The 72,089-nt window shown below is 36.3% G+C and overlaps 2 protein-coding genes across 2 annotated transcripts; one reads left to right on the top strand and one right to left on the bottom strand.

Annotated features, from left to right (window-relative positions):
* Nucleotides 1-24,142: 24,142 nt before the first annotated feature.
* On the bottom strand, nucleotides 24,143-53,818 carry MAP65-5 (microtubule-associated protein 65-5). The gene is made up of 11 exons (XM_028247681.2): nucleotides 53,408-53,818; nucleotides 51,298-51,501; nucleotides 50,937-51,191; nucleotides 50,622-50,837; nucleotides 38,856-39,011; nucleotides 38,597-38,756; nucleotides 34,518-34,669; nucleotides 27,756-27,843; nucleotides 25,073-25,146; nucleotides 24,912-24,986; nucleotides 24,143-24,593 (listed from the first exon to the last, which is right to left on the bottom strand). Exons 1-11 carry the CDS (start codon nucleotides 53,513-53,515, stop codon nucleotides 24,339-24,341), a joined length of 1,743 nt encoding a protein of 580 aa, XP_028103482.2. The 5' UTR covers nucleotides 53,516-53,818; the 3' UTR covers nucleotides 24,143-24,338.
* A 3,931-nt stretch (nucleotides 53,819-57,749) lies between these two features.
* Nucleotides 57,750-58,598, top strand: LOC145818979 (uncharacterized). The gene is made up of 2 exons (XM_082912953.1): nucleotides 57,750-57,842; nucleotides 57,969-58,598. The coding sequence occupies exons 1-2, from the start codon at nucleotides 57,750-57,752 to the stop codon at nucleotides 58,596-58,598; spliced, it is 723 nt and encodes a 240-aa protein (XP_082769079.1).
* The last annotated feature ends 13,491 nt before the right edge of the window (nucleotides 58,599-72,089 follow it).

Raw genomic sequence — 72,089 nt, 5'->3', positions numbered from 1 at the left:
AGAATAAGGGCCAAGAGATGGGTAATGAAGCAAGTGATATAAGCAAAATCCAAACTGAAAAATTTCCTTCTACAACATTGAAGAGGGACCAAAAATATGAATATTTGCAGAACTGTAAAATGGCCAAAACAGTATACAAATATGATAGAAATGTGATGCAAAATGAGGCTCAAAAGTGGCTATAACATGAGGTATGCAAAATAATCACCAAACAGCCAAAGACCCTTAATAAAACATGTAGAATGGGCCAAAATAGGACTATTTCCAGAACTGTAAAATGGCCAAAAACAAAATCATGGTAGGCTAACTAAACATGCAAGAATGGGGAATAAAAGAGAGATATAACATGAAGTGGCATATGGAGGTCCCAAACCATGAAAGGACCTAAATGAAACATGAATAATGGACCAAAATAAGCACTTTTTCAGAACTGTAAAATGGCCAAAAACAAAAGCATGGTAGGCTGCCATTGCATGCAAGAATGGGGAATAAAAGAGAGATATAAAGGTAGGTATAACATGGAAGTCCCAAATGGTGTTGAGCCCTTCTTCAATGTTGAAGAGGGGCTCAAAATAAGCACATTCACAGATTATAACATGCTCAAAAACAGATTAATCATGGGCCAAAAATAGCATGCAAAATTATGACATATAAGAGGATCAATGAAGCAAGTGTATCATGGAGGGCTCAAAAAGGGTTGAGCCCTTAATGAAAAGTGAAAATGAGCTCAAAAGAGGGCCCTCTTCAGTTAGGGCCGGAGCTTGAAACAAAAAGCAAGTGAGGCTTACAAATGGATCAAGAAAAAGGGTCAAAAGAGGAGAAGTATCACTTACCCTTGAAGACTAAAACTTTTGTTGCTTCTTGGACCAATTTGCAGCTCCTTTAGCCTTTGAGATCTCTCCTTGTTGCTGGAAATGAGGTGGTGGTGGTAGAGCTTGGTGGTGTAGAAGAAATGGTGCTTAGGGACTTAGAGATTTTCAAGGAAATGAGAGGTATAGAGATGGAGTTGTGTATGGAGGCTTGAAGACCAAATTTTCTAACCCCAACAAATGATCTAGCTTGCTTGTTATAAGGGCCAAAGAAGGGGTGTAAAGGTGGGGGAAAAGGAGACAAACTTTCCTCCCACAAAATATCCCCCGGATAAAGATCTTTTCTGGGGGATAAAGCTCCACAGCTGTAAAGTGTACAGTGCAAGGAGCTCGGCCGGCCTGGTACTTTTGCTCCAGGTGGCCGGCCGGCCACACCCCCTAGCCGGCCGGCTAGGGGTCAAAAGGGTCAATCAGATTTAATGGCCGGCCACCAACAGGTGGTGTCCTCCTATCTGCGTACAACACAACCCTGTGGTTAAAAGTCCAAGAAAGTGGGTCCAAGGGGTTCAACATTAGCTCGGAAAGAGGGGTTCAAAAAGGTCAGGTGGAATTACTGGCCGGCCACCAACTTTTAGGGTCCTCCCATGTGTGTACATCACAAATATATGGTTCAAAGTTCGAGAAAAAGGGTCCAAGGGGTTCAACATTAGCCCGGAAGGAGGGGGTCAAAAGGGTCAAGTAACATTAATGGCCGGCCACCACTTTTTAGGGTCCTCCCATGTGTGTATATCACAAATATGTGGTTCAAAGTTCAAGAATGTGGGCCCAAGGTGTTCAACACTAGCCCGGAAGTGCGAAAAACGGGCGCCGGAGGGCGTCGGAGGATGTATAACTGGTTGCTGCAACAATTGCTGGCCTCCCACCCTTCAGTGACCTCCCCGGTGATAAAACAGAGGTACCTGCCAAAAATGAACGAAAACCGTTGCAAAACGAATGCTCGGGGACCAAAACGCGCAGTTCGGGGTCCCGAAAATGGGCTATTAAGCACCGAAAGTGGCGTTCGGCCACGAAGTGGGTTTCTCAGACCCCAGTGTCCCTCAAAAGGGAGTAAATAGGAAGTATGCCAAAAACCGGAGCAATAGGAGATGGTTGAGCGGTCCCGAACCGAGGCACACGGCCTACGGTCCCGAAAAACCGGAAACCGGACTCCGAAATGGGCAAAATGGCCTACGGCCACAAAATGTAGCCTACGGCCACTGAGAGATGGTCTACAGGACCTCTCCCTTCCCTCAGGAAAAGAAACAGAGAAAACCGAGTCTGGTTCGCAAACCGAGACAAGGCACAGAAGAGGGTTCGGAAGTCCGGAGGCAGGGCTCGCAGCCGCGACTCTGAGACTTCTGAACAAGCACAACATGCAATATCACCGAGTGCTCAACTGGTGACGTCTGAGTCTCAAGGTCGGTCAAAAATGGGGTGTCTACAACAGTCTTTTTTTTTTTTTCAAAAAAAATGTGTGTGTGTGTTTGGGTGTCATCGCCTCGCTAGATATGCGCTCGTGCTATCTGGTAAGATCCTCTCTCTCATTTAACTATCTTATGTACAATTGCTTACATTGAGGACAATGTTGTATTCTAGTTGGGGGGGTGAGGGTATTTATAATAACCATCCATGTTTGTACTTGCTGCACTTGATTGCACCACTTCACTTAACGTTTATTTTGCGCCAGTATGGTAATGATATGAGCATATGTCAATTGGGGAACATAGTGGGCTTGTATAAAAAGGGTTTATTGGTTAAATACTCACATGTGATGTTTGCACTAGGATAATTGTTTGTGTTTGTGGTATTAGTACACTTGTCATGAGTATGCCTTAATTCACATGAACACACTATCATAGCGGTGACCTTTTTATTATAATCCCTGGTGTACATCATTGATAATGGCTAGGGTTGCAAAAAAGAACAAATGAGTAGCCAAGACTCTTAAAAAAAAAAAAACACTTGACTTGTTTGGGTTCATAGCTTTTTTAACTCAAGTTATTAAGCCCGCAGTGGTGTCTCTACACCTAGTGCCCTAAAACTGTCTGGTTGGGAGTCATTTGCCCAATACTTGCTACATAGGTTAATTAGAAAGCTTAAGGGACTTAGACATTGCACAGTTAAGGAAAAATAAGGAGAATGACTTGTTTGGATAGCCTTTTCAACTTGAGTTATTAAGCCCGTGGGGGTGTCTTCACACCAAGTGCCCTAAAACCGTCTAGTTTGGGAGTCATTGGCGCAATGCTTGTTACATGGGTTGATTAGAAAGCTTAATAGATCAGGACATTGCACAGTCATATAAAAAAATAAAAATAATAATAATAATAAAAATTTGAGAATCTTGGCTGCAACAGTTTAGTTTTTCTATATATATTGGTTATTATTATGAGTTACACTGGGCTATTATAGTGAACAGTTAACTAATATGGAGATTGCACTTTACACCGAGGGTATTGATGATGTGTCTACTAGCATGCACAAGTACAAAGGACTTTACTTTTGTATTAACTGAATTGTGGTTTTGACTCCATAGATTCCTTCATTCTTGTTCACTGCGCCTTCAATAACTCATCATGTCTTAATATCACACTGTAGTGGCACATAAGTTGATTGTTAGGTGGAGTAGTATGATTAATTGTTGTTGAGTAGATATGAATATGTTGATGTTGATGTTTGTCGATATCATTTCTAAAAACCCTCACGAGACTATACTCGTCCACTGGGCGAAACCTTGTGGTTTAATGGCTTGTTGCATAAGCTAAATGCAATCGTGATCCCTACAAAAGTGGCTTAAAGTTATTTTGCTTTTCTTATTTCTTTTGTTTTGCTTGAGGACTAGCAAAATGTAAGTTAGGGGATGTGATGTAAGCCGAAAAGTACCACATTAAGGCCACTGAAGTTACATTTTTAGTCTTTCAATATTGTTTATTTAGTAGAGATGATGTGTTTTGTGCATTTGTACAGATTTGGCAGGTAAAACCCAAATTCAATCAAAAAGTCCGTGAAAACAGATTCTTCGAGTGAGAAGCGAAAAATTCGAGCCAACCAGACCACTGCACGTGCGGCCCACATGGGTGCTCAAGTGGCCCACCTAAGGAAATATCGATCATCTATATGTTGGATAGAGGTAGGAGACCGAAAGTTGTTAGGTCCAGAAATTGTGCAGATAACCAGTGATAAAATTCAACTCATCCAATAGCGAATTCGCACTACCCAGAGCCTCTAAAAAAGCTATGCGGATACATGGAGATGGGATTTGGAGTTTCAAGTAGGAGAGCATGTTTTCTTAAAGGTCTCACCAACAAAGCCATTCGATTTGGAAAATGAGGAAAATTGAATCTATACTGGAAAGGATTGGCCCTGTAACATACCGTCTTGCCCTTTCACCAGAATTGTCCAATGTTCATAATGTATTTCATGTGTCAATACTCCGACGATATCTTCGAGACTCAGAACATGTCATTAATCACAAAAACCTACAAGTTCAAGACAATCTCTCTTATGAAGGACAGCCAGTACAGATCCTTGACCGCCGTGATCAGATTCTCTAAAACAACACTATACCTCTGTTAAAAATCTTATAGCAGAATCACCGTGTCGAAGAAGTTACGTGGAAAACTGAGAATCAAATAAGGTCCCGATATCCACACTTTTTCAAAAACTAAGGTACGACAAGTTTGAGGACAAACTTTTATTTAAGGAGAGAGAAATGTAATACCCCAATTGTTTAATTAATTTAATAAAAAGAATAAATAAATAAAATAAAATATTTAATTTTATAGTTATACGTGCTAAAATGTAAATTAGGGGCATTGTTATTACCAAAACATAACAATGTGATTAGTATATTTTTGGGCCAAACCAAACATAACCATGCAATTAGTAACTTATGTGGGCCAAAATAGAATTAAGATTAAGTGATATAAGTTGTAAGCCAAAGAGATTGGCTCATCTTGAAACAAAGATGTGGCAAATAGTGAGACAAGCAACATGGTAAACCTAAGAGGCTAGAGATGGTACCTATATACCTTAGCTTTAGTGAATCAACACGAGTAGCCAACTATATAAGGAGCTGAGACTGTAGCAAATGAACATAAAAAAATAAAAAATAAAAAAACGAAATAGTAGGAGAAGGTGGAACTCAGAGGGATCAGGAAAACAATAGTAAGAGTTAATTTTAAGGTGAGTTATATTATATTTTGAGTAGCCATAAATTATTTTATTATTTATGAATTGTTTTATGCAAATCAGGTTTTTTTTTTTTTCAATTATATTAACATTCAATTATGTTATCCATTTTATGAGCCTTACTTATCTAAAATTGAAACTCATAGATATGATTGTGTAAGTTTTGGAATTTATTTGTTAATGAGTATATAACCATTTATTTTTATAAGTATCATCACGAAGGTCTCATGTCTTGGGGGACTTAAATAACCATTGACCTTCTAATTAATCAGTTCGTGACCCTCTGTCTACATTGATCCATTGACCCTTTGTTCTGTTCTATACCATGGTTATGATTGTTTTGCATATACAATTTTTGTATTATATGTCTGTTATTTAAAATAATTTTTTCGAACCAAACTATTCGTTATTTAGCCTAAATAATTATGTTCTATACCATGGTTATGATTGTTTTGCATATACGATTTTTGTATTATATGTCTGTTATTTAAAATAATTTTTTCGAACCAAACTATTCGTTATTTAGCCTAAATAATTATCGATAGTGATTTGTATGCCCTTATACTCTTAATATAATATTCATCACTCTGTCATGTGCTTACAATTGTTAAAACTCTTTCAGGTGAAGAAAGTTAAGGAAGAATAGTTTTACCCCATTAATCAGGATCCAAATTTGATGTGAATATCATGCTTCTTTTTCTTTTTCTTTTTCTTTTTCTTTTTCTTTTTTTTCATGTTTATTTGTAATTATTATTTGACTTATGTTACATAAATAATAATTTCCATGTATGATTTAGATATTTATTTACATTTTTTATTTCATTCCGTTGCATTATTTGATTTAAATACTTCGAACTAATCTTAGAAATTTTAAAATTTAACTAATTATGAATCTAGCCCTAGGCACCAAAGTGGATCGTGACAGAAAGAATTGTAAATTCAATTGATGATTCAAGAATACAATAACTAGCACTATTTATAGTGCTTCATAAAGGTGTTGTAGAAGGAAGAAAAATCTAATATACAAAGATATGATTTGCAGAATATTCTATGTATATGACAAAAGATATGGACAGAATATTATATATAATATATTATTTGATATATATATATATATATATATTAACACAACACATGACTTTCTTTTTTCTTTTTCTTTTTTTTTTCTTTCTTTCTTTTATTCTCCTTAGCCACCAAGAAAAATTTCTCCCCCCTCTTGGCGAGCCACCCTCTCTGCTCCATGTGCAAAATTATATATATAAGAACATAGTACAAGAATATAATAAAATAAAGAAAAAGAAAAAGAAATAAATCCAATACTAAAATTAATAATAAACTTATGATTAAAATGAAATAAATTCAAGTGTTATGGATTATTTCTAAATTATAAAATAGTATACAAATATTTACTTGTAAGTAAATAATACTAAAAAAATCTTCGGTTCCGTTGGACCTAATTTCAAAGTTTGCAAAATTGGGAGTTGAAATGGAATTAATTGAAAACTTAGGCTTTAGAATATAATTTCTAAAAATTAAGGACTCCACAACATATAATACCTAATGCATGTGCGCCTACTCAAAGGATGTGTTGTTAAGTTGTAAAATATAAGGTTAAATTTTGATTTAAAAATATATTTATTGTGTGTTGCTCAAGTAGTTTTAGATTGAAGGTTATGGGTTTGAGTTCCCACTTTCTCTCTATATAATTTTGTATTTTAAATGGCATAAAAAGTATTTTTAGAAATCAAAAGGTCACATTGTCCCAACACCATGGGAAGCATTCATTTTATAATAATACTAGTGAATGTATGCCCATGCGATGAGTATGCTGTTAAATTTATAAAATACAAATTTTAATTTTAATTTAAAAATATATATGTTGGGTGTGTCACTCAAGTGATAACGATGTTGTATCCCACCCACACTAGAGGTTTTGGGTTCAACCCCATCCACTTCACTACATAATTTTGATTTTTAAATAGGCTAGATGGAAGGGCATTTTTTGAAATCAAAATATCACCTTTTGACACTATTTTAGGCCTTCGCATATGTGTGTGTCAATTTCCGACCACACTACCAAACAGGTATTCAGCTGGAGAACACCGGCAGAATAGATTAAGCCCAAATGACCTGTCAACAAAAAGAAAAGATTCCGGCAGTGGTTCGTCCACCCGGGGGCACTCCGAAGATCAAGTCAGTTATCTCTCAAAAATAGCAAAAGTGCTTAACTCACAGTTCAGAATACAAAAAGCGTACCTTAGACCCACGAGGGAGCCTTACTTTTACAACCAACACTAACATGATCCCTGTAGAAGCCTAGCTTCAATAGACTCTGGCTCAATATCCATCCAGGACTCTCAAATAGATAAAGATAAACTCCCTAAGAGTTTTATCTTTATCCTGGTTGAAGTCCCCCCTCATTCTAGGATTCTTATAACTTATCCGCTCATCTCGGATTCTGGTATCTTCGTAGATAACCTCGGCCTAGCCGAGATTATCTCGGCATTATGATCAGGACACGTGGCACCTTGGCTGGCACTTCGGTGCCACCTCGGCCACATGTTGTCATTCAAAAATTATGTCCCCACAACTGCCTCCTAGGTTCTATTACATCGGCATCCTGAGGTGATGGAACCTATATCATTTCCTCCATTTTAGCACGTCGGCTAAGCTTGCTTTGTCCTTTATTACCGAGGTTGTCACACATCGGCTTCCATATGATAAACACTTCAGTGTGTTTACATCAATGCTTTAGAACCAATAACTAAGTTTGTTCAAGTTCATTTAGTCGAGATCATCCTCCCAGCCGAGGTCTTTGTTTCATTAAACTAAGAACTCCAAGAGTTTTCACATACTTATGAGCTGTCACGCACGGTATTTCAACAGTTTTTAGCATGCCTCTTTCCCCTACTGAGCCGTTCCTGACACGCGCCATTAAGTTGCATCGCATTTGCGTGCGCCATCTGACAAGCACGTCGTCCTAATCACACTAATTGCCACTTTGCCACCATTTTGTGTGTTTAATCAAATTCTTCTCTCTCTCTCTGTCTTTTCACTTTTGTATCTTCATTTTCAAACTTTCTCTTTCTAGCTTTTCTCTCTCAAATTCTCCATTTGAAGCTTTTCTACAACTACTTCATTCTTTAACTCCGGCGAGGCTTTCGATGTTCTGCTACTCATACCACCTGCGTTCAACTCCGGCGTACCTCTCACTGGCTCCGTTCTCTTTGGTGAGTTACTATTTTCTCTCTCTTTAGTTTTTCATACTCTGTTGCCTTTGTTTACTTGCCATGACGAACACATTCATGTTCTTCAGTCTCTATCTGTGATTTCACATGTTTAAGCATGTTCTGCCTTGCAATTTCATGTTTATTCAATCTGCTTTTGATTCATGACCTTTGTGCACATATAGTTCATACACTTGTTTAATTTGCCACCGTTCTTAGCCTCTCACTTGTGTACATACTTTGCTACTGCGTTCTTGATAGTTCATCACCGTTCTTGACTCTGAATCATATTTTTGTTTCTGTTTTCTTGCTATTTTTTCCAGATTCTTGCCTTTAATCCTCATGTTTTAGTAACTCTAGGGTTGGGATTTGCCTTAGAACTCCAAGCTCTAGGAAAAATTGAAACAAATTCCGTTTAGATTCGAAAAAACCCTTGCCCCAGCATTCGTTTAGGTTTTGCCGAGGTCCTTAAAACCCTAACAAACCACTTCCTCTTGCAACCCAATACTTTTCCCCTTAAGCCGACATCATGGGTATGTGAAGGTGGAAGGTAGACACCTCAATTAAGCTAGAATATTTCAGGTAGGAGTTCGCCATTCCTGCCGATGTCCACCTCAGGCTTGCTGGGAAGGAGGACTCCATCATGCCTAAGGACGACTCCATGCCCTTTTCGGTCGTAGCCTTCGTAGAATGTGGACTCAGGCTTCCTCTCGATATTCTTTTCCGAGAAGTCCTATACTACTACAAACTGAACCCAATGCAGCTTGCCATTAACTCCTACTGAGTTATCAATGGTATAATTGCCTTAACCAAAAGAGAAAATGCAAGGGTTACCCTTGCCGACATCCAGTACTGCTAGACCATATGCGGCCTTAAGTTAGAAAAAGACTATATTTACTACCTCAAGCCAAGGTCAACAGAATACAAACTCATCGCCAACCTCCCTGATTCCAACAAGGGCGCTGGGGGACGATTATTCCATCGTCTCAGGCAACTGGGAGTTCCTTCCAGATGACAACCTTCACCTCTACCCTCTTAGTCGTACATTGTTCAGAGAGGGAAATGGTAAGAGCTAAGTGTTTTCTTCTACTTGCTTCTCAAGTCTTTTTTACTTTGATATTGTTATATGTTCTAACGTCTGTTTGGTTTTGTTTTGCAGTTCTTCCCCAGCCTGCAAAGGACTTCCGCAAAAACTTCTTTCCCAGTAAAGATTTTAAGAAGTTGCTGGACTTGCCTGTTAATCAGTGCAGGGCTCCTTTGTTGCTCAACCTTGTCTCGACGTACAGATCTGTTCTTCCCAACGTCCCAAAAAAAAGGAAATGCAAGTCTCCTCCATCAGCAACAACTCCTCAAGCCGAATCATCAAGGCCTGACCAAGGATCAACATCTAGTCCTGTGGAACAGCCATCAACCTCGGCTCCACAACTAATCCCACTGTCTCAACGCAAACACCAACGTCGATCTGTAACCGCCATCGAGATGGGTCGTAAGAAAGCTGTAGCAGACGATCTTTTGGCCGACATCCCCAACTTTGTCTCCGTACAATCTTCACCATCACAATTGCAACCAAAGCAAAAGCCAAAGAGGCTGAAGAAGGCCCAAGCCAAGGCAACGATGACTCAGATTGATACTGAGGACACCTTGCCGATTTCAAAATTGGCCGAGAGTGAGAAAACCTCCTCCGCCGCCGAGAAGAGGCCCGCCGAGGCTGAACCATCCAAATCCACCAAGTCAAAAAGGTCGAGGTTGGCCTCTATGGCCACCTCAGGGTCTCTCAAATCCGATGCCCCCTGGGCCCCCTCAATCACAATTGAGGACAAGCCAGTCAGAGCTGGTGACAGCACTGATGACATTGAGGTCGGCATTGTCCTCTCTACTGCCTTACTCCTCCCCAAAGATCTCGACCGCAACTCCGAATTCAGCGAGTATGAAAACTTAGCTCTAATGTTGCAACATTCCGTCCAAGTAAGTACCTAACACTTGGCAATTTTCATTCTCTGCTATTTCATACTTAGAGACTTTTATGACTTGTTTTTTCCATTTCTTCTAGGCGATCCAGCATGCCCACTCCTTTGGAATGCAAGCCTTCGCCATTAAGAAGGAGTTGGTCCAAAAGACCAAGGAGGCTGCTAACTCACTCAAGTCCCTCAACAGAGCCGAGGGCAAGATGAAGGCTTTGATGGATCAAGCCAACGCAGCCAAGAAGGCTCAAGACGAGGCCGAAGAGAAGGTAGGCGCTGCTGAGGCCATTGCTAAGGTCTTTGAAGCTGAGAAGAAAGAGGCCGAAGCAAAGATGGTCAAGGCCCAAAAAGAACTCCAAGATGCCTTGGCCACAAAAGAGGCCGAGATCAAAGCGGCAGATGAGAAGGCGTACGCCGAGAAGGCAACCAACGTCAAAGAAGACTACAAGAAACAAGTAAAACAGGCATGCAACAAGGATTTCACCCTTGGTTGGATGGCTGCTTTAAAAGAGTTGGCTGTCCCCGAGGATTCTCCTCTCAAGAATGCTGGCAACTTCGTCTTGCCATTCCCTCCCTCTCCAAGCCAGTCCGAAGACGAAGTTGAGTCTGAGGATCAGGCTGAGGCCGAGAAGAATGAAAAAGCTGTTGGGGCCAAGTCCCCAACTCTGAATGAGCAAGTCTTGGATTTGACTCAGGATGAGAAGGTTAAGGTCTCGAAAGACGCTATCCCTGAGAAGACAACATCTGACGCGCCTATCGCCGAGAAGAGCATCGACCAGACTCTTCAAGAGATCGATGCCGAGCTTGCGGCTGAGAAGGCTGCTGAGAAGGGCTCACAATTGTCTTCTGAGGCTGGGACACAACCAACTGTTGGCACTGAGTAGTCCATTTTGTTGCTTTTCTTTATTTCTTATACTTTGTACTTTTTTCCTTATTTTTGAAACAATGTTAGCTTTAATTTAGCCGACGTGCCACCTTTGTAATCCGAACAAGTAATCTCTTTGTCAGGCCGAAGTGCCCTTTTTTTCTTTTTAATGCAAGTACAGCTTCCTCTTGCTTTTACCAAGTGTTTGAATGCTTGTCTATCTTGTATGCTTCCATACTTAGAATATTCTGCATGTCTTCAAAGTACACCTTAACTGTGTAATTTGCTCGGGGTAAAATACCTCGGATATACTTACTGACTGTTTATCTCGGCCTTATCTTGACACTTAAAAAGCATTGTAAGAAGGTTTTCACAAGTGTTTTATCTGAAACATGCCGTTTCACTTTCAGTTTATCAAGACTTCTGTCTTCCACTATTTTCCAAATCTTGGTAGTATGGTAATCTCGGCAATATTTTGCAGATACTTCTTTAAAAATAACTTTGGCTTAACTTCAACTTGTAAATTGTTCTTAAAATTTCAACAAATGTTAAACCAATTTTCTTTCAATATGACCCCGGCTTAACTTCAACTTTTAAATTCTTCTCAAAATTTCAACAAGTGTTAAACCAATTTTCTTTCAACATGACCCCGGCTTAACTTCAACTTGTAAATTTTTCTCAAAATTTCAACAAGTGTTAAACCAATCTTAGCTTGCAAATTCCAACTCCCAAGCATCATTCTCCAGCCCTATGCCCCCTAATGTGAACTTAAGTTTCACTTGGGTTCTCATTAAGCATGTGGCTTTGACCTTGTCGCCGAGGTAGTTTTTCAAACAAAGACTGACCGAGGTTTACCAACCTTGGTTCTTCTGTTAATCTTATCAAAATGCCCTTAGTTTCAATCTGTGTTTGACTCTGCTTATATGGCAAGTCCTGGTTAACTCAACTTTGTTCAACTCTATTATATGCAAGTATAAGTCAACTCTGCCATATAATAAGTCTAAGTTATTTGTCATGTTTCAATCAGAAATATCGCCAACTTAGTTCAACTCCATTATATGCAAGTAAAAACTCTGTCATATAATAAGTCTAAGTTATTCGTCATGTTTCAATCAGAAACATCGCCAACTGAGTTCAACTCTGTTATATGCAAGTAAAAACTCTGCCATATAATAAGTCTAAATTATTCGTCACATTTCAATCAGAATCATCACCAAGTGACTGATCAGTCATATTACACAAGTTTAAAAATCAAGCTAAGACTTTATTATTACTTCGGCTAATAACAAGAAAAACAAAAAATATAATGATAGAAAAACTTCAGATTGCAAGTATTCTAGGGTCTTGGCAACTCTTTGCCTTCACTATCTTCAAGCCGATACGCCCCATTGCCCAGGACCGAGATGATTCTATAAGGTCCTTCCCAGTTTGGGCCAAGTTTGCCCTCTCTAGGATCCTTCTTGTTGCCGACGACCTTTCTTAGGACGAGGTCCCCAATTTGGAACTCTCGTGGGTTAACCTTCTTATTATAAGCCCTGGCAAGCTGCTGTCGGTATAACCCCAGCTGAATTGCTACCTTCTCCCTTCTTTCTTCCAGTAGGTCCAGATCTCAGGATAAGAATGCATCATTTGTCCCATTCTCCACTCCCTGGGTTCTGATCACTGGGATGCCAACCTCTAATAGGATTACTACCTCTGTGCCAAAAGCCATGGCAAATGGGGATTCTCTAGTTGATTTTCTCAGCGTAGTCCTATATGCCCAAAGTATACTGGGTAACTCATCTACCCACTTTCCCTTAACTGCTTCCAGCCTCTTCTTGATCCCATCCAAGATGACCTTATTGGATGCTTCTGCTTGACCATTGCTTTGAGGGAAGCTTGGAGTAGAGCAATAATTCTTGATCTTGTACTTTGCACAGAAGCTCTTGATTAGCTTGCTGTCAAACTGTGTACCATTGTCTGCTATTATTGCCCTCGGGATCCTAAACCTGGTGATGATGTTCTTCCATATGAAGCTCTTCACATCAACATCTCGAATCTTTGCAAGGGGTTTAGCTTCCACCCACTTGGTGAAGTAATCTGTTGCTACTAGCAAGTACTTCCTTTGTCAGTTGCTTAAGGCAGCTGTCCAACAAGATCCATGCCCCATTGGGCAAGTGGCCAAGGGCTGGACACTGGGTTCAAGTCCGCCGCTGGTTGATGTATCAAAGGTGCAAACCTCTAGCACTTCTCACACTTCTTGACATAAGCTTCCGCATCTTTTTGTATGTAGGGCCACCAGTACCCCTAAGTAATGGCCCTATGAGCAAGTGACCTGCCCCCTACATGGCTTCCGTATACTTCTTCGTGTATCTCATACAAGAAGTCTTCAACTTGTGAAGGATGTACACACCTCAAAAGGGGTCCAATAAAAAATCTTCTGTAGAGATGTCCTTCTGCTGTCAGACTGAATCTTGCCGACTTCAGTCTGATCTTGTGTGCTTCTTTATGATCATCTGGTAGTTTTCCCTCTTTAAGAAATACTATTATTGCATCCATCCAACTTGGTCCCATCTCCACACACATTGTTTCATGCTCTGTGTTCAGTGGTTCTATGCTTGGACTTGACAAGTAGTCCACCATTATCGTTCTTGCCTCTCCAGGTTTCATTGCACTAGCCAGGTTGGCCAGAGCATCAGCATGGCTGTTGTCATCTCGGCTAACCTGCTGTAGTCGGCAGTTCTGAAATAAGGCTACCAGTCTACCCACCTCCTTTACGTAGGCCGACATCCTTTCATCTCAGGCTGCGTATTCACCTGTTGCCTGGTTGACGATAAGCTGGGAGTCACAGAAGACTATTATCTCGTCAACTTCCATTGCTACTGCCAGCTTTAATCCTGCGATCAGTGCTTCATACTCTGCTTCATTGTTTGAGGCTTTAAACCCCAAATGAATGGATTGTTTCAGTATCTGCCCATCTAGGGATACTAGCACTACTCCTATCCCCGCTCCTTGTCAATTTAAACTCCCATCAACAAACAGCCGGAAGGAGTTGCCGATGTAGATATTGCATGGCCTGAGTTTCTCTTCTTTCCTCTATTTAGCTATCCCCAATTGGGTTTCTCCCTGTTCACCTGGACCTCAGCTTAACAGAGCCCGATGTATGATGGCACCTGGTGTGAACTCGGCCACGAAGTCAGCCAAAACTTGGCCTTTGATTGCTTTTTTTGGTCTGAATTCTAGGTCATATTGGCCCAACACCACTGCCCATCTGGCTATTCTGCTTGCAGATCTCCCTGCTGTAACAGGGACTTCAAGGGATGCTCAGTTAACACCACAATTTTGTGGGCTTGAAAGTAATGATTCAGCTTCTTGGAAGCCATTACTAAAGCCAATGTTAGCTTCTCCAAGGGTAGGTATCTGGTCTCTGCATCTGCTAGGGTTTTACTCACGTAGTAAACTGCCATTTACTCTCCCTTTTCTTCTCTGATGACCACTGCACTCACTTCATACTCTGAAACTGCCAAGTATAAGAACAACTCCTCTCCAGGTACTAGATTTGAGAGGACTGGAGATGTGGTCAAATACTTCTTCAAGTCGGCCAAGGCGACTTCGCACTCTTCTATCCATAAGAAGTCTGTGGCTTTCTTCACTAAGTTGAAGAAAGGTTTACATTTGTCAGAACTTCTGCTGATGAATCTGTTTAGGGCAGTAGCCCTTCCGGTCAGTATCTGCACTTGTTTTGCCGACGTTGGGCTCTTCAATTCTAAGATGGCCTTGATCTGATCCGGGCTAGCCTCAGTGCCCCTTCTGGTAACCAAATATCCCAAGAACTTACCAGACCCAACTCCAAATGCGCACTTCGATGAATTGAGTCAGAGCCGATATGTTCTAAGGATGTCAAAAACTGTCTTCAAGTCTTCCAGATGATCCTCAGGTTCCTTGGTCTTCACGACCATGTCATCCATGTATACCTCTACTGTTCTGCCTATTAGATGCCTGAACATCTTGGTCACCAATCTCTGGTAAGTTGCTCTTGCATTTTTCATCCCAAACGGCATCACTCTGTAGCAATACAGCCCTTTTAGGGTGATAAATGCAGTCTTTTCCTCATCTAAAGGGTACATAGCTATCTGATGGTACCCCCTGTATGCATCCAGGAAGCTCATCCTTCCATGCCCTGAAGTGGCATCTACCAATTGATCAATCTTGGGGAGTGGGAAACTGTCTTTGGGACAAGCCTTGTTCAGGCTGGTAAAGTCCACACAGACCCTCCACTTCCCATTCTTTTTCTTCACGACGACCGTGTTTGATAGCCATATTAGGTAGTTCACCTCTCGAATGGCCTTGGCCTCCAGAAGCTTTCAGGCCGTTCTTAAAAAACATGACCGCCACCTCTTAGTTGCATCCTGGTATCCGATTGAATACCTCATAGTACCTCTTGGCGTAGGCCCTAAGGCTTTCATCCTTGCTAATTCTCAGAGCCATCAGGGAGTCCACCCTTAATGGCTGTAACTTGTTTGTCACAAACCTGGCCACGAACATCTTGGCTAGGCCTTCCCAGGTTTTCACAGTTCCTCTCGACAACTTGTGAAACCAGTCCGATGTAATTTCCCCGAAGGACGAGGGGAACACCTTGCAGAGCAACGGCTCGTACCTGGTGTATAGTGCCATCGAGTTCAGGTACAAGCCGACGTGAAAGTTGGGGTCTGACTTACCGTCGTATATCTGGAATCTTGGCATACTGAACCTTTTCGGGGCCTCAAATTTGTCCAACTCTACCAAAAACGACGACCTCGACTTGACAGGAGAGGTTACCTCCGCATTTTGTTGCTTCCTCTAGAGGTAATCCCTCAGATCCTCCTTGGTCCGTCCAGGAGCTCGGTTATCTCCAGATTTCATCCTTTTCGGTGTGCTGCTTCCAGTGTCATTGTGGGTCCTCTTGGACCTCTCACCGTTAGTTGCGTCGAAACAAAGTTCCTTTCCCTGAACATGCCGATGTTCTTTGGGGTCAGCTTCTTTGGTACGATGCGTCCTCCGTGAATCTCCCTTCATTGACTCTCTTCGCCCGACCTCCCTTGAAGGCCGGTGAGAGTGTTCCTTGGTCCTAGTGTACTGGAGGCCTACAGGGACTGTTTTCTGCACTCCTTTCTGGGCATTGTTCTTAACCGCTAGAATCGGCGTGTCTTGCAACGGGAACGGTGGCTGCATGACGTTGTTCTACATTACAAAATTGACAACCATTTGCAGGTCTGCCAATTTGTTCGCCATTCCCTTCATTTTTTCGTCCCTCCACAGGCATCTATCTTTCCATACCTAGAGGTTGTCCTCGTTATAATACCCGCTTTGGTCTGATTTCTTTGGTACGTCACCTTCTTTGCGGACGTCTTTCTCTCCGAGACCCTGATCCCGAGTTTCTTCGTTGCAATTATCTTCCTCGACGTCAAGGTCAACATATTTACCACTCCCAGTAGGGATGTCGTCCCCTACCTTTTCTTTCCGTCCGTCGTTGGCCATCTATTCTTCTTTCGTTCCCACAAACAGCGCCAAATTATGTGTGTCAATTTCCGACCACAATGCCAAACATGTATTCAGCTGGAGAACACTGACAGAATATATTAAGCCTGAACGACCTGCCAACAAAAAGAAAAGATTTCGACGGTGGTTCGTCTACCTGGGGACACTCCAACGATCAAGTTAGTTATCTCTCAAAGACAGCAAAAGTGTTTAACTCATTGTTCAGAATACAAAAAGCGTACCTTAGACCCACGAGGGTGCCTTATCTTTATAACCAACAATGACATGATCCCTGTAGAAGCCTAGTTTCAATAGACTCTGGCTCAATGTCCATCCAGGACTCTCAAATAGATAAAGATAAACTCCCTAAGAGCTTTATCCTTATCCTGGTTGAAGTCCCCCCTCATTCTAGAATTCTTATAACTTATCTGTTCATCTCAGATTCCGGTATCTTTACAAATAACTTCGGCCTAGCTGAGATTATCTCGGCGTCATGACCAGGACACGTAGCACCTCGGCTAGCACTTCGGTGCCACCACGGCCGGCACTTCGGTGCCACCACGGCCGGCACTTCGGTGACACCTCGGCCACGTGTTGTCATTCAAAAATGATGTCCCCACAGCATATATAATAATATAAATTGACAATCATAGTATCAATAAACGATAGATAAAGATTAAGGTTTTTAAAAAATGTCTCGTGGGCTATTATTTCGGAATTATGTACTAAGTTGATCATGTGGTGTCGCTCTCCAGATCACATATTATACTTGATAAAGAGAACAAATTTTGATGAAAATGATTTGATTGTCATTATTTGAGTATTATTATGTAAATGATTCATTATTTAGGCGTTATGTGCTTAGGAAAAACAATCATAACGCATCATCTGTGAGAGACTGCAAATGTTTGAAAAATATCAGTAGCTAACCTTAGAAGTTGTGTGCTTTCATAAATTCGTATCACCTTATTCTTAACTTCCCGATACATCCCTCTAATTTTGAAACTCTAATTGAGTTCTAATAATGTGACAAGGAATAAAAAAAAATTGAAAAAAAAAAAAGCATATTACAGTGGGACCCACCCCATTAGAATTCATTAGAACTCCTTTATTAGAGCTCCCAATCACTTTTCTTTGGTAGACCTGCGCGTCACCTTTGAGCCGTAAAATGCAACCCCATTACAAAGTCAAGTTCTTTTCTTTTTTTTATATAAAAAAAAATAATGGTCATACAACCGACATTAAAAACAACTCCCAATACTAGAAATGTGAAAAAAAAAAAAAAAAAAAAAAGAGCCTATTTTCAAACAACATGCTCAAATATTATTTTATTTTTTATTTCTATTTTAAATAGAGAAAGGTATTCAAAAGTCCAATTTAGGAAGTCTATAAGGTATTAGGCCCTATGAGTATTTTTCTTTGATGATAAATCCATTCTTTGTGATATATTATGGTGAGAAGCACATTTTAATATTTTACAGGATATTTTGTTTCTAATTTTACCCATTAATTTGTCTATTGACTTTTTTTTTATTATCTACTTAAATTTATATCTATCTATTCAAATTATTTTCTATCTGTTCAAATTTATACCTAACCGTTCAAATTATTCTTCTATCTATTCATTTTTTTATCTGTTCACTTTTTATCTCAACATGTCTGTTTAATTTTTGAACAAATATGAGCCTTTTGGAGAAAGGGGAGAGTGATATATTCGATTATTTTGTCCTTATCTATTGAAATTCAAACTTAGTTTCCCCCATCTGTTGAATTTCACAAGCTTATTTTTTTCCTATCTGTTTATTTGTTTTATCTGTTAAATTGTGGCATATATACATAGAGAGATTGATCTGTTCAAAAAAAATTATCTGTTCAAATCAAATTCTCATATAGAGAGAAATGAGATAGAAGAGCGTAATCTGTTGAAACACGCCAAGCCACTATCTGTTCAAATCTTTTTCTCTTTCTCTCACTTATTCTCTCTCTCTATCTATTGAAATTTTCTACCACCAACACTCAAATATAATCCAATACATGCACGCACACATATATCTGTTCATTTTTTTATGTTTATCTGTTTATTCACCAAAATGGATGGTCTCTCCTCTTCATTTTCTCTCTCTTTTTCAAATTCTCATATAGAGAGAGAGGTCATATTTGTCCCCAAAAAAAAAAATTGTTTTATTTCATCATCATCATCATCATCATCAACAACTAAAAAAAAAAAAGAGATATGGATACTAAAAACACAAATCTGGATACTTGTATCCAAATCAAATGTATCCAAATATGGATTGAACAATTTCAAATCCAAAATACCAAAAAAAAAAATAATAATAATAAAAAAAGAAGAAAAAAACAATAAACATATCAAATGCGTATATATATACAATATAATCAAAGATCTTATTCTTTTCTCACCGGTTCATGCAACTCAAATGATCAAAGAACAAGAGGAGAGAAAGATAACTCAGGACCAATGACTTGGTTGTAAGAAAGCAACTTACGAAATTAAAGGATGTAACTTTGGACTTTGATTTGTGCTTGGGGTTTCTCTCCTAGAATCCTTCTTGGATATACTTACTTCTGATGTATTGTTAGCTTAGGGAATGCCCTAGCTTTTTGTTGTTGTTTGTGTTTGTGCTTTATAAATTTTTTCACATTTCAACAAAAAAAAAAAAAACAACTTATGATCATCATCATCATCATCGTCAACATCCTTCGACATATCAAGCCATTCATCAATGGTGTTGACACAATGGGCTACATTCTTCCTCTACAAATTATCACAAATCCAAAATCAGAATTTAAAAAAAATAAATAAATTGTCAAGCTAGTGAATCTCTCAAGATGTACACACACACACACACACACCTTGAAAAAATTATAGCTATAAGGCTTGAGGAAGTCTATAATGGCGTGAATCCATTCTAAGATCTGGATATGCCTCACAATCTAAGGAGGTTGATGTCGACGGTGGATTCCTACTATATCGCCGCCTGTACACCTCGAAAATCAAATCTATCACTCTTGCATTGTCAATTTCTTGGTGTGAATGAAGTCGATGTTGAAGGCCGTCCCTCTTATTCTCTCGGCTAGATCTGAGCAAAGAGAAGGAAAACGAAGACTCAAAGAGGAAGAAAATTCAAGATCAGCGGCGACGGAGGTAGTGATGTGTCATGACCTGAATCATAATCAGCCAGTAATCATGACATTACCTACGGCCCCAAACATAAATCCATTAAAAATTAATAATATGGGGCCAAATACGGAAGCAGAACTTTAAATTTTGTCCAATGAGTTCTGGATACATGGCATAACAAAAACTTTTATCATGTATATAATAACTCACACTAGACAGTCATTTCGAATATATATATACATACGTCCAGGATCATTCAAAAACAGTCTTAACAAAAACTAAGGTTATATACAAATTTGGTCACACATGACCACAAAAGAAACAAAAGGAAAATCAAAAGTAAAACCTCTTGCATGAGGTGGCCTTGGTTGACTCCACATAAGCTTGGTTCTCTCACAAGATCACTAGGGCTGTGGCTGTGGCTGGACATCCCACTGCTCATCTACATACATATCGATAAAAAGTAAGCTAACACCCAGTGAATAATACCAGAATAAAGGGATTAATGAATGATTTTCACATTTAAATTAATACATATGGAACGTAATTCCCATTCATAACGTAGCTAAGCAAATCATAACGCAACGACATCGAGTCCAATCCATCATACTTAGAACATGTCGAAAGGACAAAACATCCTTTGGGTCCAAACATTTTTCATAACTGATCATAATATATGTACTAAACAACCTCGGGTCCAACATTTCCATATTCTTGTTCATGCGCATATTCAAATTCCAAATCATGTTCACATTTAACGGATCCATACACAAATGACCATCCAGTCCTTCACATTACATATACAAAACGACCTTAGGTCCATCATTTCCAAATTCATATTCACGCGTGCATTTATAATCATGATCATGTTCACATTCGTATTCATATTCAAAATGACCTTTGGTCTAATCAATTCCTTGTTCAAAATGACCTTTGGTTCATTTAACAATCATACAAAACGACCTTTGGTCCAATTCATATGTAAGATGACCTTAGGTCTATCTTGTCAAATATTCTAAACAACCTTAGGTCCATTCTGTGTCCTTGTCAAATATACCATACGACCTTCCCGTCAAACATACTGAACAACCTTAGGCCCATTGTGTATTCATACAAAACGACCTTTGGTCCAATCTTATAATTTCGTTCTTATGAATCACGTTTCAAGTCTTTTACGAATCAGACAGGTAATACTCATTCATAATACAAATTCACGAGTTCGAAAAACTTACGACATAAGTAGTATTTAGAAAATAACATACATAAAAATATCTTTACTAAGATATTACTCACAATGTTCAGTTGGCTAATTCGTCCTCAGAATTTACCCTGCACAATTCATAACACATACAGAAATTAGGTCACAATACAATTCAATCTGTTCCTTAATTCATTTATCTTTTTTAGGCTTCTTTTTAACTCTTTAATTCTTTTAGGATGCTTAATTTGTGCCTAAGAATGCTCAGAAATGAAAAAGAACGGAAATCAGAACATAATACAACTTTTCAAAGGTTCTTGAAACAGGGTACTTCGCTCGAGCGAACCCTTCAGTTTGCAAAAGTACTAGATGCTCTCATTTTACGCTCGAGCTAACTTCTTGGTTGCTTGAGCCAAGTCTTAAAATAAAGGGTGGTCGCTCGAGCCAACCCCCAATGTTTATAAAACTACTGGGAGCTCGAAATGTATGCTCGAGCGACAATTCCATCACTCGAGCGAACTGCTCGAATTTTGGAATTTCTAGAATGTTGTTTTGAGTTTCAAACACACATTCAAGGTTTCAAATTCGTGCATGACTCTCTCAAGCATGCAAGAACACTCCTAAATACATATATTTGAAGCTGGATTCAACCCATTGTTCAAAATTCCATGAATTCATCAAAATTTAAACCATAAACTTCATGTATGTGAACCATTTTTCAAATCTTGCATCTATAAACTTTTAAACTTAGAATTGGACTCTAAAACATGATAGTTCATGCATGCATGTAAGATATAATTTCCAATTCATCATAATTTACAAGGTTTATGCTCAAAATTGAATAATCAAAACAAATTCATGCATGCATGTCCAAATTAATCACAATTCCTACAATCTTTGCTCCATTCACATACTTAACTACACATTCTTCTTGAAGTCACATTTATATGACTTAAGTTCATGAATTTAGAGTTCAATCACTTATTTAGAGCCTTTAATCCCTCCAAATTAAGCTAGTTCTTGAGCTTAGCTCTTCAAATCTCCAATTCACCAAGTATATCTCCCAAGTTGAGTTTTTTCTGTCTCTAATGCTCACTTCCCCTCTCTCTCTCTCTCTCTCTCTCTCTCTCTCTCTCTCTATGGTGTATAACTTCAGAATTTTGAGCTCAAGAATGAGTTTAATTACAAGTAGAACATATATATATGCTTGACTAATCAAGATGGCTAATCAAGGTTTAGTGCTAATTAATTAAGCTCACTTAAACAAAAACAAAAAATTGAAACAAAAACAAAAAATTGAAACTATCATGTTGATGCCCATTTAATCATGTGGGAACAACATGCAAATAAAAAGTGAAAAAAATTACAAACACATAAGAGTGCAAGTATGTCTGTGGTGAGATGCAAATGAATGGATGTGAGGGTGCAACTCATGTGTTAATAATTTTTTCCCCCTTCTTTCACCTGTAGTTCCCCCTTTAATCATCAAAAATATAAATAATTTGGTCAAAAATAATTTTTGAGTTCTCAATTTCGTATTTTCTTATTCTTAGTAAAATTTGTAAATATTTTGGTCAATTTTTTATATTATTTTAGATGCATCTAACTAGATGTATTAAAAGTAAAATATTTATAAACAAATCTATTTTAAAAATGGGTAAATTATCAATAGATCTTAATAATTTGATTTAATTCTTATCAAGTCCTATTGAAAATAAATCCTAATAAAATCATCACTAAAAATAATTTTTTAAACTATTTTTTTGCATATGTCGCTAAAAATCGACAATTAGTGACTTTTATTGTGATGTTTATATATGTCGTTAAAACTTACAATTAGTGATATTTTTCTATGACAAATTTTTTAAACTGTCACTGAAAATTGAAAATTAGTAACATTTTTTGTGACAATATTTTTAAATTGTCACTAAAACTTATAATTAGTGACATTTTTTGTAACAAAATTTTAAATTATCGCTAAAAAATAACAATTAGTGACGTTTTTTAATAGTGTTTGATGAAAAACGCCATTAATTATCATAGAAACTATTAGATAATAAATCTACTTATTAGGACCTACACATAAGTCCCCCAAAAAAATTAATAAACATCAATAAAACAAAAATATACTAATTTTTTTAGTATTTAGTGAATTTTAAAAAATAATCATAAATTTCATTCACTATGCTTGGTTATCATTTTTCAAAAACACTTTTCAGAAAATTCTACTTTCTTATTTTTTGTAGTTTTCTTGTTTTTACTGAATTATTTTAGTATTTTGAGTAATTTTTTTTATTTTTAGACATAACTAACATAAATATACCTAAAAAGTAAAAAAAAAAAATTGAAAAAAACCTTTTAAAAATTCACTAAATACCAAAAATATAAAAAAAAAATACGAAAATTAAATACATATTTTGTATTTTTATGTACTTATTAATTTTTAAAAATATTTTTTCACAAATTTTTTACTTTTTAGATACATCTAAGTAAGGTGCATCTAAAAAAGTAAAAAAAAATGTTTAAAATTTTAAAAATATTCACTAAAAACAAAAAAATACGAAAATCAAAAAACTCAATTTTTAAAAAACTTAATTCAAAAAACTCAAACTAAACACACTAATTATTTTTAATAAAAATTTTCTTCAAAAGATTCCATCATATTCCTTTTTCTCTCAGGGAGATATTATCAAATAAAAAAAAAAACACTTGAGATTTGTCTCTTATAACAAAATAAATCTTAAATTTTTTATTTTATCAATTTAAATTCTAATTTTTTAATATTTTCAATAAACTATTTGCCTATTTTTATTAATTAAAATTAACAATATATATATATATATATTTTAACCATTAAACTCAACAAGAAAATATATATTTTTTAGACATTATGTGCAACATTGATTTTAATAGCTAAAATACCTTTTTGCCATCAATTTATTTAACAAAAACAAACAAATAGTTTAGATTAAAAACAAATTAAAGATTAGTTTAAATTAACACAATTAAAGATTCAATGTTTATTTTGTTACGGATGCCGAACTTCAGGATTTTTTTTTTTATGTAATTTTCCCCATTCTCTGTCCTCTATTTTTTATTTTCCTTTTTCCTTTTTCCTTAATAAAGCCGGTAAATTTAACTACCAATTCCATGCTAGCAGATGGCAAAACACTAGTGCTAATTTAAGTTTGTGCTTTTCATCACAGATAAAAGATCATGATCAAAAAAAGATGAATTATGCTTCTCTACTATATTAAAAATATATACAAATATGAGAAACAAGAGATTGTATAGCATGCATATTAACCCCCACCCAATAGAATTACAGTGAGATACTGAAAGACTCCTTCCCTATCTGCAATTGTGAAACTGCATTTATATGATCCTCAATGCAGAGAGATTGATTATCCATGCTAATTGCCACGGCAGATTGAATCATCCTTTTGAATAGCTACATAATTCACGGGTATCACAGTACCAACCTTACCACTGTCTCTCCGTTCCTTTCCACCTGAGATTCTATGGCGGGCAGAAGGAGTCCCCACACGACGGCCAATGGGAGTGTTAACATTAGTGCTCTGAACAAGAAGAGCCTTTTTAATTGTGGGCCTCGAACCATATATTGCCTCTTGTTCTGTTGCAAACTGTTCTTGCAGCCGTTTCTGCTCCTGTGAAGTTCAACCCAAAGAAAATACATACATAAATAACTAATTAATGTTATTAGCAAAGCTTTAAGTGCCTCTGCAGAGTAAACAATGAATGAAAGAATGGCCAGCAATGCTACACACAGGAACACATGCATATTCATGGTCAACTTCATTAGATGAAAATCAATATACCAACTTTGAAGGACTGTCAAATGGTCAATAAGAATGGAACCATTAGCAAATCAAAACCTAAGAACAGATGATCTTTACCTGAGAACCTAAGATGGGCTCTAAGAAGAGGAAAATGAAAATCAATAAATAGTTTATCTATAAGCATACCCGAGATCTACGTTTCTCCTCTTCTTTCTCCTGCCGTAGCACAATATACTCTTCCAACATATGCAATAATGGAGCCTGAAATCAACAAGCAGTCAAAGATTTGAAGCTGTCTTAAACTAAATTCAATATTAGATCAAACAAGGATTAAGTTGCACGTTCACCTTTTCATATAGAAATGGTATTCCCTTCTCTATCTCCCAGGCTTTTATATTTGCAGTTAAATTCTCAACAAGAGCTACACAAAAATGGTTTTCTCAAGTCAATAAATGATTATTGAATTATTTAAAGAAACAAAAAATTCTTCAATACAGTAAAGAAACATGGCAGAAAGGCATATGCCAAGTCAGCCCATCAAACTCAGCTCTAACAAATACACGAATCATAATTGAATCAAACCAAATAGAGAACACAACAGTAAATACGATTGATTCAATTGATATAGTAAGCTTGATATATTGTGTTGTATGAGTCTGTCTGATAGGGAATCAAGAAGAGAGAGAGAGAGAGAGGAACCCTAAGGTTCTAGAGAGGATATCTCTAATCAATCAATATCATATATCAAAGTTAGTTACAATTGATCTCTAATTCACTAGATGCACGCTACCCACTAACCATCCATCATATGTTAGGCACATGTCCTATATCACTGTCTTTATCTCCTTGTTTGGCAAGTTACACACACAACTCTTATAATCATACACACAACACAGGGCTTTCAGTGTACAAAAGCATTTTGTTGTCAATGCTTAACTTCCATATATCAAAAAAAATTCCAGAATATATATTAGTCTGTATATTAGTAAAATTATAGAAATGCATATAGAGATTAGTATCCAACTAGAAAGTGAAAGATTGGGTCTAAGATCCTAAGCTTATAGAAGGAAGATGGAAAAGTTACCTTTGGCATGACTCCTTGGATGTTATGTAAGGAGCTCAGGAGAAAGAGAAGAATGAGTCCCAAAATAAATAACTTGAGAGAAACAATGGTAAAGACAGTTCAATATTTCATCTTCTCATTAATTAACCTATGTTCCTTTCTCAAAATTATACAAACTTGCTCAATGGAGGTCACAAAAATTAAAAGTCTTGTAAATTGCGCAGATGGTTTACCTCATTTCCCCCTAGCAGGCACCAACACTAAATCAGAATTACATCCATGTAAAATTGTACCATGTAGAAGCAACATAAAGATTTAAATCCCCATGATGTGATTTCAATTCTCAAAAGCCACAACTCAATTCCTTTTCCAACTGTGAAGTTGAATATTTCTAGGGAAAGTTTTACCTTGTTTCAACTTCTGGAGATAATATGCTAGATGTGTCTACTCTCATATGAATGAGTACAAATGGTGTTGCGGACAAAAGCACTGCTACATGCTTAAGAGACTATCATTCCCACTGATAGCTTCAGCCTGGGTTGGACAATAAGACTGTAGTAACAGAAAGAGATTCTGAAAGAGAAGAAAAATGCATTTTCCAGTGTCCTAAATTCAATTATGAGAGAGAAAAGGGCAAGTACACCAACCCCACCCTGCAGTGCCTTAGGGAGGATTTATAAATCAATACAGAAACAAGATCGTTAGCACCAGCACTTGAAATATATATATCATTTGACCTTCATCATTGCAAGGGATTTTAGACCAAATTCACTTCTCAGCTGATTATCCTCCATTTTCAATTTAGCTAAAGATTCAAATGCTTCACTTCTTTGAAGTTTTTTTTTTTTTTTTTCTTCCTGCTCAACCAAACAGCACAACCACCAAAACTAAACAAAACTATAAACAATGATCCAAATGTACCACTCTTTGATCCCCATAAGTTTATTGGGAGTGCAAATGTGCCATTCAAAATAAAAGATTTTGCATTGACCATGGCTCACAAGAAACTTAATACTAATGAAATGATTCAGAAAAGAAAACCAAATTGCTATTTATATCTGCAATAGTGTGTCATGTGTAAAAGGGACAAGGAGAGTAATGATCACTTATTTTTTCATTGTCCTGTGGCATCAACACTAGGGTGGAGAGTGCTAGATTTTGCGAAGGTATATGGGGTGGTACCTTCTTGTGTATAGTTTTGCTTTGAATTTATGGGCATTGGTTCTAATATGAAGGCACAGGTTCTTTGGAGATGTGTAATTTGTGTGGCGCTTTGAATGATATTTGTTGGAGAGGAACTTAAGAATCTTTGAGGAAAAATCAAATATATGATAGATTATGGGATAAAATTTGCTATTTGGCTTCCTTTTGGGCTTCGATATCTCCTAGTTTCCAAGGAATTCCTTTATTTTTTATTACTAGAGATTGGATAGCCATATGTGATGTATAATTTATTGGTTTCACTCTTGTCCTTTTGGTGGACTTCTTATCCTCCATTCACGTTTTGTAACTCTCTTCTCTTTTTCAATAATGAAATATTCTCTTTGTTGATTATCACAAAAAAAATAAAAAAATAAAAAGAAGAAGAAATAAAAGTCTACTTGCCCCTTACTCCAGTCCATATTTTTATTATTGAGTCCATATTTTTATTAAAGAGTCGTTGGCAAATTCATTCCAAATATCGAGTCCATATTTTTATTATTGTCTTAATCGAGTCTCAAGCATGTTCCATATTAAAGATTCATGATAGAACACTTCAGCTACAAACTTTAATTCGACAAACAAACTCTATTCCTTTGTGAAGGTAAAATTCATGCATAACATTAACATCATTTAGAGAGTTTTATAGAGGTTATTCTATCCAGGCTTGTTCATAATGAGTTCATGACCTTAGATTATTTAGTTTTCAAACATAGGAAAAATTAACTAAAGGGCTTGATACAAATGAATGATGGTTACATTCTTACATGGTATTTTGGTGACCAAAATCCTTGCCTTCTCAGCGCGTTTCAAATTTTTATGTGCTCCTCTGCCAGCAATATACCTATTTTCATCCTACAAAAATGAGACACAAGTAATTATTCAACAGTAGAAAGATATCCAACAAAACAATCTTCCAAAAACAAAATCTAAAATGCACTAAGTAACAGAATTGATAAAGAAAATGTCATTGAACTTCCATCAAACAAAACGTTAACCAGTACAGAAAACTCAAGTATTTTAATCAGTTGGGTCAAATAAGATATCAAAATAAATCAAGTATTAAAATGATATTTCTTTTAACATATTAGCTCATCAGAACACAAGCATTCTAAATTTTCTGATTTATTGGCTAAAATGTAAATCAACTATCAGTATGCAGATATTTTAAACCAAGTTTTTTTTTAACATATCAACTCATTAAAATACTTACGCTTGGTAACATCATGGTTGACTATTAGAGTGAACTATATCGAATTGTATCCATGGTTTACTATATTCAAAGAATATTAACAAAATAATACCATCTGTAGAAAACAAGATACAACCACTGAATGCCTTTTAAGTACTATAATTTTCAATGATGAGGAAAAGGCTTTAGGTTTAACAAAGAAGTTACATCAATTCCAAATCACAAGTATAGATGCAAAATGTAATGCAATTTCAAATGGTCCTACAGAAGATGTTGCCTCATATTTTACATAGAGCATAGTATACATAATAGTGTAACAACATACATGGCAATTAATGTCCTTCAAATCCTTCAATTATCTTAATGCAAATAGAATTTATTACAAAGGAAAATTTTACTTTGCCACCTTGTGGTTTGGCCCATGTGCAATTTACCCCCTATCATTTGGAAATAAGCACATAACCCACCTGTGGTTTGTGGACTAAGTGCACCATCCCATTAACAGTTTAAGAAAAAAGACTAAAATAACCTCATACATCCTCATTGCAAATCACAGACATCTTCATCATTTTTTTGGGAGAGGCAAAATTCACTTTAACCCCTTGTGTTTTATTGTGTGTGATTTACCCCCGTGACATTTGGAAATGAGCACATTAACCCCTTATATATTGGCACATGTTTCACAGTTGCTATTAACTTGGACAGAATGTTTGATGGTGCACTTTAGTCCACATACTATAAGAGGGTTACATGCTTATTTCCAAAACAATAGGAAAATAAACCACACATGTGCCAAACCACAAGGGGGTGAAGTGCGATTTTCCCTTAATATAAAATAGAAATGTAAAAGGGATTACAACTTCACTACATTTGTGGTGGAATAGGAAGAAGTGAAAGGACTGCATCATGCTATCTTTTAGGAAAATAAAGCGTCTTAATTCTACAACATAAGTGTGAGTGACTCTGTATCTTGGCCCATGCCAATCTAAAAAAGGACCTGCTGATGTTTAAACCAAATTATGACACCAAATATATTGCCTGAAAATGGACTGGTTGATATCAGATAAGTTTCAAGGAACATACCAATAGACAAAATAAAAATAAGAATGCTTTAATCATATTTTGAGTAACTACAATAGTTTTTGGCGAAGTTCATAATCAATGAAAAACAAGTACTCGTCCACTCTTGGATTGAATGCTTATAACATGATACATGAAAACATTTTCATCTCTAGGCATGTCTAATAGTGTAAAACTTAGGTTAAGATTAGTTTTTAGGGGATAACATTTCCCTACTCTGGGGGCCTTTGTTAAGGTGTGTCAGGTCTTGGACGTAAGTTTGATAGCCAATAAGGTGGTGGAGGAATATCAAAGTTAGAAGCAAGGTATCACAGACATGCTCTATATTTATCAGCTAAGATCAATGATGTCCACATTACTTGCTCAGTTAAACTCCACTGAGAACTCTGATCGCAGCTAGAATTCCTAGGCGAAGTATACCATCTGCTATTCAGATTCCAAGATTCGACAATAGCATCAAGTTCACCCTCGGACATATTAAGCTTAATCTTAAGGTTAGTACAATTTGATCTTCAACTCTATTTCACATCATGGATATGGATGTCAGCTACCACATCATGGCATCATAAGCACTGCATTGTTCCCTACACATTCCATTTGAGTGTTAGGAACTTAGGGGCCACCTAATGGAAAAATCATCAAAATCACTGCTAAGCTGGACAGAAGTTCCTTTCGTAGAAATGAATTCTATAATGTATTTGCTCCTGATGGAAAAGATGACACTGCTAAGCCAGTTCGTACTCCACTGTGATGTAGGACGAGTACAGAGTACTTTCCTAGAAGTAGTGAGCTGGGATAAAAATAGTGGTAGCAGCAACCATAGGTTTATAGAGCTGGACTTAGTGGGATTTTGTGGCCGCAAAAAGTATTAAAATTATAGGAGTTTAAGAGTTTGTGAAAAGGTAGAATTTTGGGAATGAAAACACAAGTATTTAGAGACTGTTGGGTGACTGTTCTAAGCACTATGAACAGTGTCTTGAATACTTTTTGCAGGTTTGCTGCAATCCCGACTTGCAGCCACACACTAGCAGTGTGCAGGCCCCACTTTATTGGAGCTACAAAAATTATTTTGACTTATTTTGCCCACTCTCATGCATTAAATCAATTTTAAATTGCACTTTTATTGAAAAATACTTAATTTCAAATGTTTATAAAAAAAATTGGCAATTAAAAATTAGTTAAATGCATGAATGGTCACCTAACTTAATTTTGAAAATAATATTTTTGTTAAAGTTGAAAACATTTTAAAAACTCAGGTTTATTTTTTAATATTAATTCAATGTCTGTTGAAGTTTTAAGTGCATCATTGTATTAGAAATGTCACTGTTTCATCATTGGAAAACACCCGGGGATGCCGAAGTCCTAGGACTGGTCAAAATGGATTGTCTACAGTAGTCATTGTCACAACTGAAACCTACAAAAAAAAAAGGGTAAAATCCATCTTTCTACTCATAGCGACCATCTTTTCTGCTGTTTTCACTGTCCATCTACACCTTTAAAGCACTCTGGACATCTGACTTCACAGGTTTACTCTTTTTTTTATATAAAGAGAGCTCCTCTCCTCCATTAATGTAATAACCCGACCCTCGCACATGATTTCTGTTATATTCTTAGTCCTCGATTGGTACTTTTAAATGCTTACTGTGTAGTTCCGTGAAAAAAATTATGATTAAGGAAGTGAAATCCATGTCTACGAATGTCTATCTGATTCACAAGAAAACCATCTGTCACCATTAACACGTTTAAATTAGAAATTGGAAGCCTTAACAGCTTAATTAGCTGAAATTGATTCTATATCCGTAATCAGCATAATTTTTAGGTAATATTAAGCATATTCGCGAAATTTTAATTTTGGAAAGATTAAACGAGTCATTTTTGTCTTATATGCCTTACTTATCTATATATATATATATATATATCTAAGACTTTAGAAGCCTTGATCAAAAACAAACGTGAATACCATTTTGAAAAAAAAAAGAGGAGAAATCGGGGGAGAAGGGACTCAACAAGAAAGCTTGGCAAAATTGGTAGAGGTGTAGGATTGAATTCAAGGTAAGCTCAAATCCTTCTTGTTATGGCCACTTAGAGTTTGTAATTGATGTGTATGTTTGATTTATGTCTGATTTATGCTTGATTAATGAGGGTTTATGTCTAATTCATGCTTGATTAATGAGGGTTTCTCCCAATTGGTTGCTTAGGCATCTAGATTGGGTGTGGTATGAAATTATACTTCAATCTATGGTTTTCTATCATCACTTCATGGAATTATGCATATATCATGTGTTATGTTTCAAGGATATGAAGAACTTGAGTCCAAGAATGGAATTAGAGAGGGAGATGGCTTGTTGAAGCTCCTAATCTTGCTTAAATTATGATACTCAAGGTAGAATCCATGTTATAGTGATGTTAGGTGGGAATATTACATTAACCTAACCTTGGGTTGCATGTAAAAATGGAGTGAATACCAGGTTGGGACGCGAATGGAGGTTCAGAATTTCAGAATCTGCTCGGTCCGCTCGAGCGGGAAAAACCACCTCTCAGCAGTTTTGTGCATTTTACAGTCCGCTCGAGCGGACAAAGTGGCGCTCGAGCGGGGGGACTCATTTTCAAGAAAAATTAAATGTTTGTTCAGTTTTGAGTGCTTGCTTCTCTGATATTTTTAGAATATTTTACAATTGATTTTAAAGCGGTTGTAAATGCATGCAAGGAGTAAGACTCAGGAAATGCTTTAAAAAAAAAAAAAGGAACTAATGTATTAATTGTGTGCAGGGCACATTCCAGAAGGAAGCAACACGCCACCTCAACACTGTGAGTAGTAGTACCTATGTAATGTTATGCAATTATGTCAATGTTTCAAGGTATGTAAGGCAATTATGTTAATGTCCCAAGCATGTAATGTACTTATGCATGTTTAAGATATGCTAATGTTAAAACACGTAAAGAAAAGCATTTACAAGGGCCTCGTGCCACAAGTTTCAAGTATATTTCAAGGGCCTCGTGCCACAAGTTTCAAGTGTATTTTCAAGGGCCTCGTGCCACAAGTTTCAAGTGTGTTGCAAGGGCCTCGTGCCATATGTTCAAAGGCTTCGTGCCATCATGTTTCAAGAGCTTATAGCCACATGCTCATGTCACAGGATTAGGCCTAGAGCCAGTATGAACTAAACGCAGAATCAGATAAACCAAGTGCATGTTGCATCTTTTATGTATTGATGTATTACTACTCATTGAGCCCGGCTCACTCTCTATTTTGTCTGTTTCTGTAGGTCATCAGTCAGGGGGTCAATCCTAACTTGACGCTGTCCCTTTTGTCAACCTTTACATGTCCAGGCACCATACCAGGCCATTTGTTTTTGTGAAGCTGCTAAGATATGGGTTTACTTTTGAGAGCCATCAACGGATGTTGTACATAACTTCCATATTCCTTTTGTTATGCCCAATTATCGGGCTAGGACTGTAAATGTATATGTTTGTACACTATATCCAAGGATATAGTTTTAAACTTTATCCGCTTTTGACGATATATGTAATGCATGAGATCCTGGCATGTTAGAAATAGCTCAATGGAGTATGCTTGTATTATGTTAGATTAATATTTTATGCTTCCGATAAGGCCCTGTACGGTATGTACATCGGTTTTTATGTCCGTTTTTACATAGGTCATGCCCGAACCTTTAGGGGCAGGTTATTGGGTTGTGACAATTAAGGCATGTTAGTGGAAAAAAAACAAAAGTTACACAAAAACTAGATGCTAAAACCAGCTATATTTACTCCTAAGCATACCTAAAGGCTTTAGTTCCTTCTCTGTATTTACTTCCCACCCTAGCTAGCTTCCAAGCCTCTCTTTTAAGCCCAAATGTAGCTCTAACATTCAATTTTCTTCTTTGCAACCACACTACCACTCTCCACCAATAACTCCAATTGTATAACAGCCCCCATCTCGACTAATTTACATTAGTTTTTCCTTCAATCAACGATTTTTAGTAAAAACCAGTGTATTATTACTCATGCGGGATTTAAGAGTTCGAAAGGTTCATATACACTGTTGGTCTCGTTTCCTAACAGCTTAACTTTTGTGACAAATGGTGATCTAATATGGAATCAAAGCTCAGGTTAGTTGAGGTCTTGGGTTCAAATCTCTCTATTTGCATTTGGTTCCCATTTGCATTTTTTTCTTCTTTCATTTGCATTCTTTCCTCTCTGTATGGATATTTGCATCTCTACATGTAAGACAAGGTTGCACGTGAGCTAAACTTTTAGGACAAGTAGTGATCTAAAACTGAGCTCTCTCTCTCTCTCTCTCTTCCCTACAGTTTGGTCCAGCAAAGTGGATTTCACAGCTTATTTCGGTTCATTCAAACCTATTATAGCAGAAAACAACCCACTCATCAAGCCCAAAGACACAACGAGCATGCCCTTGGGTCAGCACAATGTCTTGAGATTACAATTCAATGAACTTAGATTTCCAAAGGACCCACATACAAAGTTGTACAAGCCGACAGCTCAAGCCCAAAAACCGTACCCTCACAAAAAATGTTCATGAAAAATGGAGTTTATTGTTCTCTTATCAGTTTAAAGCAAGACAAATAAAAATAAAAATAAAAATAAAAAAAGTGAAAGGAAAACAACACTAATTCATAATTGCAAGAACACCACTACCACAACAATCTGGAAGAAAGTTCTGTATAATAATTCTGTTTTCCCTTGCATTTTCCTTCTGCAATACTAAAATATGGAAACTAAAGGGTAAAACAAACAAAAAGAATGGAGAATGGCAAACAAAACCTATATGCACCAAAGTTCATAATAGAAGTTTAACACCAAGATAACTTATTATACCACCAAAACAAAACAAAAAGAAACCAATCCACTATGAATCAAGCAACAAGTCATTTGGAAACAGTTAAGCAACATGCCATTCATCTTGCCAACATAAAACCATTAATTTAGGAATAACACTAAACAAACTGTAACGGTGAAAATATACATGTGTAACCATTTGACAACCTGACATGAAGACTAAGGCCTCATTTGGCTACTTTCAGTTTTATCCAAAAGGTCGCTATAAGTTGTCACATCACTCTCTTTACTTTTCTGTACATCATTTCGTAAAAAGTCAAAAAGCTACTAAAATAGCCAATTCCCAAACGAGCCCTAAATGAGCCAAAATTTTGCAAAAAGAAATCTATCACCCATACATTAAACAGCAAACAAGACCATCAAGCACAAAACAATTCATAAAATTTATAGATAAAATTACCCTTTCATATTCATCAAGCCAGTTCTCCTCCTCAGATGCATGTTTCCATTTCTCCACCTTGTCTAAAATATCCTTCCTGCTAAGAGCTTGCTCTTTAGCTTTCGCAATTTGATCATCCATGCTCAAAAGAAGATCAGACAGATCAACGTTACCTGTACAGCCATATAAAGACATAAAAACTACTTAAATTCTTTGTGCCTTCCAAAAGCCAAAGGGAGAGAGGTGGTAAACTACATCTTTGGGTGTTCTATGGACTATTTAGAGAGAATATAATATGAAATTTTTTTAGGCTACTAAGAGCATGTTTGGTATTGTTTTCGTTTTCATTTCATGTTTCCTGTTCTATAAAACAGAAAAAAACAAGAACTGATATGGAAAACTTCGTTAGGAAAACATTTTTTAATTGTTTGGTAAATTTTTTTAAATTGTTTTTGTACAACAATGAAAATGATATGAACAGTGTTACTGAATCATGAAATGAATCGTGTATCGTTATAGCACTTATATATATTGTGTATCATATCGTGTGTTGTAATTTGTAAGATACATAATTATATATGAATATAGATAAAAAAGAAATATGTATCTTTCTATAATATACAAATATATTGCAAGGATAAAGTACCAAACATGGAAAAATTATCTTTAAAATTACAAATTGATCAATAAGTGTCAGTTATAGTGATTGACGAAAAAAGCTGTTAATGGGACCAAAGTTGAAAAAGGTAAATTATTTAATTGTACAATACACGCTGAATCACGATACGATATGAAATCGTATGCTACGGAAACATATCTCACGATTCAAGAAACCAACAATACAAGTCTATGATTCATATCTTTTTTCATATAATAAGATACGTATCAAAAAATGGGTATTTTTTAACATGTTTTGTTTCTGTTTGCAAATACACGAAAGACATAAACGGGAAACTTTCTTTGTGTAGTTTGAAAAAGTCTCCTCTTCTTACTCTATTATTTAGGTTGAGAGAGAAGTTTCTTCTTGCTGTTTCTTCTTACATCTAATGATTTTGGCCTTTTCGTTCAGGGTTCTCCCCTTTAAGGCACACTTTGCTAATATACTCTTATTAAAAGTCATGAAAATATATATATTTTAAGAAAAATCTTGGCACCAGTTTAGCCATTAAAGACTGCATATGCTAAGTATCATCTCCACACAGTTCTTATTTAGGGAAAAATATAAAATGAAAGATCAAAATTTTATTTTTAATCACCAAGTAGTTACAGCAAGTGCAAGAAAGTAGACCTCAGAAATGTAAAGAGAAGAGGATAGCGCACAAATGTCAATGCACACAGTAGGGCAAGGGAAAGTTGGAGAGACAATCAATGTTAAATGGACTCTTTTGAATTAAGTACCCACATTGGACACCCAAACAGTCGGATAAGGGTATAAGATATATATCCACCACATCAAGGTGAACTTATGCTAAGCGAGCAGGTCGAGTAAATTGAATTTTACAGCATAATTCACTTGAAACTCCCTTGTTAGGTTACTCACATTACATCACATATTTGCCTCAAATATTAGTTAAGTGCCCATGCCTTGGGCTCTAGAATTAGATAAATTTGATAGTTTGGTTTTGATCTATGAAACATGGATATAGGATATAGATACAAATACGGGATACAAAATCAATACAAGTATAAGTACGACCAGAATACAAAATACAGATACGAGAAAACCTAAACAATAGGATGAGTATGACTAGGATAAGTTCATTATAAAAAAAATATATAATTTAAAGTATTGTTTTATACATAAGCTCAAAAAATAATGGGAAACTAAGAAGCACAGACACAAACATGCAAACACAACGACACAACAATTTTCAAAACATGCAGGACACAACCTGAGGGTTAGACGCAAAATGTATAGTTTTTTTTATATTTATTATATGTTACATATAGATATAAATACTTCATTCAAAGATAATAAACAGATACATTGTAACTTAATTCCTAAAGTTTAACAAAGGTGGGATTAATAAGTAAAAATCTACATCCTTTTCAATTATCATTGGATCCTAAATTATTTTATTGCAATGTGTTTCATGTGTGCTTAAGCAATGGACATGTGTGTTGAAGTGTGTTCGAGTCTAAATGTTTTAAAAATAATAATAGGACATGTTTGAGGTGTATCAAACAAGTGTTGCGAAGTGTCTGACGACCGATACAGACATGCCACCTGCTTGTATAAGTGTTCATGCTTCTTGGGTGAGAAAAAACCATTATTTCGGAATTAGGTATTAGTTTAAGAGCCTGCAGCCAATTTACTTTTTAAATTTCAGTAGGTCCTATAAAAATATCTTTCAATATCAAATCTAAATTATTTATATTGTCAATCTGTTATTCCTTTCCACACTAAGTGTTATATGCAGAAGTATTGTGCACATGTTTTACTCACTTAATTGTTGAAATTCAATTTTAATGAATCATTATGCTTGGTTACCACTTTTCAAAAATACTTTTCAGAAAATTCTACTTTCTTATTTTCCGTGTTTTTCTGTTTTTACTGAATTTTTTTAATATTTTGAGCAATTTTTTAAATTTTTAGACATGCCTAACATAAATATACCTAAAAAGTAAAAAAAATTGAAAAAAACCTTTTAAAAATTCACTAAATACCAAAAATACAAAAAAAAATACGAAAATTCAGTACATTTTTTTTATTTTTATGTATTTATTAATTTATAAAAATATTTTTTCACAAATTTTTTACTTTTTAGATACATCTAAGTAAGGTGCATCTAAAAAGCAAAAAAAAAATATTTAAAATTTTAAAAATATTCACTAAAAACAAAAAAACACGAAAACCAAAAAACTCAGTTTTCAAAAAACTTAATTCAAAAAACTCAAACAAAACACACTGATTATTTTTTTTATTTATCCTTGCCATAAAATAGGGATACAAATATGGGACACATCACATGTATAACACATTAATATATGTCAATTCAATAAATTAAAAGTAATGTACCGCTTTAATCTCACTATTTTCTTCTTCTCTAAGAAATAAGAAAAATACTAAAAAACTATTCTTGCATTCTAAAAAGCACGGACACTTCTAAGAAGGTGGTGTATTCGTGTCGTATTTGTGTCAGACAGACACCGACACTACTTGGACACTTCCTGACACGTGTCCGACATTCGTCAAAACGTATCTTATTTTTTAAAAAGTTTTTAGATCCGGACACTTGGAGGACACACATGTCCATTTCTTAAACACATGCATCCTACACACATGAACTAATTATATGTTTGAACTAAATAACTTAGGATACAATAATAAACAAAAAAACAATGTAGATTAATAAAATAAGTGTAATATAACATTTTTTATTATCTTTGAATGATATATTCAAATATATGATATATAATAAATATATAAAATTATATATTTCATGTGTGTCCCCCACATGTTGTGTCCTGCATGTTTTTAAAATTGGCATGTCGACGTGTTCGTGTCATATCCATGTCGTGTCAACGTTCGTGTCTATGCTTCTTAGCTTGTGTTTATCCTAACAACAATAGTAACGTTACGTAAAATTATTACAATTCCAATTTCATAAAAGTTCAAATATGTGAGACATACAGTATCTAAAAATATATGTGATAATTCTCAAAATTAAAGAAATTTTCTTCAAATTATGGAAATATTGATATGTATCCACAAGTCTCCAAGCAGTATTGTAACCAAGACGGAGACAGCACCCTTCTAATAAGTTCTTTGAGAAGAATGCAATTAGAGATAATAATTTAATGACAAAGTTTTGAAACACATAATAATCTTAATAATTTTATGAGAAAATTTTGAAACAGATAATAATCTTTCTTATTTCTATTTATTTATTCCCTCTTATGTTACAAAAAATTGTATGTGTGCTTTGGGTGATCCGCCTGGGTATGTTTAAGTATCAAAAGAATTGCAAGTGACAAGCATTGAAAATATCAGATCTAAACCTTAAAAAAAGAAAAAAGGAAAAGAATCTGTGTCGAGAAAACAACATGCAAATTAAATTCTTCATAAACTTGATAAAAAAACAGAAGGTGAATTGAACCAGAATTCATGAGGCTGATGAGAATCTGTCGTGCTGTGTCGCTGTCTACATCCATATGAACTCCTCTGTAGATTTCTTCAAGCTTGTTTTGCCTCTTGAATACCAGTTCCTTCATCTTGCTGGCTTTTAGAACATTCAAATGTTCAATTTCAACTTCAGTCTAGAAATAAGAGAATATATTAATGGTAAGAAACAGAAAAATTATAACTTATTAACAACACATTTCAAAATATAAGTGAAATAAAATAGAAATTATCACCTGCTCAATGACATCCAAACTAAGGGATCCTGGCTTTGACACCTCATCAACAGATGAAGTAATTAAGCAAGTGACATGGTCGAACCTCTTTTGTTCCTCAACAGATGTGTCCATGAGACTCCAAAGCTCTATAAGAGTTCTCCCAAAATCTTGAAGCTACAATTCAAGAAAGAAGTTGCATAAAGGATAGCCAAAAGGAAGAAGGATGAAAAACTAAGAGATTTGAGATTACTGATTGAATGGAATAACATGATATTAGTCAACAGTTTATGAACCTAGATTTGAATCATCAACTCATCTAAAAGCTTAAGCCATTAGAGAGGGGTAACTTTATTATTTATATCCACATAATGTCCCCTCACATGTGGACAGGCTCTCATCTAGAAGCAGGCCAAACACATACAAATATTACAATTATTAGGTAGGCGGTGAGTGTAAGTTTTCTAAATGAAACTGTATATTAGACTGAATTAATTAAACAAAGAATACATCACTTATATAGAACTCTAATTCCTAAGCCTAAACGAATACATCACTGATATAGAACTCTAATAGAACTCTAATTCCTAAGCCTAAAAGGAAAAAGGAGAAACTGAATATAGGCAATATTCTCACACCCCTGCTCAAAGTCAAGGCGTTTTAGTAGAAAACACTGAGAGTTTGTCAAGAAGAAACCGAAACCGAAAGCGAGCAGTGGTGTGAGTCTTGGTGAAAAAGTCAGTAAGTTGCAGAGTCGAAGAGACAAAAGGAAGCGAGATAAAGCCAAATTGCAGATGCTAACGGACGAAGTGACAATCAATCTCAATGTGCTTTGTCCGTTCATGGAAGATAGTGTCATGAGCAATTTGAATAGCATTTCGGTTGTCACAATAGAGAGAGGTCGGGGAAGACTGAAGGACGCCCAAGTCAAATAAGAGACCACGAAGCAAGACAATTTCAACAGTAACATAAGCCATAGCACGATACTTAGCTTCAACAGTAGAACGGGCAATAACAGTTTGTTTCTTGCTTTTCCAAGAAATCAGGAAATCGCCAAGAAACATACAAAAACTAAAAGTAAATTTATGATCATTAAAACCACCAGCCCAATCAGTGTCAACATAGGCCAGCAAATCTAAGAGGAAGAAGTAGAAGAGAATAGCAAGCCCTGAAAGTTAGTACTGCGAAGATAGCGAAGAATCCGAATTCAAGCAACCCAATGTGTAGAGCGAGAAACAGAAACAAACTAACTAACCACATAGACAGCATAGACAAGATCAGGGCAAATAACTGTCAGATAGACTAAGCAACCCACAAACTCGCAATATAACGTAGGATTGTCCAGAGGAACACCATCAGTAGTGTTAAGCTTCACATTAAGCTCAATGGGGGTATCAAAAAATTTAGTGTCAGTAAAACCGGCACGATGGATAACCTTGTTAGCATACTTAGCCTGGGACAGAAAGTAACTCTTGGAAGAAGAAGCCACCTCAATATCAAAAAAATACTGCAATGATCCCAAATCTTTCATTTTGAAAGTACGGAAGAGATGCTGCTTGACCTCAGAGATAGCAGAAGAGTTAGAGCTAATGATGATCATGTCATCCACATATAATAATAAGGCAACAAAACCAGTAAAGGTGTGGAGAAGAAACAATGCAAAGTCGTGGACACAAGGATGAAATCCAAGCGTAGTAACAGCTGTTTTAAGGCAATCATACCAAGCACAAAGAGATTGCTTCAAACCATACAATGCACGCCGAAGACGACAAACCTAACCAAAGGAATGGTGAAGGCCAAGGGGAAGACGCATGTAAACCTCCTCAATGAGAAGGCCATTAAAAAAAACATTCTTAACATCCATCTGATAAAGAGGCCAATGACGAACAACAACAACAGAAATAAAGTACGAACAGTAATGATCTTGGTAACAGGAGCAAAGGTCTCCTCATAATCAATACCATATTCTCATGAGAAACCTTTGACAACCAAACGAGCTTTATAGTACTCAAGAGAACCATCAGAATGAATCTCGACTTTATAGACCCACTTGTAACCAATCAGATTCTTGCCAGCAGGCAGAGGAACCAACTCTCAAGTACTAGTTTTTTTGTAATGCAAATAACTCATCCTCCATAGCTTGAATCCAATTAGGATCCTAACAAGCCTCCTTGTAAGATTGAGGTTTTGAAAAAAAGTGAATAGCAGACAAAACCATACAATATGAAAGAGAAAAACATGATTTAGCAAAACTAAATTTGACTACCTATTTACAGACGCGAAGAGGATACTTACAGTTAGCCAGATCAGGGTCGACAGAAGCAAGAGGATCAATGGCAGGGGCAGAGACAACTGGTGGAGGGAGAGCCTTGCAACGAGAATAAACTAACAACGGAAGAGAAGGAGAAGGAGAGGATGGAACAGACTCATGAAGTACAGTGGAGAGGGACTCAACAGAAGGTGTAGTAGGGGAGAAGAAGGAACAAGTTCATAGAGAACAGTAGAGATGTACTCATCAGGAGAGACTTCAGAAGGAAATGGATCAATGTTAACCAAATCTTCTTTAGAAACCAGAGCAATAAGAGGAGAAAGCTAAAAGTAAGCTAGACGCTCTAGGAAAGCAACATGGCAAGAGACATAAAGGCGCCAGGAAACAGGATCATAACATCAATAGCCTTTCTGAGTAAGACTGTACCCCAAAAAGACACACAGGACAGACCGAGCACTAAGTTTTGTCCTATCTTTCCAAGGAAGAAGGACAAAATATGCAGACCCAAAAACACGAAGGAGAAAGTAATTAGGGAGTTGAGAAAATAGGGCCTCATAAGGAGAACGACCAGAGAGTAAGGGGGTAGGCATACGGTTGAGAAGAAAAACAGTTGTAAGAACGGCTTCCCCCCTCCCCCAAAGGGAACCAAAACAGAGACAAAAAGAAAGAGAGATCTAGCTGTCTCAAGGAGATGACAGTGTTTACGCTCAATATGACCATTTTGGGCGGGTGTGCTAGTACAGGAAGTTTGGCGAATAGTACCCAATTTAGCTAGATACTCATAGAACTCAGTTTTAAAATACTCCCCACCTAAGTCAGACCGTAACAATTTAATGGTAGACCCAAACTGTGTAGTGATCACAGACTGAAAGTTATGGTATATTTGGTAAAAGTTAGGTTTATGAGTCATAAGATAAACCTAAGTATAGCAGGTGCAATCATCAACAAAAGACACATTATGCAAAACCCCTTTTAGTAAAAACAAGAGAGGGTCCCCAGACACCAGTATGCACAAGAGCAAAAGGAGAAACTGAAATAAACGTACTTTTATGAAATGGTAAAGCTGACATTTTGACAAGTTTACACCCCCCACATTCATCAATTTGACTAGGAGAAACTTTACCCAACAATCCTAACTGAGCTAAAGATCGTAAGCGATCAACAGACAAATGACCGAGGCAAGAGTGCCGTAAGTAAAATTGACTCGACTGAGAATCTAATTGAAACGAGGAAAGTGCAACTGGAGAGGTGGATAAGGGAAGATGCAAGATTTCTACCCCATAGAGATCTCCAACTCTACAGTCAATCCTAATCTGCTTCTTGGACACCCGATCCTACACACAACAGACAGAAAAAGAAAATATAACATCAAAACCAAAAGCATCAAGTTGACTGGTAGATAATAAACTAATAGATAGCTGGGGACATAAAGAACAGAGGAAATAGTAACAGCAGACATGGCAGAGAGTAAGATAGACCCAATAAACAGAACAGACATACCAAACCCATTAACAGTATTAATAGTAATAGGAACGGGTAAGGGAAATACAGTTGTGAAGTAAGGAAATGTGAGGAGTCATATGATGAAAGGCACCAAAATCAAAAAGCTAGATAGAAGAAGGCATACCTGAAGAGGACCCAAGCAAACCTGAATAAAGAGAGGTAAGAGCGGAGGCAGATGGGGATGGCTGAGAGGTGGACAGAATATGCTAAAGTTGTGCAATCTGAGCACTCAAGGAAGCCAAGTCAGGATCGAAGCTGGAGCAAATGCAGTATAAGCAGCAGGAGATCGAAAAGTACTCGGAGTAGGACCGCAGAACTGTGCCTAAGAAGACGGAGCAAGCTGACATCCCTTCTTGGGACAGTTGTTCTTCCAGTGACCCCTCTGATGGCAAAAAGCACACTCATCTGGACCTAATGGTCCTTTCTTGGGTTTTGCAATGGCCTGAAGCTGATGAGGAGGTTGAGTCGATAATAAAGGAGGCTCAAGAGGAGCCAAGAAGATAGAAAGGGACAGAGTCTAACTGGTCATCTTAGGACGAGTTTCCTCGAAGAGAATCTCATGAACAACAGCATCCACAGAGAGAAGAGGAGACCGATGAAGGATGCCACCTCGGATAGCCTCATATTGAAAGGAGGGAGCCGTTGAACTTCACTAAACGACCCTGCTCCCGAAACTTAACATAAACATCTAGTATCTTGAGACTAGGTGGTTCCATAAGAGCCAACTGATCCCAAAGACCTGTCATCTCAATATGGAAGTCCTAAATAAGTTGTTCCCTCTGACGAGCACTCTGAATAGTTGTTTCCAACTCATACCGTTTGGCAAAGTTAGACTGTTGATAAACACTCTATAAGTAATCTCACACCTCTTTGGCAGTGTTGTATTTAGAGAACATCATCCCAATACGATTATCTACAGAATTATGAAACCAGGTTAAAACTTGGGCATTATCACAATCCCAAATGTCACAGGAAGTCAGATATTCTTCTTGTTTTGGATCCAATGGACGAGGAACAAAATCAGAAACATATCCTCATTTTTTTCAACCGAGAATAAAATTTTTCATAACACTAGACCAATAAGGATAGTTGTCACCAGTAAGTTTGCATTTAATAGCTTGAATTTTATCTTCCGACATTGTGATGAACCAGAAGGAAAAAAGAAGGAAACTAATGGGGCAAAGTGTGATAACCATCAAAAATAAATAATCTAAGGGGTCAAAGTACAATAAATAAAAATTGGAGAGCTAATTGACAATATATCAATAACCTAGTGTTTAGGAGAGAGAACCAGACTCAAACAAGTGAGAGAGTGAGACAGAGAGACAGCGAACTAGAGTAGACAGTAAGAGACAAGGCAACAAGGCAACTAAATATCGCAATGACCCAACCTCGCAAGTCGAGAGATGACGACGGCCCAACTTCACGAGTCCAGCGACAGCCTAATGTCGGGATTTCGAAACCAGAGTGAACCAGAGAGATCGCAACTCAGAACACCGAAAGAGATCACAAACCAACAGCTAGGGTTTTCACGAATGGGTCACAAGGCAAAAAATCCGAGAAAGAGAGAGAGAAGCCACGAACAAGAGGATACGACGAATTAGTAACCAGATGCGATGGAGAAGAAGCCTACGAACAGAGGAGACAAAGCAACCAGATAGGTCTCTCGAACCAACGTAAGCAGACGGCCCAACCAAACAGGTCGAACGAATCAAACGAATCAATGATTTATGATGAACAAAAGCGACGAACAGATGGGATGAACCAATAGGTTGAATCCCAACGAACCAGTGTAGGTAATCTTGAGCAAACCAAAGATCAGAACCAACAAAGCTCTGATACCATGCAAGTTTTCTAAATGAAACTATCTATTAGACTGAATTAATTAAACAAAGAATACATCACTTATATAGAAATCTAATTCCTAAGCCTAAAAGGAAAAATGAGAAACTAAATATAGGCAATATTCTCACAGTGAGATCAAACACAAGATTTATTGTCTGATTTAATACCATGTTAAATTGTTGACCACTAATTCATCTCAAAGCTGAAGTTGTTAGAGAGATATAAATTTATTGTTTATATCCTCAACAAAATTTACCAGCAAAATCAAGTTGAGAACACATTATTGATTCCTCCCTAGATTAACAGTAAGATTTTTGGAAAATAAAAAGGGAATCAAGATTGAAGAATAGAAGAATAAATAGTTGGGCAAATTACATTGACACCTCCTCTATATCTTTGAAAATTATACTAATTCCCCTTATTAATCTAAAATATCACTGCCATCCCGTACTTTTGATTTTAGGGTATCAATTTCACCCATTTGTGAGACCTCTTGACTTAAAAAAAGTACCAACGTCATCAAATAACTTTTTCCAACATACCCATTAAGCCCTTATGCACCACCACCTAATCTCCATTGCAAGACACCATGAGCATGTAAAGTTGAAGGTTTGGCAAAGGATTTAACCTATTTAGTTGAAGAATCATCTAATCTTGATGAGAAGAAACCCAAGACTTGTGTAGAGATTCAAAATGATTGAAAATATGTTTGTTAAGTATGTGAGCAAGTATCAAAATGTGATTCGCTGAAAACATAATTATTTAAATCTTGTAGGATATACAGCACGTCAATTGAAATCCTGAGTTTAGATTTGGTTCCTTTTTATTGCAGAAATAGTATGGATAGAAATTGTTTGTCTATTGTTGGGTACATTATAATGTAGTTGGGGGGTTGGGTACTTGACTAATTTGAGCTATTTGACTAATCCAAGGATATATATGGGACTGTAATGATAAATTTGTTGGATAGCTTGATATACGTTGTTAGACCCATTTCCTAACAACTTAAGCTTTAGGAAAAATTAGTGACTTAACATGGTGTCAGAGCTCAAGTTGAGACAGGTCTTAGGTTCAAGTCTCTCTGTTGGCATTTCTTACTCTGTCCCTGTTTGATTTCTGCTTCTCTGTTTGGTTGTTTGTTTCCCTTCTATTTGATTCTCTGTTTGTCTCTCCACATGCAAGACAGTGTTGCACATGAGGAAGAGTGTTGGATAGCTTGATATACATTGTTAGGCCTATTTCCTAACAACTCAAGCTTTTGGAAAAATTGGCAACTTAACAAATTTATGGGTCAGATCATCAGCCTCAAAGGGGAGTCCTAATCGTAGTGCTTGTTGGTGGTGGATCCTGGTGTGGTTGGTTGGAGACAGTGGTGGTGCTTGGACAACTAATAGGGGAAGGAGAAACACAAAGGCTGATGAAAGAGAGCCACCAACGGATGGGAGGAAAAAGAGAGAGAAATGATAAAGGGTATTATAGCAAATTCAATGCATCACGTAACACTGTTAACTGACAGGGGAGGGCAACAATATTTCTAAAATACCTGAGGTAACAGTGTGATTTCAGACTATGCAGGGGGGGTCAATATAATTTAACCATAATAGTTTCATTAGCTTTCAATGATCTATTCAAGTTACGGCCAATGTTAACCTGCTGTGTTTTGCCCCTTTTTATTTCCTAATTAGCCCCAACACTTGAAACCACTTTAAACTATTTTTAAGAAAGCAAGGTCATACAAAAATTGTGTGCATGATTTGCATATCACAAAATGTCACATGCAGTGCCTGATCAGTCACATAATTTTTCATCATAATTGGTTGCAGTAATCCTCGCTGGTGCAATGTAATGAGGCCCAAAGGAACAAAGTTGAAGTAAAACTAACAAGAATCGAACGATGTTTTACTCCTTTTCATTATCAGACCCCAAAAAGAAACGAATATGCACTTCTTTTCTTTGACCCTTCCACTACCTTTCTTAGGTGATATGACATTCAGAGAAAATACAATCTAGTCTTGGTTTTCACTACTTCTATTGAATGTAAAAAAACAATGCCCAATTAGTACACATTAATGTGTGTTTGAGAAATTAAATCGGTCTAAACCATTTAACTTTCTCCTAGGCCCTCTAATTCTTGATGTCAGTTTCACAATCCTCATTGCTACAATTACAAAGGGTAATAACACAACATGCCATCTTTCTCAACAAAATAAAACCATATTTTTTCAACAATATGAAGATGTCCTAACATTAGCACTCACAATATCCTGAACATACTTTAAAAGCTCCCCAAATATTTCCTCTCAAACTATAGCTAAATGAGCTCTTGAATCTTCATCTTTTTCGCATCATTTAAAAAAATATACATATATCAACAACAAAAAAAGAGATGTTATTAATAAAAAGAAAAGAAGAACAAAAGGAGCACAAAAGCAGGGGGGCAAGAAGTCGCCTAAAAACAATTTACAAGTTTTTATTACCTGCACACAATTTGTAATTTTCTCGGGGGTACATAAAAAACCAAACACTAGGAACTACAACTTGCTTGTACAACCACAAAAAAGAGTAAATTTCTAAACCTATCAAACTAGCCATCAACAGGATGGTTTAATTCATTCATAGCTTTTCCAACTCAACATTAAAAATAATTAATTAATTAATTTTAAATAAAAATAAAAAACTATTGGATGGGGTTTGGGAGGGTTAAATTGGGGGTCGACCTATCCTTTGACATGATATGCACAAAGGAGGTGCCCGTGGGTTCGAACCCATAACCTCAAGGTTAATATGATGAGTTTAAAACATTTATCAACGAAGGGAAATTTAAAACTAGGAACCAATTGAAAAATATTTAACTACAAATCTATTTTAACACTAGTAGAACCTTTACAAACTCCCCAATACCATTTAGATCTAAATGTTCAAACCTTCTCAAGGAATAAGCACCTCATGTCTCGTAAAGGATGACCTGTAAACAGAGGAATCGTGTAATACCATGGTAGACCTCATTTGGCTTCTTGGACTCTATATGTGAGCTTACATCCCTTTTAGTAACGGCCCGTTTTAAAGTCGAGAGCTTGGGCAAAGCGGACAATATTATTACTATTTAGGGTGGGGGTGTTATAATTGGTATCAAACCAAGACTTGCTTAGCAGTGAGTGGGCGAAGCTATGACATACTATGCACCCTTAGTGCACTGGTCTGGCTAGCAATGGCTTTGGACAATGGCAACAATGTGGTGAGAACCATTGACCCCACAAGAACATGTGGTCGTATGAAGGGTGAATGTAATACCCAAGATCCTACATCACCTGCTTAAAAAATTCATGAGCTATACATGTGAATTGACATCCCTTCTTAGTAACAACACGCTTTAAAGTCATTAGTCCTAGCAATATTTAAATGTACACATAACATTTATAAGGTACATTCATCCGTCCATCCACACAAAACATTTGTATAACTAATTTACATTGAATCGGATGTGTCATCATATTTACTAGGTCATCATTAATGTCTGAAAGCCATAGAGCCTATAAATGGACCCAGCTACACAACCTTTAACAAATCATGCATTATTGCTAATAATATATCAATAATATTCTTCCAAAAGACTGACTCTAACATTTGAGAGCTTTTCAAGCCAAAGAAAGCATTTCTATAGTGGAGCTTTAGGCTCAGCCACTTGTGCAAGGATGGTCTAAGCCACACGACAAACTATTGCAAGTTGCATTCTAGAGGAGACAAGCCACAAGAGAAGATTTGTTGCACCAATTTTCAAGAATTTGACAACCATTGAGGGCTTGACTCTTTCTAAAGAAAACGAGATTTGTGTGCCTCAATTTGTTTTATGTGTATCTATTCATTTGGAGAACTTGTGTACCCACTATTATTTGTTGTGATTGTGGAGGATGTGTTAACCCATTATTTAATATAATGGATGAAAGAAAAAGCCTGTGGATGCAGGTTGATTTAGTCTCACCATATAAAATTTGGGGTATTCTTGTGATTGTGATTTATGGCTCAAAATTCCCTCAACATTTATTTAATTTTGGTAATCACTCCAATAATTTTAAAGGGATCTAAAATTTGGAGACAACACAAGAAGCGCAATGGTAATATTGGAAATCTAAACAAGCCCCTCTGGTGTAGCAGAAGGAGATGCATGCATCGATGTGTAACATGGAAATGGACATTCCACCACAAATATAAATTTGATTTTTGTAAATAAATTCTTTCCTAAATCTCATTTTTTGGAAATTATTCTATTGAAGCCAAAAAAAAATATATATATTGGAAAGACATTTATAGCTATGATTATAGAAATTTTCATGCAGCAATACATGGAAGGTGGTGGGCAGATTTTAGTGCTTTTAGGCACTTCCTCTGACAAATATTGGTTCAAAATTTGCCATCCCTTAGAAAAGATAACCATTATGCTTGATGTTAATATAGCTTGACATGACCAAGATTCTTGCAAGTGGTAATGTCAAGTTGAAATCTATCTTTGGACATGCATTATTTTTGAAAGATGTGCTATGCACATTGTCCATGGGAAAGAATATTGTGTAGAGTTTTTCCTCAACAAAGTTGGCTTCAAATAGACTATATAGAATTTGATCAATATTATTAAGAATAATTGTGCCGGATCGCTGCCATTTATTTTTTGAATCAGGTTATGCTTTTCATGAAACAGAAAACTCTGAAATTTGAAAAACAGTAGGGGCAAAAAAACTAAGAAAATATATATATATATTATCTGAATCCCATTATGTTACTCCTTACGAAAACAAGAAAACTTTTATATTGAATTTAGGAGTAAAAAAGCTACTTAGACCTTGATCAACGATTATGTAGTCACATGTGTAATTGGTTAGTCAAATGGATGAGGCCTGGGCTACTCAGTATTCGGTTAAATCAAACACTTGAGGTATTTTTTCAGGCCAAAGAAAGGTGTTTTGTGGTGAAGCTTCAAGCTCACCCACGTATGCAGGGTGGGTCTGAGCCACACAATGAACTGTCTGGTTGTCGTATCTTGAAGGACATGAGCCACAAGAGAAGGTTTGTTGCATCAATTTTCAAACTTCAGAACGCTTGAATCTACTTAAAGAAAACATGATTTTCACATCTATGACTATTTTATGTGAGTGTTTGGAAAGTGGGTTTTTTTGAAGGTTTTTTTAATTGTAGAATATTATTGGAGAAAAAAATTTTGTGTTTGGGAAGATAGTTGGGTTTTTTTGTGGTTAAATGTGATATTTGTGAGAGAAAAAGTGAAAAAATTATGGGATTTAATGTGATATTTTGTTTGGATTTGTCTTTTTTGGTTTTGTAACCAATTTGTCTTTTAGTGAAAAAAAACCAAAAAACTTCCTTCCCAAACACTGCCTATGTGTTATCTATTTATTTGGATTATTGTGTACCTGCTATTATTTTTTGTGAAAGTGGAGTGTTAACCCATAATATAATGGATGGAAGAAAAACACCCATGGAAGTAAATTGATCTAGTGTTAAATTTCGTGCTGTCATGCGATTGTGATTTCTGGCTCCAAAAATCTGCTATTATTTTTTGTGAAAGTGTAGTGTTAACCCATTATTTAATATAATGGATGGAAGAAAAAATCCCATGGATGTAAATCGATCTAGTGCTAAATTTCGTGCCATCATGCGATTGTGATATCTGGCTCCAAAAACCCCTCAATATTTATTTTGTTTTTTGTAATCACACCAACAGATACTGCCTGGAGTGGCAAATTAGAACTAATAATAAGATGTAAGGATGATTAAATTTACTAAACCAAGACCAATGCCACAACAGTCAGTTTAACAAAATTAAGCGTGAAAGGATTAGCATTATAAGATTCTAACATGATTTTCTAAGCTAAAAAGGTAGACATAAGCCAGATTGTAAATGAATGCCTGAACGCAGACAAACAGCCAAGCATTGATAGCGAAATTTCCATGAATGGAGAAACAAGATAGCAAATTTGCATAATCAGTGCATAAGAGAAATATGAAGCACGGTATGAAGTAATAACATGTTTCCAATATTTAATTTAGGCCTAGATATCTTCCCTCTAAGAAAACTCAATGTGAAGTTGCCAAGCAAATATATATATTTGGAAGGGAGGAGAGAGAAAAAGAGCAAGGGAATAGATTCATCAAGAGGTAACCTTTCGTAGCCTTTGTTGTTTCTCTTGCTTCAGTGAATGGACCAGACCTGTTAACCTTGCAAGGATCTCATTGCTAATGCTCTTTGATTGACCATTTGCAGGACCAGCAAAGCTCGGATGAACTTCAGTAATCATATTGTTGAAATCAAGTGACATAACAACCGAAAGTGCATGAATTGTACTGATATGGCTATCAATTTTTTGCAAACGAAGAGTCTGCATATATAGCAAAACAAAGGGGTAAACGTAACTGACTTGAAATTCTGTTACTGTGTTATCATAATTATAATTCCAAACCACATTTATCAAAGGAACCTTTTCATACTGAAGCTCCTGAAGTTGTGATTTCAGTTCCCCCAACTTCTTCACAGTCAGCTCCTGCTCATTTACTTGTGGCTCAGCAGAATTAATAAACTGGCCATTCCCTGCTATTTCAGCACAAATCTGACCAATCTGCAACTGTGTTTCAGAAAATTCCTTGATTCTTTTTTCTTTCATCAACCTTAATTCCTCCAAAACAGGTTTTATAGAAGACATTCGTTCTTTCAGTGTACCCTTCACATTCTCATACTACAGAAGAAAGAAATAAACATATGAGACACATAATAAATCAATAATATTAACATAATCATCATCATCATCATCAGCAACAGCAACAAAGTAAAATTATGCAGACCCATGGGACGGAAGTTCGTTGACCAAGGGCAGAGATGAGGTTAGTGATTTCTGCTTCAGCCTCAGCCAATGACTGGTGCAAATCAGCTTTGTACTTTCTGGTTTTTTCTACCTTCCTCCGATAAATGTCAAGGCATTCCTGCTCTAACTGCAGAAGCATCCTGTCCCTTTCACAATCAGTCTCCCCAATTTCATCCCATATTTCCTATTTTGCAACAAGGTCAGTATCATATATGTGCAAAAAAAAAAAAAAAAACTCAGGCAAGGTGAGCTTCAGTAGCAAGACTGATTAGGCAGGTGGGGCGAAAGGGCAATAGAGTTTGTTGTGTAAATTTTTTACCCAAATATATAACAAATGCTAGGAGAAATCGAAAGCTCAACATATTCTCCTCAGGGCACTATTGTACTGAGAGATCCTTAGGAACTACAGCAGCATTATCATTTTAGAAGAAGAGAGAACATTGAAATTTTCTTATAAACTACTAGGTAGCATGCTAAGAAGCAGAGACACAAACACAAGTACGGACATGGGACGGAGCAAATTTCAAAAAATTAGAATAAAGAGCAGGAATATGCTCCGAGACTTGTATCTTCCTTTCCTTGAGAGTTTTACTAGACTGCAAAAAATATTTTTTTTTATTTGCAATGTATATATGAATATAAATTTAGGACGAGTGTATATGCGGTTATATATTTGGTTTTTTTTCTTTTTCCCTCTTTGTTTCCATATATACTTTGACCACAAATTAGCTTTCTAAAATTATTTTAAAAAATCTATAAAGTTTCCTTGGGGGTGTCTAAACACAGGATACGTTTGTCCATGAAGTGTCCCTAATGTGTCGTACAAAAAAATAATCATAATAATTAAAAAAAATTGGCATGCCATTGCCACGGGAGGAGTCAAACAAGTGGACATGTGTGTTTGTACCTTATTGGTGTCTGACACATGTCAGACATGGACACGGCACCCATCCTGAAGTGTTTGTGCTTCTTAGGTAGCATGTGAAATTTCTCTCTAGAAAGTCTACATAGTAAGCCCTCAAAATCTTTAAGTTAATTAAATGTTCTTCTACTCGAAATTGTTAATCTTGCTGCGCTTCTGTCTAAATTTACGATTTAAATGGGTAAAATCATATTTCTTTTAAAAGCCATTTCCATTTTCTCCCTTTTCCCCTCATCTCTTGAAAAGGTTCTCATTCATGCTTTCTTTATGCACACTCTTTAGTTTCAGTTATGCAAATCTATTTCTTTAGTCTGCCTTTCACTCACAATTTACTTATTTTCGTCACATGATGTGGAAAATCATCCTTAGATGAGGAAATTTTATTTTTCAGTCGGACTTTGAATGTTTGCTAGTACCAACACTTTTCCTTGATTTTCAAGGCAAGGAAACATAGAATAAACATGTTTTCTGACCGTGGCAGAGAAAACATGTCCCAAAACAAACCAATTTTAACAGCTGATATTAGTCAAAATGTTCAACTAAAATCTACTCATATGTATGATTTAAAATCAGTACCCATCAGGGCAGGTCATAACGTAAATACAATCAGTTATAACACAAACAATGATTGCTTCTTCACTTGAATACCGAAAAACAGGGGAAACAAATATGAATGAACAAAACTAAAAGAAGCATGAGCTGGATTAACTAGTCACAGTTGTGCTGTGATAATGTGAAAAGAGAATACAAATCAACTAGTCTTCTAATTAATTGAAACTCCGAGATTACGTCATTTCCTTTTCACAAAAGCAAGACTTAAACAATATATTCCTTTTTCTCCGCCAAAAAAAACAAATGAATAAACTCAATGGATGTGCATAATGTGAAGCGAAGTTCCACATCGCCTTTTGAAGTTGAGTTATACTCATGAACGTGTAATACATATAAACACATCACATCCACATATACACACAAAATTTAAATTGAGATTCAATATAACAAAATGAAATTCAATGATCATTTGGAGGCAGCTATCATCCCATGCATATGATCACAAACTTGAAGATCAAAACGATGAGGAGCAGTAACAGTAGAGTAATCAAAAAACAAAACCAAGATTGAAAATGTACATTAACATATAAATGTAGAGAGAGAGGAGGGGAAGTACCTGCAATTCCTGGAGGAGAGAGCCACATGTTGATGTTGTTGTTGTTGTTGTTGTTGCTGTTGCAGAGTGAGAAGGCGACGCAGAAGCAACACAAACAGTAGTCGACATGGCGATTCGTGTCTGATAGAGCAGAACACGCACACACCCTCACACACACCAAACAAAAAAACTAGAAACCCTAGAAATTTGCAGCTTGGACCCACACTGAGCGAGCGTTACTACAGAAAGAGAGAGAGACGGAGGGAGGGTCGCTCGACTTTTTTTTCTTTACAGTATTTGATTTGATATTCGATTTTTGGGGATTTGGAGTCGCCGTCGATTTTGGGAGACAATCATTAGAGACAGACAGACTCGCTTTTTGAAAAAGTGGCTACGAACGCGGCTCTGTTTTGGCGCCATAACACACTTTTCATAATTTCATTTTTATTTTTTTTATATGTAAGTAAATTACAAACACACATTTGATATTTGCTTATAATATGAATTATTCTCTGTAATTTGAAAAATTATAAATATATTTTTATCAGAATTTTTTATTTAATAGAATTAATTATAAAAATAAAATTTTTAACTGTTTACATATATAATAATAAAATTATTTGAATTATTAATTAAAATAAAATTTTAATATTATTAAAAACTATTAATTAACTTGATGATTAATTAATAAAATGACTTATTTGTTATGAAATTAGAAATCTTGGAGACATAATGTAATTTTTAAAATTACAGGAATAATTTATAATTTAAGTAAATCTCAGAGGGTGTTTGTAATTACCCTTATATTTATTATGGTAAATTACACTCACCTCCTGAAATTTCAAAAAAATATATATATAATATTTAATCAAATAAATTCTAAATTTTAAATTTTGTTAATTTAATTTTAATTTTTTTATTTATTTTTAATATAAATTATTTTTCTATTTTTTTAATTAAAATTAATGAAAAATATTTTAGTAATTAAATTTAATGAAAATAAATATTTTAGACATTTTATGTATACTTACATTGAGTTTAATAACTAAAATAATTACTTTTTGTTGGTTTTACTTAATTAAAATAGCCAAATGATTTAAATTAAAAATAATCAAAAAATTAGAATTTAAATTGATTAAAAAAATTCAATATTATAAAAATTAAGAAAATGTAAAGCAGATAAAATAATACACACAATATATAAGAAAAAAAATTAAATTAAATTCTTTAAGAATTTATATGGCTTCGTAAAGAACCTTTAAATATAAATTTCCAGAATCTATTTATGTATTTTATTCAATAATTTTAACTATACATTTCAGGCATAGTTTTGGAAGTTGGTTTTGGTGGGTTAGGGGCTAAAATAGTCACAAAAAATAAAATGGGCTATTTTAGTCACAAAAAACAAACATCAAATTCAACCCATAATCATTACACTCATCTCTTACAAAAAAAAGTCAAAAAAGTCAAAAAGTCAAAAAGTCCTTTCCAAACCAGGCTTTTTAACCTCAGGCTAAAATAATCAAAAAGTCAAAAAACTAAAAAGCCAACCTACTTCCCAAACGGACGCTGAGGCCTCGTTTGGGAACAGACTATTTTAGTAACTTTTGACTTTTTACGAAAAGATGTACAGAAAAGTAGAGAAGTGATGTGACTAATTTTAGTTGACTTTTTAACTTTTTGACTAAAATAGTCAGTCCCCAAACGAGAATATAATTCTTACCATTTATTTCCTCATCTGTATTTTGCTTCACACATCTCCTCTCCTACCTGATTTAAGGAACATTCCTCAATTTATAGAAAGAACTTCAACATAAAATCACTATTACAGCCACCAAATAGTGAAATTATTAACGATGCACCTATAAAGGCTACCATCACAAATTGGGTCAGCGATATCAATTTAAATTTGTGAATGAATATATGATTCTGCTACAAAATTGATTTTAGTAGCATTGGTAAGTTGATTTCTTATCATTGTCATTAAAAAATAAAAAATGACAATGCTGAATATTATCTATGAAATACCTATTAATTTGTCAATGCTGAATGAAATCTGAGTCTGTGAATGAAATCTGAAATCTGAATGGGTTCTGTGAATGAAATCTGTGAATCACATCTGACTCTGTTACAAATTTCTGTTTTGTAACATTGGTAATGTCAATGCTGAATGAAGAAAGAAATGTAAATGTATGTATTGCTAACATTCTGAAATCTGAATAAAACCCTCTGTTGTTGTATTCATAAATCTGAGAATGTCTCCATCTCTCTTCCAAAAAACAGTCCTCATATCTGTCTTCATTCATATATGTCAGATTTTTGGGTTGTGGTTATTCAACTTCACTTCTTTAAACACTGTTATTAAAAACTGTTAACTTGATTTGTTTTTGTGTTATTGAAGTTCACTTTTTTTCTGGTTATTCATATATCCGCTTTTCTGTTAACTTGATTACTGTACTAGTGTTTCTTATTATATTTCCCTTATATTATGACAGTCGTCATAATATTACCAATTCTAATTGATTTAATGTTAATGTGTGATACCAAACATTGGGTTGGTGACATTCTGAACTGGGTGTGAAATGGATCGAACTGTTAGTGGTTATAACTTTTTTTCAGTTGATCTAGTCTAAGTATATATGAATTAATTTTAGATTTTTTTTTAAAAAAAGTATGTCTAATTTTAGTCATGTGGATACAAGCTTAATCTTTAACATTATTTATATAAATAGAATATTCTCAAATTTCAAAAAACGTAATAATAATAATAACTAGGATAATAATAATAATAAAATTAATGGTTATATATCAAATCTGTGCAAGTGCATATGGGTTAATAAATACTCCTACCACTATACGAAGCTACAGATGCACAATACTTTTACAAAAAAATCAATTTCGTTAATGGAATCAAATTACGACTACGTTAGTCTTTATACGTTATCATTTTGATTCATGTAAATTTAATTGAATTGTAATTTGATTACGGCTTCATAATTACAATGTTTTGACTTGATTTGATCATGAATTCTTCATTTCAATCATGTAAACACACGGTGTTCATGCCTTTTTTATCTATTAGGTTTGAAAAGGAAATTAGATATTTACCTTTCTATTAACACTTTGACAGTGAAACCATGATAATGTAGGCTGCTTTTCTTTAAAATAAACTGAACAAAATATGGAGCTTGTATACCTATCCTATGAAACTTGTGCATCAGCGTATTCAATTCATGTTTAACCTGATATATGGATAACATAAACTAATTACTTATATGATTCATTGTCACTTCCGAATGTTTATAAAGCATAGCATGGCTTCGTTTACCTCTACTGCAACTTCCAGTACATGGCCACGACGAATGTGTGCCTGTGGACATGGCCCCTGTATTGTTAAGATTTCCAGGTCCACCAAAAATCCAAGGCGTTCCTACTTTGCATATCCCCGCCCTGTGGTGAGTGACCCATTCTTTACCGGTCAGAACTGCATGAACATTAACAACCTATTGACTAATAGTTCCATCATTTGCACTCATCAGCCCTGTGTCAGTTGGATTGGTTGGTGCGAAGAACCAAGGCGAGAGAACCAAGACTATGCGTCACAAGAGACGAAATTGTCATGCAATTGCGGGCTGATGTCATAGACATTCAACAATCCTTGCGTGTCCTTAAGACCATTGTGTATGTGCTATGCATTGTCGTTGTCATTTTGTTGTTCTGTATGTAAGCAACGTTAGGATGTTGTCAATATGTATAAACACATTACGAGGTTGTTAGTATGTTGGTAGTATGTTTTAGTATGACTTTAAGCTGCCTTTGCCTTCCTCCACTACGAAACGGTAGACATATTAATGACTATCATAACTATGTCCACTACTAAGTTCCATGGAACCTGTGTATGTATGTTATTAATGTGCAATGGTTATATGCTGTCTAATTTAGCATCCTATCTCTCTGTTTGTTGTTATTAATGTGCAATGGCTTATGCGTTTGTATATAACAACCGAATTTGTGATGGTAATCTTTTGTGACTGTATATTAGTAATGGCTTCCATACATACTTCTCCGCATACCCAATCCAAAAGCAAAGAGCATTATCACAGAGAAGTCAAGCAGTCTTGAAGAGACACATAATCAGTTCAGCCACAAGGCCTCATGGGACAGTGACTCAATCCGAGTTTTCCTGCAGTTGCTTGCAAATGAGATTACAAAAGGAAATCGACCATTCCTAGTCCTCAGCCAAGCAGGGTACAAGTCCTTGGCAAGGAAATTTGAGAAAAAAATAGGAAGAAAACATGGCCCCACACAATTGAAGAATAAATACATGAGTTTGAAAAAAAAGTGGCAAGCGTGGACAAAGTTGATGGATTCAAGCAAAGGAGTGTCAAGGATAGGGTTTGACAGTGACACCGGTATGTTTCAGGCACTTGAGGAGTGGTGGGACAAGATGGAATCGGTAAGCACATGTTTCTTACGTTTCATATTTGTCTGTTACCAGTACATTTAAACTTTTCAAGTTAACTGCATTACTTGTTATATGAAATGTAACGTCTTCCTCTTTCATAAATCTCCAATTGTGCAGATAAACAAGGTGTGTGCCAAGTTCAGGAAAAAAACTTTAGAACATCGTGACTTGATGGAGACGGTCTTCATTGGGGCATCAACTACTGGTAAGCACCATTGGACCCCGGGAGAGAAACTTGCTGAAGATGCTGATGACTCATTTGATTCTGTGCACAGTTTGGGAGTGCAGCCATTTGTTGATCCGATACCCGCAGGAGTACAGGACGTGGATTCAGATTCTTCACTGGAACCTGTTCCGATTGAAAAGGGAAAAAGGAGAAAGACGTCATTAACAAGTGTTTCAAAGTCGAAGAAAACAACAAGTGAAGCGTCAGTTATTGCGGAAAGCATGAACAATCTAACAGATGTGGTGCGTACCAAGAATCAGCAGGTTACGGTGAGGCACCTCACTGGTAACGAATCGCTGTACATTATCTCGAAGTGCATGCACCGCCTGACGACTATTCCATCTCTTATTGGTACGCCGCTATTTCATTTCGCCTCGACACTTATGGATAACACAGATTACCGGGAGGTGATGATGTGCCAGCTTGATGATGACCACATTATAGGGTGGCTTCCACAAAAGCAGCTCCAGTGTACTGCGTCGACGCCGTTTGCGAACCTTTTTGGGGCTCGCCGGATGTGATACAGCGGTGTTATTAATGCTAAAGATGCCTGCCCTTCTCTTGCTTTGGAAAACTTTTACTTATGTGTAAATGCGCTCTTGGGCTTCAATGCTACAGTTTGGACTCAAATGTCACGGCTCTTAATCTGATCTTACAATGTGCGATGTGAGATTGATAAATCACCAAAGAGTCCAAATCCAGTAAATCGTTTTGGAAAACTAATTTTTTGTAAAGAAGTGCCAAACATGGACTGCTTTGTCAGATACAGAGTCGCCACCTAAATATTTTATTTTGAAAGAATTTAGGAAACCCTGACTCGTGCCTAAGGCCACGTGTCCATCATCACTAAAGTTGCCTCGGCTCGGGAACTTGGGTACGATTGGGAAAGGTCATTTAATGAGCACCCCCGCACGCCCGATCAAAGATCGGCCTGTACGAAGTATGATATCTTGTTTTTGAAAACACATGTGCTCTTATTCCGGTTAATTAGCTAGAATTACTATGTGATGCGCACAACACACAAGTATAGACTAGATCGCCTAATTTGAAACAAAGCATGGCATATCCGTTTGAAAATGATTTGAAGTTTGCTACTTGCAAGTAGGCTAAAATGCGGATTTCAATGAATTGTCCCAATTCAAGTAATCCAACCTTCAGCCACAGGCATTCAGGCAGTTATAGCATATAAGCAGTTAGCCTCATGGCAGTCAATAACACACATGCAGTATGCTAAAGCATAAACACTCACAGTGTACTCCGAGCCAAAACAAAGAACTAGTTAGAAATCATGCATGATCCTGGTTCATGTTAAGATGGCTAATGCAACACATGCGATATGCTACTAAAATAGGCTCGGCTATCCTAAGAGTGTCATGTTAAATGTAACTTGGTACATGTATTCAAATTGGAATTGAAATACAACACAGTTAGTATGATGCGCCGAGCCCAGTGCATGTAATATAGATGAATGGATGCACGCATGCAAGCATGAGGTATGCTAAATGAAACATGCCCTAAAACTAACCATCGTAAGCGGTTAAATAAAAAGGAGAAAGAAATGGAGGTTGGAAGACATGCATCACACACAAGCACGCTTATTACAATAATGCGCCCTCTCGAGGGAGGGACCAAATAAGAAGCTAACTAGCTAATTTAAGCTAATTAAACTAATTTTTACACAACAAATTAATTAACTAATCCTAATTAACTAATTATTACAAAATGAATTGAAATAGCTAACGCATTAACTATTAAAGGTACAGACCAAAGCAAAACCTAGCTATCTAAGCATGGCAGCTAAGGAAAGCAATAAAAGCAGGAGATTCTCAGAGGGAGAAAACTGGATGCATGCTCGGTAGCCTCGTTTCGGAAATCCAATGCGATGCCTTGATTTGTCTCTGCTTTCATTTGTTTTCAGAAACTTGCACCAAGCTCCAAAAAGCTGAAACTTCACCTTGGGAATCCAGTGGGAGGGTGGCCGACCACTTTTGGTCCCTAGAAACACCTGCCAACCACTTTTTGCTGTTGAAAACCAAGAAAAGTGGTCGGCCAGCTACTTTTTCTGGCTGGCCGACCAGTTGTTGCTGCCAGACTCCAGTTTTCTGCAACAGAGAGCAAGAAAGGGCATGGCGATGTATTTGCAAGATATGTGTGCACAACCACCCTCCCTATCATGTTATGAACTCAAGGGGGTGTGGTTCTCGACCCTTGGGCCACCAATCGTGCATTTTTCGTGCATGATGGCCAAGAGGCAAAGTTGCACAATTCAATATGAAATAAATGCACAAGTAAACACATAAAGCCTAAAACTCTATCATGTATGATCAAGAGCGTCAGCGACCGGGAATTAAGGCACGTTTCATCACTTGAAGTATGAAACGTCCCTCTTTTCCCGTGTTTGGACTAACACCTATTTCAAACACAATGCAAGCAAGCATGGCATACACAATGTGAATAAACTACATGGCATACTCAATGCAATGTGACATGATTAACTTAACAAAGCTAATGGCATGCGAACAATGCTAATGCGTGCATGCACAATACAACGTTACAAGGACAAATTAGCAATGTTAGGGACATACACACACCATGCAAATATCAGTTAGCATGCACAATGCAATATACATGGCATGTTCAATGGACTTAAACTAAAAGGGGTAGACCTCAGTCATGCCCAAATCAGTGGCCATTGGTAATGAAATGAAGGCACATAAAGCAAGGCATGCATGCACAATGCATTGGCCATCAAAGAGGCCAAAGAGCACAACTTTCAAGAGTGCTCAATGAGTGACAAAAGTGGAAGTGTAACAACACTAAGTGCACTGAAATGAAGTAAGAAATGATGTCAAATCATTCAAACAACATAAGTAAAGCATGCTAGGGTCCTAAGGCATGAAAGCTAGCAAAGAGCAACATAAAGGAGGCATGCAATACATGGCACAAATGCATGAACTAGGCGTGGAAAGAGCTCAAGTAGGTCACAACAAGGACCAAAACATGCTGAGACGAGGGCTCGAAGGCCTAGGCATGCAAGCATACGAGCTAAGGCATAAGTAAGGCAACAATGCACAATACTCAAAGGCACTCAAAGCATGAAAGAAGTGGGAACATGGCAAAGCTATAAGCTCTGAAATGTCATGTTAGGTGATGCCAAATCATGTACACAACACAAATGAAGCATGCAATAGTGCTCAAAGCTTGAGGTAAGCAAGAGCATTTGTACTACAAGTATACAAAACATGAAGCATGTGATCAAGGCAACCCAAAACAGTCTTAGTACATGTTAGAATGAGTCTAAAACATGCATGGAAGTAGGCCAAAATATACTAGCATGAAGGGCATGAAACATGGTGAATGCAAGGCAAATAAGGTGGATTACACTACACCTATTAAGACCAAGCATGGAATGACTTAAGCAACAAAAATCAGAGTTATATCATGGCATAATAACCCCAAATAAGCACTGAAATGGTGGCTCGCAAGCAATGGCATGAAGGCATACGCAATGATTCATGTTAAGGCATAAAGGGGGAAACCCTCCAACGCATTGAATAAGTGATAAATGTGAATGTATGGCCATGAAACATGAACTGAAATCACATAACAAGTGATGCAAAATCATTCAAATAAGCTAGGTAGAGCATACTAGTGGACTTGATACACAAAGCTAACAAGTTAGATTGAACTATAGCTATACAAAGCAAGTCATACATGACCAAAACAACCAAAATCAGAGCTAAAGCATGTTAAAACATGGACAAAAGCTTCATGAAGTTAAGCCAAAAGCATGCTAAAATGACATGTCACAACATGATGCATGTTAGGCTATTTCATGGAAATGCACTACAAGTGCAAGGAGCATGCAAAGGCTAACCAAACCAAACCAAAATAGAGTCATGACATGGCAAAACATCACCAAAAACATGCTGAAATGGACACAACATGGGTTAGAAATACATGCTATTACACTACAAGTGTATTAACCATGCATGGAGTGACCAAGGCAAGCAAAAATAGTGGTATGCCATGGCAAAATAACCACAAATACATGCTAAGAATAAACTAACACAAGCTTAGTAAAGGTGCTCAAACATGAGGCATATTAAGGCACGTAAAGAAGATGCAAGGAGAGGGGATGGCCCTCTCCTTCTTAGGATCTTAAAACACCATCCCCACCACTGAAATCCAGAGGCCAATACAAGGTGGTCTCGAAACTCACAAAAAAGGCTCAAAAACAAGGCCAAACAAGGCCTAAGAGGGGGTAAACAACCCCAAACACAAAAGTGATCTTAAACAAACTTTTTAAGCATGCAAAAATAGAACTTTTATCAGTTATGAGCTAAGCTTAAACAGCATGCAAGATAGGATAAAAGCTTAAGAAAGAAAGGGGGATTTAAAGGTTAAAAGCTCACCCTTAAAGACCCTCTTTATAACTGTAACTCCAGCAAGTTTTTCAAGCTCAAGGCAACCCAAGAACACCAAAATTAGCCCCTAAGCACCTCAGTAGCAAAAGGATGGTGTTTGAGTGTGTGTTTGTGTGTTAAAGTAAGACAATTCTACACTTTTGAACACAAAAATGAAGAACAAGAGTGATATAGAGACAAAGCTATATGTAACTCTCTTGGGGAAAAATTCTGAACTTGGGGGAGGGAGGAGGAGCCTCCCTCTTATAGAAGAGGAAAGCCAAAGCTTCTTGGAGAAGCTAAGGTTGAGTGCTATCCCTTCATACAGAGGATGGCTCAAATGCTCTCCAGCTATGCCAGCTGTCTTAAAATATCTCCAAAAATGTGCCAAAAAGGCCTACTAGTAAAAGTGGTCGGCTAACCACTTTATGTGGTCAACCAAAGCAAAAACTGGTCGGCCATAGGTGGGAGAGATCAACACACTAAATGCAAGGTGGTGGTGTGGTGGTCGACCAGAAAAGATGGTCCAAAGACCAAGAAAGCCAGTTATCTGACAAGAAAACTAGCTGGAAAAAGGAAAAGTGGTCGACCAGGAGAAATACTGGTCTCCCACCCTTGTACCACCTTCCAAACAAAGAAAACAAGGTTTGTACCAAAAACAAACCAAAGCAGATGCAAGATGAGAAATCGGGAGGCGAAACACGCGGCCAAAAGCCCCGAAAACTAGTTGACGAGCATCAAAAGTGGTATGCAACCACAAAAGTGGTCTCCCGGACCACAGTGTTCCTCTAGGCAGAGGCAACAAGGTGTGGTTCAAAAACCACGCCAAACGGAGAATGTTAAGCGGTCCCGAGACAAGGCGCGCGGCCAAAGGCTCCAAAAATCGAAAACTAGTCTCCAAACGGGAAAAGTGGCTTACGACCATGAAAAGTAGTCTACGACCACAGAGAGATGGTCTACAAGACCACTCCCTCCCTCCGGGAAGGGAAAACAAGACTTGGTCCGCAAACCGAGTCAAAGCACAAAGAGTTCAGAGGCCCAGAGGCAAGGCTCTCAGCCAAAACTCCGAAACCTCAGAACGAGCACAACATGCACCATCACTGAGCGCTCAATCGATGACGTCTGAGCCTTAAGGTCGGTAAAAAATGAGGTGTCTACATTATGTTATTGTTGGAACTGTACTAAAACAGAATGGTTGTGTCTGCATGTTTGAAACTTGTACGATGTTTTTTTTTTTTCTTGCTAGCTATGGTTTAGTAATGGTTTGCATGTTTGTCGTAGACACAATGTCTGAATGGTTGTGTGTTTTTTTGGAATGGAATATGATGGTTGTGTATGAATTAAATGTTGTGTTTGGGAAACTGTTACGTTAGTTTGACGTCATCTTTTGTGGTTGTGTTAGCAATGGCTTATGCTGTGTTAATAGTCCTCCTACTCAAGATAATGACCAGGTTTACTATTTGTTTAATTCATTTCATTATGCGGTAGTTATGACATTGGTGACGGCATCTTTTAACATTAAAAATGATGTTGGCATTATGTAATTGGAAACTGTTATTATATTTGAGTCCATACATCACGCGCAAACTGATTGAAACAGTGCCACTCTTGTAGGTTTCGCAACATTAAAGACGTGATGAATCCATGGGATGGAAGCAACAACGACGAGTTAAGGGAAATGCTTAATGAAATGGTCGTACAGCTGCAACAAGAACACAACTGGACATTTCTACAAGGATGCCAATATATCACAGAGTGGTACGAAAAACACATGGCTAAAACGCCATGTCGCACTTCTATACTGACCAGGCATGCATGGATATCTGAACTATATGCGGGCCATATGGGTCAATTTGAGGAAAATGTTTGCATGCCGAAGGAAGTTTTTGCCGCTTTGTGTGAGACATTAGTAAATGATTTTAGGTTACAAGTACCGCAACGTCCACATGACTTAGCTGTTGAAGAAAGCGTTGCAATGTTTATCCACGTGTTGAAAGGGAAACAAAATCGGGAAATCCGAGAACGATTCCAACATTCGGGGGAGACTGTGTCTCGGCATGTGCATAACGTATTAGCTTCTATGAAAGAGTTCACTGTTGTTCATTGCCGGCCCACATATGGTTAGTATTGTATACATCCATACGTGCGGTCTAAACGAAAATATCTACCGTTCAAGGTACTACTGAAAAACATTACCCAGTTATTTGTACGAAGTCCAGTTATTTTGTGTTTATTATTAAGTGGACTTGAAGTATGAAAATAAACATTACCTAGCACCATTCAGAGGCAGCCATTACCACCAACAAGAATTTCGACGTACTCAACGGAACAGGACGACAAACACGCCAAGGGAATTATTTAACAAAGTTCACTCGTCGTTACGCAGTGTAGTGGAACGCACTTTCGGTGCCTGGAAAAATCGATGAGGGTTTATTCGAGACATGCCTCGGTATGACTTTGCAAATGTGCAAGTTCAGTTAGTAGGTGCATCAATGGCATTACATAATTATATACGGCGAAACATAGGTAATCCAACAACTGTTCACCCAATCTGTGACGAGGAAGAGGCTATGACAATAGTAAATGCCATACCAAAAGTTGAACATGATGAGGATGGTTTAATGGTTGGGGATGAGGACTGGCATATGGCATTGGTGCGCCTTCGCATACGCGACAAGTTATGTTACTTGCGTAATAACGAAACGTTAGGAAATATATAATAGTCCACCTAATTTTTGTAGGGTTGTAACATTGGTAACACACATGGAACAGACTGTATTCAAATATATTATCATGTACAATATGTATGTGTTTACACGGGAATATAATCCCTTTCAGTTGGTGACGTGCCTAACTTTGAAAAACTAAAAACAACAGAAAAGCCGTAGATGGAAAAAAAAAACCAACGTCAAACAAATAAAATAATAAAAAAAATGAATTCAAAATTTATCATGTGCCACGTCCATTAAAAACATGAAATAAAACAGTTTAAAACTACAAACAGCCAAGACAGACATGAAAAATTATCATAAAAAATTACAGTATTATGATTTTTTACATCATAAATTAAAGCCAACACATGGAATACAAATTTTGTAAACTAAAAACAAATTAATGTATACAAATAAAAAGAAATTGACAAAAGCATAAACAAAAAAGAACTGAAATAAAAAAATAACATAATTTGTATCTGCCACGTAATTTAAAAATAAATGCAACACATGAAAACCCATTTTTCAAAAAGCAAAAACAAATTAATGTATACCACTAAAAATGAAAATGACAAAAACGAAAATTTAAAAAAAAAGAACCACAAAAATACGCCTGACCCACAACAATAAAAAAAAATAATAATAAGAACATAATTTACCATTTGCAGCGTAATTTAAAAATAAATACAACACATGAAAACCCATTTTTCAAAAATAAAAACAAATTAATGTATACAAATAATAAAAAATGACAATTTTGAAAATTTACAACAAAGAACCACAAAAATACGGCTCATCCAAAAAAGTAAAAAATGAAAACATAAAAACAAAAATTAACATTTGCCACGTAATTTACAAATATCATAAACACATGAAAACCATTTTTGAAAAATAAAAACAAATTAATGTAAAGAAATACAAAAAATTGATAAAAACGTAAATTTAAAAAACAGAACCACAAAAATACGGCTCATCGAAAAAAATAAAAAAGAAAAACATAAAACCAGAAATTAGCATTTGCCACGTAATTTACAAATAGATAAAACACATGAAAACCCATTTTTGACAAATAAAAACAAATTAATGTATAGAAATTAAAAAAAAAATGACAAAACCGTAAATTTTTAAAAAAAGAACCACAAAAATACGCCTCATCCAAAAAAATAAAAATTAAAAACATAAAAACAGAAATTAGCATTTGCCACGTAATTTACAAATAAATAAAACACATGAAAATCCATTTTTGAAAAATAAAAACAAATTATTGCATACCAATAAAAATAAATAAGAAATAAACGTAAATTAAAGAAAAAGAACAAATTAATGTATGGAAAAAGAAAAATGACAAAAACATAAATTTAAAAAAAAAAAAAAACCATAGAGATATCCCTAATCCCAAAACAGCTCATAAAAAAAAATAAATTTTTTTTTCCAATGATGCTGACGTAGAGCAGAGAAGTTAAGGAGTTGACATTCTTAAAATCACTTCAAGGGTATTTTGGTCATTTACCATGAACACACCTCACCAAAAAGTCAAAAAAGTCCTTTCCAAACTAGGTTTTTTAGCCCCAGGCTAAAATAGCCAAAAAAACCAAAAAGCCAACCCACTTCTCAAATCAGGTTTTTTAGCCCCAGGCAAAAATAGTTAAAAAATCCAAAAAACCAACCCACTTCCCAAACGGAGGCTCAATATGTTTTATTTTGTTAGAAGCCACAAATTTTTAGATTTTTTTATTATTGTTCTAAATATAATTAATTTTACATTTTTAATAAAATAACATTATTATTTTCACATAATAATTATATTCTTTTTTATGAGTAATTTATTAGTCATATAAATAAATAAATAATACAATTGTCGTATATTTTTAACTAAAATCTATTTAAGGCCTCGTTTGGCAATTACATGTTTTAGCTAAAAAGTTAAAACGTCACTATAAGTTCTCACGTCACTCTATTTTTCTGTATATTTTTTCATAAAAAAAATAAAAAAATTATTAAAATAATTTGTTTCCAAACTAGGCCTAAGTGTACCTCTCATTTATATTAGATTCACTCTCTTTAGTCATAGTAAAAAGGAAGTTAATACAATTATAATAAATGTGGAGCTAATTACACTTCTACAAATTTTAGGCGAGTTGAGTGTAATTTACCCTTTTTTTATGGTAAATTATGCTAACATTCCCTTCATGTTTTAAAAAAATACACAGAGTCTCATAAAATTTACATAATTGCGTTTTTACTTTTAAGATTTTAATTTATATAACATTCAATTTTCTTTCTATCAATCATTTCATATAAAGGGAAAAACAAATGTCATATTTTTAAAGTGAAAAAATTAGCAATACATCCTCCATATAGTTTTGGATAGTAAGAAACTGTAGATGCGCTCTTGGGCTTCATGTTACAGTTCGGACTCAAATATCACGGTTCTTAATCTGATCTCACAATGTGCGATGTGAGATTGATAAATCACCAAAGAGTCCAAATCCGGCAAATCGTTTTGGAAAATTGATTTTTAAGAAAGAAGTGCCAAACATGGACTGTTTTGCCAGATACAGAGTCGTTACCTAAATATTTTATTTTAGGGGGGATTTAGGAAACCCTGACTCGTGCCTAGGGCCACGTGTCTATCATCACCAAAGTTCCCTTGGCTCGGGAACTTGGGTACGATTGGGGAAGGTCATCTATGAGCACCCCCGCTCGCCCGATCAAAGATCGGCATGTACGAAGTATGATATCTTGTTTTTGAAAACACATGCGTTCTTATTTCGGTTAATTAGTTAGAATTACTATGTGATGCGCACAACACACAAGTATAGACTAGATCGCCTAATTTGGAACAAAGCATCGCATATCCATTTGTTTAAAAAATGATTTAAAGTTTGTTATTCGCAAGTAGGCTAAAATGCGGATTTGATGAATTGTTCCAATTCAAGTAATCCAACCTTCACCCACATGCATTCAGACAGTTATATCATATAAGTGATTAGCCTCATGGCAAGCATGCTAACATGGCAACATTAACACAAATGCAATATGCTAAAGCATAGACACTTACAGTGTACTCCGAGCCAAAACAAAGAACTAGTTAGAAATCATGCATGATCCTAGTTCATGTTAAAATGGCTAATGCATCGCATACAAAGTGCAACTAGAATAGGCTCGGCTAATCTAAAATGGCATATGAGATGCGACAATTCGATACATGTATTCAAATTGGAATTAAAATACAATGCATTTAGTATAATGCGCCGAGCCCGGTGCATACAATACAGATGGATGGTGCAAACATGCATAGCATAAGGATGCTAAATGAAAGATGCCCTAGAACTAACCACTGAAAGCGGGTAAATAAAATGGAGAAAGAAATGGGAGTTGGAAGATATGCATCACACACACGCACGCTTATTATAAAATTGTGCCCTCTCGACGGAGAGACCGAAAGAATAATACAAATCACCTAATTAACTAACTTACAAGCTAATTAATTATTACACAGCCCTTAACTAATTAAACAAATTAATTAAGCTATGAAAACAGTAAAACAGCCTCAGGAAGAGGGACGAATGCATGCTCGGTCGGCTTCACTCGGAAATCCATCGCCATGCTTCATGTTGCCTTTATTTGCACTGCTCTGTTTTTCTGAAAATTGTGCCAACTTCTGTGACACTTCTGAACCATCTTTTGTACGCCGTGGGAGGTTATCGACCAATAGGTGATGCCATCGACCAAGAGAGGAAGGTCATCGACCAAATATAAGGCTCTCGGCCAAATGTTTGTTGCCGATCGGCACTGAATATGGTCGATCGACGATCTCTTCTTGTGAAAAGCGCCTGTTGCTGCAGCAGAGGACAAACAGAGCATGGCAATACATTTACAAGACAATGTCTGCACAACTACACCCCTTATCATGTTTAAGACTTAAAGGTGTGTAGTTCTCGACCCTCGGACCACCAATCATGCATTTCAATGCATGATGGCCAAATGAGCCAAGTGTGCAATTCAATATCAAATGAAATGCACAAAAACACATAGGGGACCTCAACCTCTATCATGCTTGATCAAAAGGCAAGGTAATGCACACACAATGCAATGCAACCTAAGCATGCAAACATACATGCATACAATCTAATAGGCATGCAACAACAATACCAATAACAAACATGTAACAACATGTAATCTAACAAGTATGCAAGATAGATGAGCATGCAACAACATGTCAATTAGCAAGCATGCAACAAGCATGTAAGCATAATGTAAAGTAACAACTTTGAACAACATGGTAAGATGCAACATGAACATGCAAACATGCAAGGCATGTAAAGGTGGACAAGTATACAACAACATACAAAATGAGACAAGCATGCGACAACATGGTAAAATGGACTTAAACTAAAGATGGATAGGCCTCAACCATGCCCAAAATCAGTGGCCAAAATGCTATGAAAATGAAGACAAAGGTACATACAAACATGCATGCTAATTGGCCTATCACCTAAGCATAGGAGAGCAACTTTCAAGAACACTTAAAAGAGGACAAACATGGACATGTGACATACATTGTAAGCTCTGAAATCATGTTAGGAAAGGTACCAAACCAACCAAACAAAGCAAGCAAGTCATGCAAAAAGGCTTAAAGCTTGGAATTAGCCAAGGGACTCAAACCATGGCCATGCAAAACACGAAGCAAATGGCAAGTATAATCCAAAACAGTCCTAGATCATGCCAAAATGAGCCTAAAACATGCAAGGACCAAAGCCAAAATAAGCTAGAACAAAGGGCTGAAAGCACGAGACATGCAAGGCTACAAAAGAGGTGTTACACTACACTTATCAAAACCAAACATGGCATGACTTAAGTAATGAAAAACAGAGTTATGGCATAGTAAAACAAGACCAAAAACCCACTTAGATGGCATCCCAAAGACCTAAACATGATGGCACACACAATGACCATTCATGAGGCATAAAACATCAACTCTTTAAAGCATTAAAGTAGTGATAAGTGCAAGTATATGAGCATGAAATATGGACTGAAATAGTATAACAAATGATGCCAAATCATTGAAATGGTCCAAGTAAAGCATGCTAGTGACTTGGACACTTAAGGCTAACAAGCTAGATTGCATGGTAGCTATACAAAGCATGGCATATATGATCAAGAAAATGCAAAACAGAGCTTTAGCATGTTAAAACAAGGCTAAAATCTTCTTAGAGTCGAGCCAAAATCATGCTAGAATGACATGTTAACATGATGCATATTGAGGCAAATGAGGGGATTGCAAGACAAGTATATGGAGCATGTAAGGGACCATTAAAACAACTTGAAATAGAGGTATATCATAGCAAAATAACACCAAATACTTGCTGAAATGGAGCTAAAACAAGCTAAGCAAACATGCTACCAATATAAGCCATTTATACTAGCATACAAGACAACAAGAAGAGGGGATGACCCTCTCCTATTTAAGACTCCAAAACCACCTTCCCACCACTAAAAATCCTCTAGATTTCAGTGGTAGGAAGGTCATGCAAAGCCAAAAACAAGGGCTAAAAGGGATGGCCTAAAACAAGGCCTAAGAGGGGGTAGACAACCCCCAACCAAAAAGTGATCTTAAACAAAGATCTAAAGCATAAAAAATCAGAACTTATTGTAGTTTAGAGTTAAGCTTAAAACAATAAGCAAGAAGGTCTAAAAGCTTAAGCAAGAAAGGGGTATTAAAAGCAAGAATGCTCACCCTTGAAGAACACTTTCAAAAACAAGGCTCCAGCAACTTTTCCAAGCTTAAACCACTCTAAGAACTCTGAAACTAACTCTCTAGGATCTCAACAACCAAAGGATGGTGTATTGCTAGGTGTTTGTGTGCAATAGTGTGAACAAAACACCTTTCTGAGCACAAATACACACACAAAGATGTAAAGAGAGGGAAATATAGAGATAGATAGATACAACTTCTCTAATCCTATTTTTTCAGAACCTCTGAGAAGGGAGGAGGAGCTCCCTTCTTATAGAATTCCAAATTCTAAAACTTCCTAAGCAAGCTAATCAAGGGGCAAATCCCTCCATACACGTGTATGGAGGGGGGAATTGTGGATGCCAGCTATGACAGCTGGCATAAAATATCTGCAAAAAGCAGATGAACAGGGTTCGGCCAGAAAATATGGCCGATCGACCAACATAAAGGCCGACCGACCAAAAAAAGTACCGATCGACCAAAACTTTTGGCCGATGGCAAGAAAACAAGGCTGATGGCTTTATGCCTTGGTCAATGGGTTGAGGAGATGGCCAACAAGCCACCCTCTTCCCTCAGAAGCAAAACACAAGTGTTTGGTCCACAACTAAGCACAAAACAGTCAAGTTGAGAGATCTTGAGGCAAGGCGTGCTGCCGAGACCTCCGAGAACTCAAAACAAACACGAGCATGGATGATCGTCTAGTGTTCAGACGATGACGTCCAAGTCTTGAGGACGGTCAAAAATGGGGTGTCTACAGAGAGGTCAAAGATAATTATTCTTCCTAATTAAAATCCCTCAGTGTTATTATTTCAGTAGCTTAGGTCTTTTATCTCACCTTTTACATTATTTAAGTGATTTCAAAACTTTAAAACTTAATATCAATTTACATCTCAATTTTTTGTAAAAATTATACTTTTAGAATCTTATTGACAAGATCTTGTGTGAGGCCCTCGAAAATAAACCCATTAAATATATATATAACATCAACATGCAATGTTAAAAAGGAAACAATTCATTATAACATTCATCAGAGTCTTACTAAATAAATGCATTACATGTAACATCAAATTAAATGCCCTACAGGCTTACATTTTTCCAAGCCAACACTTGGACACAAAAGTATGAGTTCTAACTCAAAGACAAATAAAGCCCTAGGCT

This window comes from Camellia sinensis, chromosome 2 (genome assembly GCF_055761805.1).
Source record: "Camellia sinensis isolate YWXY chromosome 2, ASM5576180v1, whole genome shotgun sequence".
NCBI lineage: Eukaryota > Viridiplantae > Streptophyta > Magnoliopsida > Ericales > Theaceae > Camellia > Camellia sinensis.
The sequence above is the reverse complement of the archived record's forward strand: the minus strand, read 5'-3'. Positions and strand labels throughout refer to the sequence as shown.

Coding starts and splice junctions, on each gene's coding strand:
- MAP65-5 (XM_028247681.2), bottom strand. CDS start 53,515: ATGTCGACTACTGTTTGTGTTGCTTCTGCGTCGCCTTCTCACTCTGCA. Junction 51,502..53,407: donor CTCTCCTCCAGGAATTGCAG/GTACTTCCCCTC, acceptor GTTGCAAAATAG/GAAATATGGGATGAAATTGG. Junction 34,670..38,596: donor CATCAGCCTCATGAATTCTG/GTTCAATTCACC, acceptor ATGGCTGTACAG/GTAACGTTGATCTGTCTGAT.
- LOC145818979 (XM_082912953.1), top strand. CDS start 57,750: ATGGATTCAAGCAAAGGAGTGTCAAGGATAGGGTTTGACAGTGACACC. Junction 57,843..57,968: donor GGTGGGACAAGATGGAATCG/GTAAGCACATGT, acceptor CCAATTGTGCAG/ATAAACAAGGTGTGTGCCAA.